This window comes from Natrix helvetica (genome assembly GCF_964273705.1).
Source record: "Natrix helvetica genome assembly, chromosome: 12".
Lineage (NCBI taxonomy): Eukaryota > Metazoa > Chordata > Lepidosauria > Squamata > Natricidae > Natrix > Natrix helvetica.
This window is the reverse complement of record NC_138556.1, coordinates 17390544-17461391: the sequence shown is the minus strand read 5'-3', so window position 1 is coordinate 17461391 and position 70848 is coordinate 17390544. Positions and strand designations below refer to the sequence as shown.

Genomic DNA, 70848 nt, shown 5'->3' with positions numbered 1-70848 from the left:
TCCTTCTGCAGTTTCCCGTCTGCGCCCTCCCAGGCCGGTTGCTTTATCGTAGCCTTTCTCAAACCCGAGTAAAGGATCCCCCCCAAAAGGGGGAAAAGTTGATTTTTCTTGGAATAACGCACAAACCCTCTATTAACCAACAGGGGCATGCATTTAAATAAAGATTGCCTCTCCTCTGCTGCTTTCTCCCACCAATTTCAACCAATTTCCCTTAAGCCACAATTCTCTGGCTTACTTTTCTCTAGCCAACATTCGGGGTTCTGCTAGGAAACTTGGCTTGAAAAAGAAACTCCGTTTTCACAGAGAGGAAGGCATACAAGGTGCTTTTTCCAAAGGCAACTGGATTTTGTTTTTGTTTTCTTTTTGAAGATGTTTTGCTTTTTTCTGGAAGCCAAACGTCTTCAAGGGGGGGGGGGGGGAGGAGTCCAATTGCGTTTTGAAAAAGCACCTTTGGGACTTCTGAGTAGCTAAGCTGAATTTTCAGTGGCTTGGGGACCTGGCTTGCAGTTGGCTTGGAAGAAGTTTGTGGTTCCTTTTTATTGGAGAGATACTTTTTCTGTCTCCAATCTTGGCGGTTTCTTAGTGGCCTCTCATCCTAAATTAAGGGATGTGGTGGCTCAGTGGCTAAGGCGCTGAGCTTGTCGATCAGAAAGGTCGGCAGTTCGGCGGTTCAAATCCCTTGCGCTGCGTAACAGAGTGAGCTACTTGTCCCAGCTTCTGCCAACCTAGCAGTTGGAAAGCACGTAAAAACGCAAGTAGAAAAATAGGGACCACCTTTGGTGGGAAGGGAACAGCGTTCCGTGTGCCTTCGGTGTTTAGTCATGCCAGCCACATGACCACCGATAACGTCTTCGGACAGCGCTGGCTCTTTGGCTTTGAAGTGGAGATGAGCACCGCCCCCTAGAGTCAGGAACGACTAGCACATATGTGCAAGGGGAACCTTTACCTTTAGGTTCCTTAGCTGGGGTTAAGAGAACCCAGATGGGTGATTTCAATACCAGAGCAATGACAATCAAAAGAATCTTTTGAATTAATCTGTTCTCTCCCTCCTTAGCTTCCAAGGCTAGTTTTTTGAGAGGAAAATAAAAAGAGGAGGACTTTTTTACATAACCCAGAAGCTCCAATTCTTGGTCTCAAGCCTGCAAGGCTGTTGGTCATACTGGCTGATGAAGATGGGACTTGCAGTCCAGACAAGCTGGAAGGCCACTCAGGGAGGACAGTTTGCTATCCCCAAACAGATCAAATTGGAGGTTTTTCATTGCGATGGAAGGTGGCTTATGCATTCACATACAATCTAGAGCAGGGCTCTCCAACCTTGGCAACTTTAAGACTTGAGGACTTCAACTCCCAGAGTTCCTCAGCCAGCAAGCTGAGAGTTGAAGTCCACAAGTCTTAAAGTTGCCAAGGTTGGAGACCCCTTGTCTAAAACCTGCTAGTTAGGATGTTTGGGGCTTGCAAACAAATCATGGTTTGTACAATTTAATGGGGCCCAAACCAGTCAAAATACATTTGGGTGTTATGAAAACCCCCAAAATTGAGTTACTTGGCTTGAACGGGGTCACAAAAAGAGAGTTTAGGAGTTGTGTTTTAGTTGTTCCCAATTTGTTTCGGGGGGGGGGGGGATGAATATTCTGGGAAATCGCACATCTGCTCAAATAACTATCCTTCCTGTTGTTTTACAGTGAAGCAGCCATGTTGGGATCCTCTGCTACCAGATGCCAAGGGACAGGACTTCAGTCTGCAGACTTGCCCTTTGCCCACCAAAGAATTTTATGTCCTCTTCCAAACTCACTAAGCGTTGCCGGAAGACCAAGGTGGCCCCTTTTCTTCACCATTCTTCTTCTTTTCGTCACCATGGGATCTGCCAGCACGGGAGATCAAAGCTTTTTAAATGCAGTTTCTGCTTCCGGTTGGCCAACTGGCAATGTCACGACTGTCTCGGCTGAGAAACCCACCAATCTTGGACACACCCCACAAAAAACAGACTTGCATTTTAGTAGGTCAATTAATCAAACTGGTGTAAGTCAGAGAAATGCCGGCCAGCTTCATACCTCTCTTCCTCAACCTCTTGATGCTTTCAGTGGTGAGAGAAAGAGGACCAACAGAAGAACTTACTCAACATCAGCCAGCGTTAAGTCAATGGGTGCAAGTCTTCAGGATCTGGTTTCTTCTACTGGCACAGAGTCCCTTGGCACCCTTGAGGGAAGATCAATGTTTCTCCCCTCAAGTAGTGAAGGAACAACTCAGAGCTCTGGTGCTTCCAACTTCTTCAGATCTCCTAGCAATAACTTCCCAGGTCCCACTTCAATTCCATCTCATGTGGCAAGCTCAAGGAAGACCCTCCTTGACCAGATGGCCAAGTATAATGAAGAACATGATACTGCTGGATTGGTTGCTACCAACCCCCCAGCAGATGTCACCATTCCTGTAACTCAACCTCTCTCCTCCTGTTGGGTCTCTGCTAGACACCCAACTAAAACCACCGCTCATGTTCTTATGTCTACATCTGAAACCTCAACAAAGTTGCAGTCAGAAGAGACCACTGCGGTTTCCGCTCAGCAGCAAGTGGAACCTCTGACCCTCAGTTGGTCTTCCCGTGGAACCGTTCCCAGAAGGATGGAGCCACGTGAGGTTTTCCCTCCGTCAACTGCAATGGCTAGATCCCATCTTGATCCAGAGAATTCCACAGCAATTCATCCTCATGAAGAAAGTGTCACAGCTTCGCCACCTATCCGTAGCTTAGTTGCACTGATGAGGTCTTCAACCCAACCATCGACAACAGATTCCATCTTGCAGGGATCTCAAGAGCTTGGAGACAGTTTCACAATGCCATTGACAAATTCCAGTCCACCAAGCTCATCTACTGTGGAAGCCGAATTTTCTTCTGATGCGGCTAATGATGGGAGAGATTGGATGGTGCCAAGATCTACCGATACTATTCCTACGTCTGTAGCCGAGACACCAAGAAACCAAGTTTCACTTGGAGTGACACAGCTTGCTTTTGCAACTGCAACCGTTGGCCTTCTGAAGGAAGCCAATCCTTCTCTTGAACCCCCGAGTTCTCTGTTGAAGGAACACACCGAAAGCTTTCCAACAACTCTGTCTTTTGGAACATCCAAAGAAGATGAGGTCTCCTTGGTTTCTCACAGCATATTAAATGGCTCCCTTGAGGAAGCCATCAAACTGGAAACAAAGGACAACACTTCCTCCATTGTTGAAAGCTTGGTTGGTCCTACAATGAGCTCCATCGATGGGCCCATCTCAAAAGATGGAACAGACGCAACCAGTGTTGGTGTCGCTTTCTTGAATCATCAGACTTCTTCCCCACTTAGCACACTGCTTTCTGGTAATGCTGAAACTGGGCCCCGAGTTTCCTTTCAGACCGATCTGTTGGACACTACTGATGACGGGAAGCCATTAGAGACCCAATACTATGGAAGAAAGAGACAGATCTCAGCAAGTATGGAAGAGATACCTACTTCAAAGTCTCCTCCAACTGCTATGGAAGCTGATTCAGTCAGAAAACTGACCAATGTCCAGCCAGTAGATGCCCTGCCAAAGAGAGGAACTGGAGCTCCTCCATTATCTCCTCTAAGTTCTACCACTCTTATGTCCAAGATGTGGCAAACATCAAAGGACTCTTCTGAGCCTGAGACAATTACAGATTTCTTGGTGACCAAGGTGTTTAGTCTTGGTACCACAAAAACTGACTCTGCTTTTCTATCCCTCCCATATTTAGATATAGGAGATGTTCTACATCCAATTGAAGCAACCTCACCTAGACTGACCTACACTGATCTTCTAGAAGGTTACACCACGAGTGCTTCAGTGGAGTTTTTTGGCAGTTCTTCTGTTGAACAGAACCTTCCCAGTCCATCACAATCTCATCCCACAGTTTCTCTTCCAGGTTTGATAGAATTTGATAGATCTTCAGTCCCACCATCCCACCACTCTTTATCATCAAGCATGACCTCCATTCCCTTCTCTAGAATCAGTGTTCCCGAGACAACTTCAAAAACATTTATTAACATTACGGAGGGCCACCTAGTTAGAATAGGGCAGATGATGCCTAGAGGTACAAAGTCATTCAGTGCCACCCCACTTTCTGTAGAGTCAAGGAGTAGAGGGGGTGGAATAGCACTGTCCTTACCTACAAACATTCCTAGAGTCGGCTTACGTACCTCTTCTGAGATGGCCACCTTGGAGAACGCAATGGGACACCAGGTCACAGCTACCTCCACTGCAAATAATATACAAACGATTGGCAGATCACCTTTGCCCATTCATAGCTCAAGATTCACCACATCCAGTAATTCGTATCCATCATCTATCCTGGAGACCAAATCCAACCAGGGAACTCCTGCTTCAGCTACGCTGTGGACCTCTCAAAGAACTCTTCCAGTTGAGCCAAATGCTACTTGTAAGAACATCTCTTGCCCAGCGAGTATCTTCACGCCACCTCAGAATAGACCAGCTCAAAGCATGACTCCCCAACCATTCTTGGCTAGAAAGTTTTTGAGCACTATCTCGGGGACGGCATCGCCCAAGGAGAACACGAGCCTTGCTGATGCCAGGGGATCCAAATCAGAAGAGAGAGACACAACAGCATTACCCAGAACAAAAATTGTGACGCGGGTCCAACAGGATCATTCTTCACAGCAGCCCAGGACCAAATCCACCCCCTCGCCATGGAACCAGTCGGTGAAGGAGAATTTGACCCTGGGTAAATTCGCTTCCACCGTTCCAGCAGTGCGCGTTCTGTCTTTGTGGTTTCGTCTCCTCAGAATAAATTACACCAACTCCCTGATGAACAAGTCTTCGGGAAGTTATAAGAAACTGGAAAAAGAAATTAAAGTAACAGTAAGCATTTTCTTCCCTTCCCTTAAAAAAAATTAATATTATCCAATGTTGATGGTCTTACTAGGGCAATGATGGCTGATCTTTTCGTGCCGAAAGTGCATGCGCCCGCATCTATAATGCAATGCGCGCATGGCCACCCTGTGCGCCCTGCCCCCACATTTATTTATTTTATTTATTTATTTATTAACGTTCTTCTGGGCAAAACTGCTCTTTAACAATCTCCTTTCATGTTCTGCTTCCAGTTAAAGAAGATGCTGTCTACCTATGAGAACTTTCTGCACGCAAAGGTTCTTCGTTTCTTGTAAGTAGGCTGCCAAATGTATCGTTCGGTTTCTAGACAGGAAGAGACTCGTGGAATTAAGGATAGAAGGGTATGAAATACAAGTATGATAAAGGGAAGGCGGTGGCTCAGTGGCTAAGATGCTGAGCTTGTCGTTCAGAAGGTCGGTAGTTCAGCGGTTCGAATCCCTAGCACCGTGTAACAGAGTGAGCTCCCGTGACTTGTCCCAGCTTCTGCCAACCGAGCAGTTTGAAAGCACGTTAAAAAATGCAAGTAGAAAAATAGGGACCGCCTTTTGGTGGGAAGGTAACAGCGGTCTGTGCGCCTTTGGCATTTAGTCATGCCAACCATATGATCATGGAGACGTCTTCAGACAGCGCTGTCTCTTCGGCTTTGAAACGGAGATGAGCACCGCCCCCTAGAGTCGAGAGCGACTAGCACATATGTGCGAGGGGAACCTTTACCTTTGGAATTCCCCCAACTGAATGCTTAGAAGAAAAGTTTTGAATCTGTTTATCAGACAAATTGCAGATTCAAATCAGTTGGCTCATTTGGTACAAAATACCTGTGTTAATTCTAACCCATCGTTAGTCCTGTCTGCCCAAGTAGCATGAAAGATAAGAGATTGGTCCATGCACAGAGCATTCTCCCCAGAGATTTCCTGTTTTGGACAATGGCACCAATGTTTGAGGTGGAGCCATAATACAGCTTTGTCCAATCTGGAACCTTTCCAATGGTTGTATCTAGAAGTGCTAGACTGCTGTCTGGCAAAATTCCTGGAGTTCTAACATGCTAGGAAGGTGTTGGTGTCTAGAGATGTTCTCCTGAATTCTGTCCTCTAGGAATGGATCTGTCGTAGTGGAGAGCCAGGTGGCCTTCCAGGCAATGGGTCTTCTTCCCACCCCCTCGGACATCATACGGACAATTGTGACAGAGGTTGAGATCCGGAGAATAGATGCCTTTTTTGACTGGAGGATAGATGTGAGATCTTTGCACTTAAATGGTGAGTCACCAAACAAACGGGCTTTGCTCAGCTTTGGTCCAATTGCCATGATTTCACCTTTAGATACTTTTGGCCTGGATGATTGAGTCTTCATTTACATAAACAGCAGGTTTAGTTAAGGAACTTAATTTCCTTCCTGCGACAAGACAGTAGCAAACTTCATTTGCTTACTGAAATTTATTTGTTAGATTGATACCTATTGTTGATTTGCAATGGGAAGAGGCTTCTGCTTGTGGACATGCTTCCTAGGATTGTCCTCTGGTTTACACTAGGATTCAGCTTGAAAAATCTAGAACCTGAGAAGTTGGCTGTATTTTTCAGTCTCCTGGAACTGGGCTCTACATTTGATGACAAGAACTTTGCCCAAGAACACTTGGAAAGTCTGAAGATCAAGGTAATGGAGCAAGGTTTTTGACTTCAGGCATGGAGAAGAGAAGCCCATTGTGGATGAGTTTAGACAGTCCTGCTTGGTCAAATTAAATGAGTAGGTTTCACCCATATTTGGTCTACAGCTTCCTCCAAATTAAGATCTTCGATAATTTTACTTGATGACCTTCTGTGCCAAGAAACCTTAAACTTAATGAAGTATAAGCGTGTTCCAGGATTTAGGGAGGGATGAGAAATTAAGAACTTGACCGTAAAGGTCTTAAGTATTTTTTCGGTTGAGATGCAGAGTTAATCCTTAACTCTGCAAACTGAATTTATGACTCGGTAATAACAATAATTTCTGCCCGTACAGATGAAACTGTTGCTTGGGACCCGATATGCAGTTCATTTGATCTCGCTTGTTGATAACCGGTACGTAGTACATTTCTAGGAAGGATCAATTCTGGACATTTTCCAGGCTGGATACTTTGACCAATCCAAAACAGCTTCATGGGTTCATTTGAAGCAGCAAAAAAAATAATATTTTTTTTGCTTGTAGTCAAATGTATATCAAATGCTGAATTTTCACACCTCCTGCAAGTCAAGTCTTAAAGAACAGAACGTAACATAATTTCTCGCCTGCAGAAATACCCAAGGTGGCGTTGACATAAATGGAAATATCTTCATCAAGAGCGAAATTCATGTGGACGTCCCCTGGATTCTCAGAGCACTGATTGGGCTTTCAAACGTCTCCGTGGACCTCATCTCGCTCTCCATCAATGGTCAGTAGGTACAGATCTACGGCTGACTTCAGGCCTGAGGTTGGGAGGAGGTGAGAGGTACCATATTTTTCGGAGTATAAGACGCACCTTCCCCCCCCCCTAAAAGAGGGTGAAAATTTTGGGTGTCTTATACACTGAATGTAGCCCCACCCACCCACTGGCCCCAACCCTTTGACCTCTGCCTCCCAGCAATTTACCTCTTTGCAGCAAATGGGGGCTTACGGAGGCTTCAATAAGCTATAACAATCCCTGCAGCCTGAAACAGCTGATGATTGGGAGAAATTGAAAGTGAAACTTGCCGTTTGCTCCACGTGGTAAATTGCTCCATGAGGCAGATTTTTTTTTCTTGTGCTAATCAGGCTGTTTGCTGCAAGGAGGTTAGTCAACAACTATAAATGCCTAGAATGTTCAAATTATTAGGCTTATTTTTTAAAGACTGTTTTATTATTATTCTAGACAATAAAATGAAGAAGCTTTTTAAAATAAATGCTTGATTTGAAGAGGCCCCGTGCTATTGTTTTAAAAAGTGCTATTCTTTTAAATAGCAGAGAATAACTATACTTCCAGAAAGCACATCAATTTTAGCAGCATCTGTACAAGTATAGTCTGAAATATAACACTACAAACAGTGCATATTGTCTGTACTGTTTGTTGCAAGGAGGCAAATTGCTGGGAGGCAGAGGCAGATATTTTCCCCTTGTTTTCCTCCCCAAAACCTAGGTGCGACTTATACTTTGGAGCGTCTTATACTCCGGAAAATATGGTACCTTTTTCCTTAAGTGCAACTCTCTGGTTCTAGGTTCAAAGCTCAGTCTCCAGATCTTCCCAATTTCCTTCATGATCACCAACAGAGTATTTACGGAGAAGATGCTGGACCGTTCTGTAGAAAGCCAGAACATTGCAAAGGATCTCGCGGATACGGTAAGTGAGGTTGAACGGTTGCTGGAAATCCGAATCCATCTTCTGCTAAATATGTTGAAAGCTCTCTGCCTCTTTTTTTGATGAGGGGTGTAACAGCTGAAAAGGTGATGAGTAAGGCTTTTGAGGAGGGCTCTGATCTAGGCTCATCTTGTGAAAATGATTTGCTTTCCAGCTTACGCGTATCCTTGGCAAATATGAAAATCTCTTGCAAGTGGCGATCCGTAATATCACGTGAGTTAATTGAATTGTCTGTTTTTCATAGCCTGCTTATTCGGTAGCCTGTACTCTGACCTAGGCTTCCCCCCAAAAGCAGGAGGCAGAGTCCTGGTCCCGACAAACCCCCTTTTATTAAACGGATGTGAATTCCTCTCACTCACATTCAGCCAAGGCCTGGCAAACAGTCTTTCAAAGGAATATTTATGACCACAGACCTTATCTATCTTGGAAAGCTGCCATGTAAATATTTTCCAAATGAGATGCTGTGCAAGGAAAGACTGGGCACAGAGTTTCTCAGATTCACGGACAGATCTTCACACTCCTGAAATGAACGAACGAATGAATTGTTTCCTGCAAAAGCCCACTCCCCTTTTGCTCCTCTTTTATTTCCTATGGGAGGGGCCGTTCACCATCCACCTGTGGCTTTACTCCCAAGTCGACCCTGATTTTTGAGCTGTTCTTTTCTTCTGGCAACTCTGCACATGAACACACTGGGAACAGGCTCCAGCTGTTCCTCTGCCTCACTGATGACTGACTCCGAAGGCAGCTGATAACTGTCAGACAGCTCTGGCCCCCTCTCTGCCTCCGACACAGAGCCCTCATCCGAGCCTTCCCCAGACTCCAGGACTGGCCCAGGTTCCTCCCCAACCTCCTCACTGTCTGACTCTCCTGCCAGCTCTGCTGGCCACTGGTGGGCCACAACAGTCTTTTGCTGATGGCATCTAAGATCACTTTTCTTCAATTTAGTGTCTACCAGTTTGGTTGGATTACAGCTTTGCCAGTTAGTAGTTTAGCCATGCTGGCATCCATCCTATTTGGATAACTCCTACTAGACTCTTCTTTGAGTCTAGCATATAGCTAGACGTTACCTTTTTCTTGAAACCTGCAACCTTGGGAGCCTCTATAGAGGCTGGGCTTGGAGAACTGAGTCGTAACGTCACTTCTGGATATTGGGTTAGTGCAGTGGGCGAACCTAGCTGCTCGACTCTGTGAGATGAGCAACCTGGGTTTTAACATTAGCTGTGAACCAGATCAACCCTCTTCAGCCGCGTCTTTCTCTTGCAATTGTAGAGGTGGCTCCCTCGTTTGTTACGGAGATGTGATATTCCAAAAACCAGCACCAAGCCACAAGGACGTTCTCCAGACTCTGGCGTTTGCGGTCGATCCCAAGAATTTCCTAGATTCCTCCAGTTTTCAAGTGGATCGGTTCTCCTTTACTGTGGCAGGTGGGATTTCGGTTCTACCGTGTTTCCCAAAAATAAGGCAGGGTCTTATTTTCATTTGACCCCCGAAATAAGCGCTTGGCCTTATTTTTGAGAGGAGGGCTTCTTTTAGTGCATACGCTCAAAAGCTTGATTGGGCTTGTTATCGGGGGAGGTCTTATTTTCGGGGAAACAGGGTAAGAGGAAGCCTCCATTCTCCTCCGAACCCATTCTGGGCTATAACTTTCGTTTCTTCAAGCCTGTTGAAGCTAGGGATTCAGGCCATTGGGGGAAAAGGCTCGGGTGACTTCCTTTGCAAAAGGTAGAAGACGAGAAGGAGAAGCTGCAAATCTTCATGGGGGTTCAAATTCCTGGCTTTGCTTCCCACTGGAGCCGCTGGGCATTCTTAACCGGGCAAAGCTTGGGCAGACTGCTACTTTATCTTGGGGATAATATGGCGTGAGCTATTACGGAGTTTCCCATGGGCCTATGACCTGATTTAACTCTCTCTTTTTTTTAATTTCTCAGGTACTGGGCTGGAGCCTTCCTTGAAAAAACCAGGTGTCCCTTTCTATGCTGTGGTCCTCATCATTATGATTCTCTTTGCTGTAATTGCTCTCCCCACCTTCCTTTGGCTGGTAAGAGTTGCAGCCAGAGGTCACTAATCAAGAGATTTACTCCCTTGCTGGACAAGGAGGTCATAAAGCATCTCTGCTCTGCTTCTCTCCACTCTCTGGATATGGGGTGGGGCGGGCTGGGCTGGGTGGCCTTACACCATCCTCATCTGATTGCTCCTTCATGCCCAGGTGTCCTTCATGCAGTTTTTGCCTTGGCGTCTCCTGAAGCTGATATCCCACAGGTTCAGCTAGAGAAGTTTCTGCAGATTCACAGTCTGAATCTTGAGTCCTAAACCTGATTCAAGACAGAGTCTACATCACAGTTTGTTGCAGAAAAATCCAATCCAGAAAGCACACACCGATAACTCTTTCAGCTGGATTCGTTAACTTCTTTACATACGTAATAACATGTTGTAGCCCAGCAGGATCCGGTTCAGTTGATGCTGGACTCAGATAGCGAGGGATCATTTGAGTCTGCCCTGGATGATGTGGAAGACCCTGTGCGGGTTGGAGATTCAGAGCAGGGACCAGAGGGGCTGGTTGGCCACCAGGAGGCGCCTGAGGCACGGAGCAGTGGGGAGGATCAAAGGCAGTCAGTTCCTGATGCTAGAGTAAGAGGGGCGGAGAAACGAAAGCAGCATAGGCAGGCGCACAGACGATAATTAGCATTGGTGGTTGTAGATTGGCCCCTCCCAAGAGAGCTTATAGGTGAGGCGTTGGGAGGGGACATCTGCAGGAAACAGCAGTTCAAAATTAGCAGTGAAGAAAGTCGATGTCTTAGAGCCGTGTTTGAATATCTGGTTTGTTTTGTTGTATTTTGAATTATCTGGGTTTTTGGCCAAAGAGTTTGTTACCTTACAATTAAACAGTGGCAAACAGCCAAGCCTGTGTTTTGGCTTGTTCACAGGCGTGGAGAGGGGGGGGGGTCAGAACATAACAGTTGAATAAATGTACAATATTAACAGTGGTTTCTTTTAGCGTCAAAGAATTAGAACACAGGAAGCTTTTAATTAAAGATGTAATTGTTCGAGAAAGCCTCAATAGGGTTGTAAAAAACTGCTACGGTTAGAAATCCAAAAAAGTGCCTCTATCTTTTTTATAGCTCACATCTTGCTTTATTCTTTCTTTTCTTTGAAGCCCAAAGCACTTGCTCGGCGTGGCAAGATCACAATCCACAGCAGGTCTGATGGAGGTGTGGATATGGAAGCATTTGAGTTGGATAATCCAGGATATCAAACAACTGTTGAAGAGGTAGAGTTGGGACGTGGGGATTCCTTGCAAACAGGCCCTTGCAGGAAAAAATCTAACAAGATCTGTAGCCTAGGGGTCTTCAACCTTGCAACTTTAAGCCTTGTGGACTTCCGACTCCCAGAGTCCCGGAGCAAATCTGGCTGAGGAACTCTGGGAGTTGAAGCCCCCAAGACTTAAAGTTGCAAGGTTGGAGACCCCTGCTCCAGTCCACCCTGCTGGCGTTTACTTTTTACAGGACTTTTTGCGGAGATGCTAACCATAGATATTCCTCGACTTACAACACCTCAATTTAATGACCGTTCAAAGTTCACAGTGGCCCTGACCGACTGCAGTGATTTGCTTAACAACAGTGGCAAGAAAGGCTGTAAATGGGGATAAAGTTTGCAAATGTCTCGCTTAGCGGCAGGAATGTTGGGCTCAATCGTGGTCCTAAACTGAGGACTAACTCATTTTCCTATAACCCACAGGAAAAGGCCAAGTACTCCTGCCCTGAATGCCAGAATGTCTGAACCAGGACCAAAATGCAACCATTTCTCTTTGTCAATGCCACAGTGCGTCACTGGACAATTTATTAGATTTGAAATCTGAGTTTTATTCCGCGGAAAATTGTCTTAAAACCAGCCATGTCAAAGGCAGCTGATTTTTTTCTAAGAGCTTTTAAGAAAAGGCAGATGGGATGGAAAGCTCCACTTTTCTATTGCATCTGGGGGGGGGTAGATATGCAGACATTTCCCCCCAAAGCAAGCATCCCAGTTGCTTTTATTATAAACAGTTGGATCTTTTAAACGATGTCTTTAAAGTATTTCTTGCTATCCTTGTGCGAAAGAGAACAAATTCCCTTTTCCCTGTTGTTGTTTTTCCGGATAGAAAAGTTTAACCTTGGGGGAGGGAGGAGAAGTGCATTTAGTTAGATTTTGAATTTTTTTTGAGCGGTGGAGGGGAGTAGAAAATTCGCCTTTGGTTTAAATTTCAACGTGTACAAAGCTGCGGAACGGTGAATCTTCCAGGAAACTGAAGAAACGTGGCACCGTTGGGTTTTTTTTTTTTTTTACATCTCTCTTTAAAAAAAAAAAGCGATATGTTTGTAGGCTGTGCAGAGTGCAAAAAACACAACCCGAATGGCTGGCTGGATTTGAAAAAATGGAGGAGAGGATTCCCATCGGTTCTGGACCATTGATCCCAGTGTCCAAACTGACGAGAAAGAAGACCCTGTCTGTGCCTGCACCAAAGTAGCTTACTTGGACTAAATAAGCAACAGATCTGGAGACATCCCAATTAACTCTCCAAGGGGGTGATGTGATGCCCAGATTGGATTGGATTGACTCCAAATTAAATCTTTGCCGAATTGGAACAATCACGTGCCAATTCCTCTGCCATGCTGAGCTGAATTTCCATCTTCCTCTTTTATTTTTGACTTCCTAAAATAACCTTCCGACCAAAACTTGATTCTCCCAAGCTGCTTTTTAGCACCGTTAGAAATCTTTTGTGCCCAGTGCTTGAAGAAGCCCAACAGATCCGAACGATAGAGGAACCACGAAAAGCAGAGTGGATATTTTGTTTTATCCTTGCGGTATGTTGATGTCGAGAATTGACAGCTCATGTTTTAATTCGTCTTTGTTTTATGCCCCGGCGTGACAATTTTCAAGGCTCCGTTGCCTTGACCGTAGCTCTCCAGGGGCTGTCAAACTACAGCTCCCATCCCCGCAGGGAAGGATGGGAGTTGTAGTCTCAACACTTCTTGAAGTTTCACCCGTGTCTTATCCCAGCTACGTCCATCCTGCATTTTGGGGAAAGGGGAAATATCCACTTTGCTGAGCTGTGGTTGTAGAGACAGAGGTGGTCCCTTTTAACTGCTGAGTTAAAATTTCATTTCCCCCCCCCTCTGGCATTTATCTTCCTTCCCCCCCCCCTCTACTCCTACTTCCTTAGTCTCACCGTCTGATTGTTTTTTTTAATAGCGAGCAAGTCAAACCTGCCTGGTGAAGTGGACTTAACTGTACTTCTTCCAGGCTTCTAGCTGCCAAAACGTTCTGTTGTATTAAAATCTAGTTCTGAATAAATTGTAATAAATTACCTTCGCCTCGCACCTTATTTGAGTATCTGGTGTGGGAAGCCATACATTTAGGAATAAGTGGGATGGGTCTACAGGTGGCTAAGAGAGATTATTTTCTCTGAAATCCTGGGAAGTTGACAGAATAACAGAGTCCGAAGGGACCTTGGAGGTCTTCTCGTCCAACCTCCTGCTCCAGCAGGAGACCTTATATGAGTAATGGCGAACAATTTCCGCCTCTGGTGCCAAAAGCATGTGCGCAAGCTATTAGATGCACTAGCATGCCCATAATTTAAAGCCCTGTGCTGTGCCCCCTGCTCATGCAAAACTGCCCCCCTGCTGTCCCATGCATGCACACCCGGCTTTCTTGCCGCCTGGGGAGGGTGAAAACAGCCTCCCCGCCCTCCAGGAGGCCCTCCCGAGGCCCTCTGGAGGCTGGAAAAGGTCCGTTTTCCCACTTCCGGTGGGCACGGTAGGTCTGTTTTTTGCCTCCAGAGGCTTTCTAGGAGCCTGGGGAGGGTGAAAACTGCCTCCCCTGTCCTTCGGAGGTCAGAGATGGCCAGTTTTCCGAGTTCTGGTTTGCGTGTTGGGCCGTTTTTTTGGCCTCCAGAGGGCGAAAAAGGCTCCAACACACAAACCGGATGTTCAGGGAATGGACTTCTCTGAAGCCTCCAGAGGGCAAAAACTGGCTGAAAATCAAGGCCGAAATCAGCTGGCCAGCATGCATATGCATGCTGAAGCTGGCGGCAATGTCCTCAGAAATGGCTCCGCCGGCCACCCGTGGGGAATTCTGGGAGTTGAAATCCACAAACCTTTAAAAAGTTGAGAAGTTTGGAGACCTCTGCTCTAGTGGTTAAGGCACCAGTGTTAGACAAGATGGAACCTATAGAAAACATCTGGAGCTTTGATTACAGCTGCCGTTTTGACTTATTTGACCATATCCTTGGATGGAGAAGCAACCAGCATGATGGCAACTCTAAATCAATTTCCCCCCAAACAGAACAACAAGAGTTGGAAGGGACTTTGGAGGTCTTCTAGTCCAACTCCCTGCTCAACCAGGAGATCCTATACCATTCTGGACAAATGGCTGTCTAGTCTCCTCTTAAAAGCCTCCAGTGAAGCACCCACAGCGTCTGGTGGCAAGCAGTTCCACTGGTTAATTGTCCTTGGTGGTAGGAAGTTTCTCCTTATTTCTAGATTGCTTCTCTCCTTGATTAGTCTCCATGCGTGATTTCTTGGCTTGCTTTCTGGTGCAGTTAACGGTGGTTACTTGAATAAACCACAATTGGCAGGACTCCACGCAAACAGAGTCTATTCGATGGTTGGGTTCACACGTAAATGCTAAACCAAACTGTGGTTTTGGGTCAACTGGGTGTCTACGTTTCTGTGTGAACTTAATCTGAGCGCCTATTTAGATTGCTACAGCCGGTTAACATGCAACCCACATAATTTTATTGCATGACGTCCCGAAGGATCTGAGTTCTAAGAGTGTCACAAATAAATTAAAACAACAACAACTGCCAACCACTGAAAGCCCTTAAACTCCATTCATCTATTCCCTTCCCCAAACTTGCAAAAATCCCCGTGAGATCAAACGTGAAACAAAATCCATTCGAGGTAGACTGTATTAAGTTTGAGCGATAGCTTGTAGAAGACGAAGCCTGTTTATTATTGAAACTTGGGCACCTAAGCTTTCTGCTTTCTCTTCGTTGATTAATTGGACGGTGAGACTCTTTCATTACACGTTGAACCTTGGACGATGTGCTTCTTCCTTTAAACGAACTTCTAAAGGATCCCAGGAGGTGGGGGTTTATTTTGCATTCTCCATGCAGAATGCAATCTAGCTCAGTTCGTTCTATTGTTTCTCTCTGGTTACCTTGAACTTTGAATTTATTTCAAGCATTCCCTGCTTTTTATGTTTACTTATAGGTTTGGCACTCTGGGGTGTTAATGACCATCCTTATCAAATATTTTAATAGCTTAAAGAGTTTGCTTTAAAGTTGTCCGCCTTGGTAGTAAAAAGTTGAGGTCTTATTTGGCTCAGTTAGCTGGCCAACCTGAGATGATCTTGGATGATAGTAGTAGTAGTTAGTAGTAGTAGTAGTGGCAGCTGATCTTGTCGATGCGAAAGGTTGGCAGTTCGGCGGTTCGAATCCCTAGCGCCGCGTAATGGAGTGAGCTCGTGTGTCTTGTCCCAGCTTCTGCCAACCTAGCAGTTCGAAAGCACCTGAAAAATGCAAGTAGAAAAATAGGGACCACCTTTGGCGGGAAGGTAACAGCGTTCCATGTGTCTTCGGTGTTGAGTCATGCCGGCCACATGACTACGGAGACGTCTTCGGACAACGCTGGCTCTTCAGCTTTGAAACTGAGATGAGCACCGCCCCCTAGAGTCTGGAACGACTAGCACATACTGTAGGTGTGAGGGGAACCTTTATCTTTACCTTTACAATCATTCCTGTCAAGAGTGGGCTTTGTCATGCTGAATCTCCTGAACTAATCCCTTAGATTACCTGAATCGATTCCTTTGGAAGCCGGGGTGTGAAAGTCCAAGGTTTTCTGTCTTCAGCCTTGAGTGAGGGAGAAGGATTGGACACTCCCTGTGTTCTCCTACAAAGCCATGTTTGGTCAGAATGCTGTCCTTCATCCCTGCCACGCCCAGTGAGCAATGCGTTCTCTACACATGCCTCCTTCCCTCCATGCTCTGTTCTAGCCAGATGTTTTGGGTCTCTCTGCTTCCCACCGCCAGGTTTCTGCTCCACCTGGCTAAAGAGTTTAGGAGAGCTCAGCTTTGGATTGTGTTCTGGTGTGGGTGGTTCTGCCCAATTATGGATCTGTCCTCCCTCCCTCCCTCCCTTCCTTCCTTCCTTCCCTCCTTCCCTCCCTCCTTCCTTATTTTCTTTCTTTCTTTTTCCCTTCCTTCCTTCCTTTTTAAAATACTTTTATTGTTAAAAATAAAAGTTGGAGATGGTGCAACCGTCCTGGCATTATCCCTGCCATACAAAACTAAAGTATAGCATGAATATTTTCTTTCTTTCTTTCTTTCTTTCTTTCTTTCTTTCTTTCTTTCTTTCTTTCTTTCTTTCTTTCTTTCTTTCTTTCTTTTCCATCCTTCTTCCTTCCTTCCTTTCTCCCTCCCCCTCCTCCTTTTCCTTCCCTCCTCCCTCCTCCCCCCTTCATCCCGCTCTCATTACCTCTCCTCCTCCTCCCCACCCTCTGTTCCTCTAGAGCCATGCCTTTTCATTTGGAAGCTCAGAATTAGCTCTGGAGGCTTGTAAACTATTCCGACAGCCGAACGTTTTTTTGGCTGCAGCACGGGATGAAAAGTACGCACCAATGAAAAAGGAAACACGCCTGCCAGAGCCCCACAAGCGCTCCCTGCCAGCTCCACGATTTACAGGGTAAAGGGGAACAAACAGTCCTCAGTCCTAAGGAAGTTTCTGCCTTCCGTCAATGGATCGAAGGCAGCCTCCGTCCCAGTTGTGGTTGCAAACCGAGGAGCTGCCTGACGTGAAACAGATTTAAAGTGAATCCAGCTGCCCCATGGACTTTGCTTGTCAGAAGGTCACAAAAAAGAACCACATCACCCCCAGGACACAGCAACGGTCATCAATACGAATCAGTTGCCAGGCCTCTGAATTTTGCGTCCGCGGGGATGCGGGAACGACCGTAAGTCTGGAAAATAAAATGGCCCTGAGCATGGCTTTTTGCAATGCTTTGAATGGTCACGAAACGGACCTTTGTAAGTCGAGGACTATCTGGATCTGCATTTACACCTTAGCTTACCTTCTGGATCTCTTCTTCTCCCCCCCACCCCGATGCACAGGCCTGCAAATGAGCTGCCTTCTGCATTTGCGAAACACACCAACCAGCCGAGATTCAGAACAAAAGTATTTATAAAAAGTATTAAAGTGACACATTTTCATTTAACATACTCTCAAAAGACAAACAAACCAGAAGAAGCTGTGGAACAATTCCCATTTCTGTATAGAGCCCCCCCCCCTCCAGGTGCGATGAGGCCAGTCCCTCCTAAGTGGCTACACCTTGCGGGAGGCTTTTTGCAGAAGACGAGAGGACGAGTACGCAAAGGTGGTGGAAGAGCTGCTACTATCCTGGTTGAAATCAAGACCTGTGAAGGAGAAACCAAGAGAGTGAAGGCTAAAATCGGGAGGCCAATGCAGGAAACAGCAGAAGTATTTTCAGATCAGGCCAGGCATCTCTCAGAGTGGTGCGGTGGCCTAGAGGTGGAGCTCTTGCCTCACAATCCAGAGGCTGTGAGTTCGATCCTAGGTAGAGGTAGATATTTCTCTCTCTCTGGACACAATGAGACTGTATTTGCCAAATACAACTCAGCATTGGCGACAGGGAAAGGCATCCGGCCATTAAAAAACCCTGCTAGCTCCATTCAGCTACCCAGGCTTCACCCCGCAAGGGATTATGGGGTCGTTCAAAAAAGATTATGATGATTATGTACATAATATTATGTATATATAATGGTTGTTTTTCGGGCTGTTTGGGGGGCATTTTGAGGGCATTTTTCAAGCCAAAACCAGCCTGAAAACGGCCCAAATAATAGCCAGAAAATGGCCTGAGAAACACCCCCAAAATAGGCATGCGCGTGGTGGCCAGCTGGTCTTCAGGCTCTGGCGCACGCACATGCACGGGGTGGTACTTGGTGCCGAAAAGGTTCGCCATCGCTGGAATAGACTGAAGGTTGGAGTTGAAGGATGCATGGACAAGCATGAGAAGGGTCAAAAGATAAGAGGTCCTACAAATGTGGTTATGACCCAACTGAATGCCATAGATCTTCTGAGAAGGTTTCCTATTGCTTTCACCAGGTGGATGCCTTCCAGATGTTTAGACCCGTAATATCTGCCAGGTTTGGCCTTTAGGCCAGGGAGAAGTGTTGAGGGACGTTGTCATTCAGATTGAACGGAGGTGATCCAGGTTGGGGAAGCTAGTCAGAAAGCCCTACTAGATAAGATCAGTGATAAGGGTGGGTGGGAGCAGAGGTGGTCTTCAGCAGGTTCTGACCAGTTCTGGAGAGCCGGTAGCGGAAATTTTGAGTAGTCTGGAGAACTGGTAAACACCCTCGCCCCCACCCCCATCTATTCTCTGCCTCCCGAGTCCCAGATGATAGGGAGGAAATGGGGATTCTCCAGTATCCTTCCCCTGGAGTGTGGAGGGAATGGAGATTTTGCAGTATCCTTCCTCTACCATGCCCACCAAGCCATGCCACGCCCACCAAGCCATGCCACGCCCACCAAGCCATGCCACACCTACCAAGCCATGCCCACAGAACTGGTGGTAAAAAAATTTGAATCCCACCACTGGGTGGGAGGGAAAAGGGCAGGAAAGAGATCCATCTCACTCACGAAGGTCATCTGCTCTGGGAGAAGATGACTTCAGGCCAACAGAGTCCCACCATTCTGACAGGTTCTTTCTCGGATCAAACTAACCCTGTCTCTTCACTAACAGTGAACCTGATTTCAGATGTCCAAGCTCTGATCCCAGGACAGTGGAGACACATTTGTTTCGAAGAGTCTCATGGCGGCCCTCTCAATGCTAGACCATCATGCAAAATAATTGGCCTTTCCAGGCTCCCAAAGAGAAAGTCGTTCCAGAAGCTTACTGGGAGATTTTGCAGTTTGTGGTAGCCACAAAGCGTCCGGTGTAGTGAACGTTGCACCTTACCACGTTGTTGGTGAAGTCTGATTCCATCACGATATATTTGGGATTTACCTGAACCTGAGAAGGTGAGAAAGCAAATCAATGATACAGAACTGGGAAGAAGGTAAAAATCCCCATACCAACCAACTAACCAACCAACCAACCAACCAACCAACCAACCAACCAAAAATCCAACCAAGCAATCAACTAACCAAAAACCCAACTAACCAAAAACCCAACCAAGCAACCAACCAAAAACCCAATCAACCAACCAACCAAAAACCCACCCAACCAACCAACCAAAAACCCAACCAACCAAAAGCCCAACCAGCCAACTAACTAACCAGCCAGCCAGCCAGCCAGCCAGCCAACCAATTAACCCGCCCACCCACCCACCAGCCAATCAACCAGCCAATCCAACAACCCTCATCTTAGATAAGAAGGGCACTTCATTTTGTCCCTTGGTCCGCTCATCAATGTATTTTGGCCCACCACCATGAGGGGTGTCCCTAGGACAACATTTTTAACCTCAATGACTATAAAGATGTATGGACTTCAACTCTCCGAATTCCCCAGTCAACCAATAAGTTAAAGGTGCTGAGCCTGAGAGACACTGTTGTAGGGTATGATTTAAAAAGTTGTGATGGTGACCACGTGCTGTAACTGAAACTCACTCTGACTTTTACGGGTGTTGCAACACAACAATGGCAGAGGTTTGAAAGCACCGTTGTGTCTTTTCACCTTGATGTGTCTGACTATATTGTCGATACCCCCGGGCTCCCCCTTTTAAACAACTACTTGAACTGGACTTCTCACCTATAACACAATCTTTATTTCCCTAAAGTATAGAAAGAAACATTTGGGAAGTTCAAAATTTTGTGGTGCACCTTTAGGATGTAATTCCCAGGCTGAACATCGGTGATATCAATCCATTGGCAATCTATGTCAGCATTGTAAGTGTCGTAGCAACCTGGACTCAGACCCTGGAAGCAAAGAAAAACACGGCTTGAACCTCTAAGTGGATAATTTAAAAAATCTTGGGTTCAAATCTTGATGACATTTTGATAGACAATAGTTGTTGGACTGGGAAAAGATGTTTAGTGGGAAAATAGGCATGAAACAATTAGATCTCCTTCTTCTCCTTCTCCTTCTTCTCCTCCTCCTCCTCCTCCTCCTCTTCCTCCTTCTCCTCTTCACTCCTTCTCCCCCACTCCTTCTGCCTTTTCACCACCACCCCGCCTCTTTTTTCTCTCCTCCTCCTCCTCTTCCTCCTCCTCTTTCTCCTCCTTCCCCCTTCTCTTTCTCCTTCTTCTCTTTGTCCTGCTACTCTTCACCTCCTCCTCCTCCTCCTCCTCCTTCCTCTCCTTCTTCCTTATCATTCTCCATCAAGGATAGAACCAAAGAATAGGACTTCAACTGCTAATCAGCTTAATTCAATCTTCAGACTCCACATGCAAACACAAACATACATTTTGGATAAATATTGAAGGGTTTGCAGGCTCTGAAATCCCCCAAGATTGGGCTGCTCAAATTTTGCAGCAAACGACCCGATGTGGTGGCTCAGTGGCTAAAACACTGAGTTTGTCGATCAGAAAGATCGGCAGTTCGGCGGTTCAAATCCCAAGCGCCGTGTAATGGAGTGAGCCCCCTTTACTTGTCCCAGCTTCTGCCAACCTAGAAGTTCGAAATCACGGAAAAAATGCAAGTAGAAAAATAGGAACCACCGTTGGTGGGAAGGTAACAGCGTTCCATGCGCCTTCGGCATTTAGTCATGCCGGCCACATGACCACGGAGACGTCTTTGGACAGCGCTGGTTCCTCAGTTTTCAAATGAAGATGAGCACCGCCCCCTAGAGTCGAGAACGACTAGCACATATGTGCGAGGGGAACCTTTACCTTTACCTTACCCTTTTTATGTAGCACAATTGTAAACACCCACTCCCAAATATATGTGCCTAACTCTAGGTAACTCTAATGCACCTTCTCTAAGTAACTCCACTAATCTTCAAAACCCAAAGAGTTGGGTCCAAAGTATCAACTTTGACTCTCTAGTAATATCATAATATTGCCATCATACCTTCCACAGGTCTTGGAAGTCAGAAATAATGGCCAAAAAAGGGCATTTCCCCATTTCTCAATCTCTTAAAAGATTGTCTTTCTCTGCATTAATTTGAGAGTTCTGAGAAGTAAAGTAAACTCACCTGGGTATGTGATGTGCAGGCATAGCGCTTGAGATTCCCGAAGTCACACGTGGTGTCTTCCAGACAGAAGCTAGCTTTATGGCCTTCAGCTACCTTCTTCCCCGTGGAAGCATCCAGTAAGTCATAATGGCTGAACTCATCCATACTGTGATAATGCCTGGAGAATGGAGAACGATGGCTTAGAGGAAACTAAAATCAACTACAGGAAGGTTTTCGCATGGGAGGATGCCCATAACAAGTTCTGAATATGAATGTTATGGATGACTTGTCAGAAGGTTGGTCTGCCTTCCACCTCATTTCTGAAGCTCTGGTTTCCATCTTTGACCTGCACTGCAAGGCTGTCTTTTGGGGGAAAAAGCTAGAAGCTCTCCTAAGAGGAGGAATCTTGTGGCTTTTAGTATGGAGACTCAGTCCTCTAGTCTGAGAGAACAAATAAACAAGAAAGGAAGGTGTGTCAATCATAGCAAGTACCAAGGTGTGATGGCATGCAGTGAGAAGGTAATCCCCCAATTTCCAGAAGAGGAAGAGACAACACAGCCCAGATTTCATGTGTGTGAGAAAGTGGGTGTAGACAGCTCCTTCTCAATAGATCCCATATTGTAGATGTAGATAGGACAGTCTTCCGCCTGGCAAGATTCAAGTCTATAGGTGCAAAAAAATAAAGAACTCAGTTGACAAAAATTGCCATGTGTCATTCTTGGTTTTGGGCCTGACATATGGTGACTGATGAATTCTGGGATTTGAAGTCCACACAGCATGACTGATGAATTCTGGGACTTGAAATCCACACACAGTGACTGAGGCATTCTGGGACTTGAAGTCCACATGTGATGTGATGGAATGCAGTGAGGAGGTGGAGTCCTAGGAGGAAAAGGGTGCATTCCCGAGGAGAAAGAGGCAACTCGGTGCAGTTATCGTGTGAGAGAAAGAGAGTGAAGACAGCTCCTACTTAATAGTTCTCAGAGTATATGATAGATACATATAGGAGAGTCCTCCGACTGGCAAGATTTTGTCGATCTTTAGTCAAAACAATAAACAACTCAGTTTGGAAGAATCACCATGTGTCTTTCTCCGTTCAGACCTGACCCAAGATTACCTGTTTTCTGGATGTGTAGAAACTGTTGAACCCTCAACCTTGCAGACCAACTGGGGAAGGGTTCACTCATTAGGCTTAAACATCCCAAAACAAGCAATTTTGCAATTAACCAGTTTTAGTGTTGGGTGGGAATGCAGTTGCTGGGTGGTGAACAATCTTGGTTAAGCTGATTGGGTGAATTCCACCAGACCATTGCAAACTTTCACACCACTTTCACACACCGGTTTCTGATGTTGAAGGGACACTTACTGATGGCAACTGTGCCATTCCCAAGTATGACGGGCTCGGTTGGGCAGGAAGTCCGCTGTCCCCTGGTTCTTCACTCGCTGCGGGAAACGCAGTAGCACCCGGACGTCGTAATCGGTCGCTTCCGCAGTATAAGCCGTGCTGGACGAAAAAAGAAACCGAGATACGAGAGGAGGAATATAACTCTGGTGCTAAACTGAATCAATTCTAACAAATCTAACGACTGAACGAACTAATTGTTTCCTGCAAAAGCCCACTCCTCTTTTGCTCCTCTTTTATGTCCTATGGGAGGGCCCAATCACCTTCCACCTGTGACTTTACTCCCATGTCGACCCTGATTTCTGAGCTGTTCTTTTCTTCTGGCAACTCTGCGCATGCGCACACTGGGAACAGGCTCCAGCTGTTCCTCTGCCTCACTGCTGTCTAGCTCCGAAGGCAGCTGATCACTGCAAGATGGCCTCAGCCCCGTCTCTGCCTCCGACACAGAGCCCTCATCCGAGCTTTCCCCAGCCTCCAGGACTGGCCCATGCTCCTCCCCAACCTCCTTCCTGTCCGAGTCCGCTGCCAGCTCTGCTGGCCGCTGGTGAGACACAACATATACTGATGTGTGTTTGAGTGTGTGTATGAAACTGTGGCTTGCAAATTGTGAATTGCAAGATGAGAATTTTGCTAATCTATGGATGCCACGAATCACAAGTCTCGTCGGCACCCATTTTTAGCCCAGGATGTTTTATTAAAAGGCAGAAGCTTTTGTCTGAACCGACTGCATCTGATGACTGCTTCATCAGATGCAATCGTCTAGGTTTTAACCAGAGATGTCCAGCCATGACGACTTGAAGATCTGTGGACTTCAGCTCCCAGAATTCCCCGGCCAGCCAGAAGTCCTGTGGATTCTGGGAGAAGTCTACGGGTCTTCAAGTCGTCTAAATTGGACACCCCTCGTTTAAACTATGTGCAAACTACTTCCATCTCCCTGAAAATACAGCTTTTAAAATCCATGTAAATAATATCTTTTTGAGCTCTTTCTCAGCATTCCTTACTTAAAATTCCATTTAAGGGCCTTCTTGATTGGGCTGTCCAATCTTCCTTCAATTAAATCCCGGCTTAACGGAATTGAAGAGGCTGAGCAATTTTTTTTTTCCTTTTAAAATAAATTATCGTTTTGGCCAGTTGGTAATCTACATTTGGAGGCCAGTCGATGTGGCTTGGATAAGTTCCCAGTTTTCTTTTGCTTTTTTAAAGCAAGGAAATATATTCAACATGTTTATTAAGGGCTGCCAACAATGCTCCGCCCTCTATGGGCTTCCTACCACCTCTTTTATTTTGGCTTCTTTTTAGGAAGTTCCTTCCCCCATTCTGTCTTCGACAAAATTCAGCATTTCCTTTGTGTTTCTGACAGTGAAATCTCTCCATTGTTTCTCGGTTTTGTTGGCACTCGTCACCTGACTTCAAAATTAAGAGTAAGCTTTGCCATATCTGAACTTTTATCCCCCCCCCCCCTTAACTAGGCTGTAATTCTTTTCACACCTATGGAGAGATTTGTTTTATATGTAGTCCTCGACTTACGACAACAAGACTAGATAGAATGATAGATAATATATCCATGATAACTTTTTGGTTAGTGTGGCCAGTTTGATTTATTTTTCTTGTAAAGATCGCTCCTAATTGGTTGGTCTACCACCCAGTGATTCTGTGTCTTGCTTGGCCATACATGTTGGACAAATGAACAAACAAACAAACAAACGAATGAACAATTAAGCAAAGAAGAGAACATGGAGAGGGTTACCTTGCCAGGCATTTCTCTTCAGCTGCGCAACGGAGTGAGTAGAGGTGAGCTCTCTGAACGTAAGTGGATGCTTGGACATAGTTTGGATCCGGCACAAGATCAGGGAGCCCTAGGGAGGGAAGCAAGGATTGGGAAGAGCTTAGAAACTAGGATGGAAAGCTTGACGAGAAGACATCAGAATTCAATCGAAGTCCAACAGGGTTTTACTGATCTGACTTTCTAAGTTCTCATTCCTCTTACCTGCAAATCTTTAATAGTTAACATTTTTATTAAGTTACTAGCTGAATACCCATGCTCTCTCTCTCTCTCTCTCTCTCTCTCTCTCTCTCTCTCTCTCTCTCTCTCTCTCTCTCTCTCTCTATATATATATATATATATATATATATATATATATATATATATATATATATATATATATATATATACACATACATACATACATACATATGATATATATATATATACATACATACATACATATGATATATATACATACATACATACATACATACATACATACATACATACATATGATATATATATATACCTTACACGGGAAAAGACCCGAATACACAAAACCAGCATATATATATAAATAAATATATATAAAACACACATTATATATATATATATATATATATATATATATATATATATATATATATATATATATATATATATATATATATATATATATATATATATATATATATATATATATATATATATATATATATATATACGGTATATATGTATATGTGTGTGTGTGTATGTATATATATATATATATATATATATATATATATATATATATATATATATATATATATATATATATATATATATATAAATGATAGATGGATAGATAGAGATATAAATGATATAGATATAGATAGATAGATGGATAGATAGAGAGATATAGATAGATATAGATAGATATAGATGATAGATAGATAGATAGATAGATAGATAGATAGATAGATAGAGTTCTAAGTTCTCATTCTAAGTTCTAAGTTCTAAGTTCTAAGTTCTCAATGATATAGATATAGATAGATAGATAGATATTTGTTTTCGTAGATTTTCACGGGTGTAGGTATGCTGGTTTTGTTGTATTCGGGTCTTTTCCCGTGTAAGGTTGAGATTGTCTTTGCAACGTTTCGGCAGGATCTCACCTGCCATCTTCAAGCTGTGGGCTTAAAATATATATATATAGATAGAGATAGCTAGATAGAGATAGATAAATAGAGATAGATGATATAGAGATAGATATAGATAGATGATATAGAGATAGATAGATAGATAGATAGATAGATAGATAGATAGATAGATAGATAGATAGATAGATATAGCTAGCTAGCTAGCTAGAGATAGATAGATAGAGATAGATAGATAAATAGAGATAGATAGATATAGATAGATGATATAGAGATAGATAGATTAGATAGATAGATAGATGGATAGATATAGATAGATAGATGATATAGAGATAGAGATAGAGAGAGAGAGAGAGAGAGATAGATAGATAGAGAGAGAGGCCACCAAAACTGGATGCAACCAATCCACATAGACTTTTTAAAAACTCCCCATTCCTCACTTTTCTGTCCTTCTCTGTACTTTGAGACGTCCTTCCTCAAAGCACATCAAGATACACCCCACCTTCAAAGGGCTGACTCCTGTCTCCTTAAGAGAGGCCCTCGCTAGGCATGAAGAGATGCTGACAAGACACTTTATTCTGTCTTCTCTCTCTCTCCCCTCCCCCAACATATCTCTGAAGAGCGAAGAGACTCGGTGCAAAAAGGAACCGAGCCAGCACGTCAATGAGATTAGCCAAGGGGGCTCTCTGCTGTGGGTTTTGACAAGAGCCCCACGGGGGCCCCCTGACTGGTTTTTCCACAAGCCAAAAAAAAAAGCCCCCCCCCCAAAAAAGAACAATGCCTTCTTGTTTTTCCTGACCGCTCTCCATGGAGGGAATCACGTCACCAGTTTAGCTCTCGTTTCCTGTCTCTGTCAATTGATGCCTTCTGCTGATGTCAGCCACAGGGGAGTCTCACTTGAAGAGAAGTCAAAGGAGGATTGGGAGGAAGGTTGGGAAGGGAGGGGGAAAAAAAACCCCATTTTGGGTTGGTTTGAGTACAGAGTTGTCTCCGCCAAAATATCAGTAATAATCCAAAGGGAGACTTCTTCCTGAAGCCCCTGAGATTTCTTCCATAAGGGTCTTAGATACATGAATGATCACAACTGGATGAGATGAAACTTAGAACACAGAATAATGGTTCTGGAAGTGATCTAGTGGGCGATGACTTGAAGCATAGAAATCACAGCATAGAATCAACGTGGTTTTTCCAGTTGCCATGTATGTTTCCTTTATTAAATTCAGACTTCAACTAGGTTTCCACGGCATTAAAGCAGGGAATTCCAGAATGTTTCCAATGTACGATAGGAGAGGTATTGACTTGGGGAGGAAAGCGATGGCAAATCTAGACAGCGTACTAAAAAGCAGAGACATCACCTTGCCAACGAAAGTGCGCGTAGTCAAGGCGATGGTTTTCCCAGTTGCAATGGATGGCTGTGAAAGGTGGACCATAAGGAAGGCTGAGCGCCAAAGAATGGAGGCCTTTGAACTCTGGTGCTGGAGAAGACTCCTGCATTGAGTCCCTTGGACTGCAAGGTCATCCAAGTGGTCAGTCCTAGAGGAGATCAACCCTGACTGCTCTTTAGAAGGCCAGATCCTGAAATGGAAACTCAAATACTTTGGCCACCTAATGAGAAGGAAGGAGAAGAGCCTCATGCTGGGAACGATGGAGGGCAGAGCTTAAATGGTCTCCAGAGGATGGTAGAGGACAGGAAGGCCTGGAGGAATGTTGTCTATGGGGTCGCGATGGGTCGGACACGACTTCGCAACTAACAAGACAAGACAAGAATCAAAACCACGTAAATCTCGCTTTATAAAGCCTTAGTAAGATCACACTTAGAATACTGCATCTAGTTTTGGTCACCACTCTACAAAAAAGATGTTGAGACTTAGGAAAAAGTTCAGAGAAGAGCAACTAAGAAGATCCAAGGCCTGGAGATGAAAACATATGAATAGTTGCAAGATTTGGGTCTGGAGAAAAGAAGGACTAGGAGGATATGATAGCAGTGTTTCAGTATTTGAGGGGCCGCCACAAAGAAGCACCCGAAGGAAAGACAAGAAACAATGGTTGGAAACTAAACAAAGAGAGAAGCAACCTGGAATTAAGGGGGAACTTCCTAACAGTGAGGACAATTAACCTGTGGAACAGCTTGCCTCCAGAAGTTGTGGGTGCTTCATCATTGGAAGTTTTTAAGGAGAGATGGACTGTCACTTGTCTCAAATTCCATCGTGTCTCCTCCTTGAGCTGGGTTGGACCTCCATGGTCCCTTCCAGCTGCATTCTGAATCTGAATCTCAGGATATACGAGCACTTTAAAAGCGGCTTCTTCTCAGACAGTGTGATGTGCTTAGCAACCTTATCTGTTTTGTTTACATCCGAAAGATTTCCCTCCCGGGCAGGGGGAGATGCTAGAGAGGGAATTCCACACCGTACAAAACTGAATTACCCAGAAGAAGGAATTTGCTCCAGGCTGCCTTCAGTAAAGACGGACAAATCCTCTTTGGGGGACTTTGGGTGGGTGGGTTTCTGTGCACCAGGAATGATGGAGAATTGCTGGGAGGTCAGGTTATCTCGCAAACGTGCCCCCTCCTCTTTCCTCCCCATCAACCAAGCCCGGGTTTAGTAAGTGGAAAGCATAAAGGAGGACATGCAATCACTCCAACGCCTACTCAGGCATGGAAAAAAGCCAAAAGCCTCCCAGTGGGACACTGAGGCAGGAATGCTAAGTGGAGTAGTTGCTAAGTGACTGCCGTACATATACAGGAATGCAGGGGAAATAAATCTAATCAGAGGCATGTGGATGGAGCCAAAGCAGGCGGTTAGCATCTGTTGGTCATTTGGTCAGCTGGAGAGGTGGGGAGGCTTAGGGGAACGAGTGAGTGGGCTTAAAAAGCAATTGTTCTGATCTAGGCTCCCCCCAAAAGCATGAAGCAGATTCCTGGTCCCCGGCAAAATCCCTTTTATTCAATGAATTCTTCTCATTCAGGTAAGGTTTGAGAATACGTTGAGACCCACAGAAGTTTGAGAACACGTCCAAGCCGCAATGAGCCAAACCATGAGACTGAAACAGAGGCTTGACTAACAATCAGCATTTAATGTTTGATCAGAGTTTGAAGACATGAGGTCAGCCCAAGGATATGCAGGGAAGAGGTACCTTTCAGAGAAGGTGTAGCTCCTTATTATACCGTTAGAAACGTCATCCCTAGCCTTATCAGCCTTATCTCTTTCCCACGATGGGCCATTTGGCCCCCTGTTTTGAAGGGCACAGATCAAAGGTGAGATATGTTCTTAGGCAGAAGGGGGACATATCAAAGGTGTCAGTTTTACAGCTCTTTACAGCGCCATTCCGGGATAAGTTCCATGCCCACAGATTGCAGATTGATAAGAGTTCAAATGGCAAGGACCACAAATGTTTTGACATTTGCCAGATATTTTACAGACCCTAATAACATTGCCCCAGGAAGTCAGTTGCAGGGGACAAAAGGCACTTACAGCATGCAAGCATATACGTTACAAATACAAGGCATAATATATGTGTGTTACAGGAAAAAAAAATTCTACTAATCAACAAGTTTGTATCCTTATTATTCCCCTTCATTCACATTCAGCCAAAGCCTGGTAAACAGTCTTTCAAAAGAATATTTATGACCACAGACCTTATCTATCTTGGAAAGCTGCCATGTCAATATTTTCCAAATGAGGTGCTGTGCAAGGAAAGACTGGGCACAGAGTCTCTGAGATTCACGGACAGATCTTCACACTCCTGAAACAAATCTAATGACTGAACGAACGAATTGTTTCCTGCAAAAGCCCCCTCCCCTTTCCCTTCTCTTTTATGTCCTATGGGAGGGCCAATCACCATCCACCTGTGGCTTTACTCCCAAGTCGACCCTGGTTTCTGAGTTGTTCTTTTCTTCTGGCAACTGTGCGCATGCGCACACTGGGAACAGGCTCCAACTGTTCCTCTGCCTCACTGCAGTCTAGCTTCATAGGCACCTGATCACTGTCAGACGGCCTCGTCCTCGTCTCTGCCTCCAACACAGAGCCCTCGTCCGAGCCTTCCCCAGCCTCCAGGACTGGCGCAGGCTACTCCCCGATCTCCTCACTGTCCGACTCTGCTGCCAGCTGTGCTGGCAGGCCACAACAGCTATAGATTGCTTATCCGAGGCCCACTTTGTCTCAGACCGCCGGCTTAGGGGAAGTTTTTACCCATTGATTTAATCAAAAGTGGACCAACCCAGGGAGCCTGATTCATCCCTTTATGGTAAGCTACAAGTCACAGTTTATTTGCAAACCACAGTCTGCAAACCGTGCCAAGGCTTGGTTTAACCTTTCTGATTCTTTTAGTGACATGGTTGGAGCCAGGGAAAATTTAAAAGGAGGAGGGAGGGGGAACATAATGGTGTCCTTTCTGAAAACCAGAGCAGGTTTTCTTCCAGGAAGGAGATGGGCCTAGGGCCAAAAATGGGAAGTGGGCCCTTTTTGTTTGAAAACATTTCATGTGGCTTTATATTTAATAGTTTTTATTTTGTTTTTTTTGCATTCCGAGTCTTCTAAAAAATTCCCTCCCTCCTTCCTTCCTTCCTTCCTCTTTCTTTCTTTCTTTCTTTCTTTCTTTCTTTCTTTCTTTCTTTCTTTCTTTCTTTCTTTCTTTCTCTCTCTCTCTCTCTCTCTCTCCTTTCTTTCTTCTCTCATTTATCTCTCTCTCTCCCTATATCTACCTACCTACCTACCTACCTACCTACCTACCTACCTACCTACCTACCTACCTACCTATTATCATCTCTATCATCTACCTAATCTACATCTGCCTGCCTGCCCGCCTTCCTCTCTCTCTCTTCTATCAATCATCTCCCTCAAAGAGGGGCTATTGATGGGAATAAGAGTCAAACTAAGAAAACATGTAATGTTTTTATTTGTCAGTAGAGGGCGGTAGAATACTAAAACTGTCACTCCCACCATGGTGTTATTGTATTCTGGGTTGATGAAAAAAAAAAGCTTTTTAATTACAACAAAACAACTTTTAAAAACTTTTGGTACTGACCGAAAGTCGTCTCTGCAACTTTGACCCAGCAGCAAAATCGGAGAACATCACTGGGGTGGGGAGAAGAAGCGTAGTGGGTGAGAAGCGGGGCTAGAAAACATGCAAAGGGGCAGCAGCTGGGTAGGAAGGGTATGGAGATAGGTGGGTGGAGATGGGTGAGAAATGCTGGCATGCCATCAGAGAGGGCTCTGCGTGTCACCTCTGGCATGCGTGCCATAGCTGATCAATTGATCAATGGTTGATCAATCTCTTCTTTAAAACTTCCAGTGTTGGGGCATTCACAGCTTCTGGAGGCAAGTCGTTCCACTGATTAATGGTTCTCACTGTCAGGAAATTTCTCCTTAGTTCTAGGTTGCTTCTCTCCTTGCTTAGTTTGTTATTCCTTACTAGAAGACATCTGGAGAACCATGGGCAGGGAATGCATTAATGGGCAAAGCAGGAGGTTGGTGCATGATTGAGGGATGTGAGAACTTGAGGGGCCATTGTGGACCTCGTGTTCCTCACCTGTAGTTTAGCTTCTCCCTCCCAACAAGGTCCACAATTCATAAAGGGAACGTTTCAGGAGAAAAGGAGATAATGGAGAACGTTCGTGGCTCACACCACGAATCTGATCTACTCAATTTTACTCACTCTTAACAGTCCTGAAATTTTGGACTAAGGAGGGACTCCATCTACAACTAGGACGGTACTGGGAAGATTTTGGAAACGTCTGCCATGGGAAGGTGGCCCAGCTATAAATCCTTGAGGATTGTGTTGGCCGCTGAGAAAATGGAAGGACGCTTAAATGCAAAACTTATTGAAATAAGGAAACAGAAAAAGATGCGTTCTCTCCTTGATTCGTTTCCACCCATTGCTTCTTGTTCTATCTTCAGGTGTCTTGGAGAATAGTTTGACTCCCTCTTCTTTGGGGCAACCCCTGAGATATTGGAAGATTGCTATCAAGTCCTTCTTTTCATTAACTCTAGACATACCCTGCAACTGTTCTTCATCTGTTTTAACCTCCAGTCCCCTAATCGTCTTTGTTGCTCTTCTCTGCACTCTTTCTAGAGTCTCCACATCTTTTTTTACATTGTGGCGACCAAAAAAGAGCAAGCGAAAGATCCACGATCCATGCATCACAAGACAAGACCGAAAGATCTTCACATGGATTAGAGAAGAAACGAAAGTATACGATGCCCATCTAGGGAGTAAAATAATTGAAATGGAAAGAGGCTGGTCGCATAGCAAGAAGAACTGAGGGCAGGTAAACCTGCAGTCATAGAATAGATCCCAGGAAAATCAAAAGCATCCATGAAAGAGATTTTAAAACAAGATGGATCAAAGCAAGTATTTTGGGCCCAATTAGCCAAAGAAAGCTCAGGACCGTTTGGGTTAGAAATATGCTGAAGAGGCCTTCATCCTACAGCACATGGACAATGGCTAAAACGATAATGATGATTTTTTTGATCGTCATTGTTCTGGTATTGAAATCACCCATTTGGATTCTCTTAACCCAAAAGGAAAGCTAAGGAACCAAAAGGTAAAGGTTCCCCTTGCACATATGTGCTAGTCGTTCCCGGCTCTAGGGGTGGTGCTCATCTCCACTTCAAAGCCGAAGAGCCAGCGCTGTCCGAAGATGTCTCCGTGGTCATGTGGCCAGCATGAGTAAACACCGAAAGCGCACAGAACGCTGTTCCCTTCCCACCAAAGCTGGTTCCTATTTTTCTACTTGCATTTTTACATGCTTTCGAACTGCTAGGTTGGCAGAAGCTGGGACAAGTCGCGGGAGCTCACTCCGTTACGCGGCGCTATGGATTCGAACCGCCAAACTGCTGACCTTTCTGATCAACAAGCTCAGCCACCTAGTCTCTGTGTCCCTCTAAGACGTGAAACCTAAGCTGCTCCAATTTTGGGATGGCTACAAAATCTCACAGTAGATTCCCCCCACCCCCCCAATCACTCTTCCCACAGTCAAAGACTCACCGCGTCCGTTCTGGTTTGGTCTGTAGATGCTGCCCACGCTCATGCGGCCTTGGTTGACTCCTTGGTTGTCTGGAATCAACTGGGGCGTTTCTGAATTCCGGATAGGAAGGTAGGGCTCAGGCCGAGGGACCCCATGGGGGTCTAAGGGCCGGAAAGGAGGCTGGGGTTCCACATTGCGAGCAGGAACGTAAGGCTCTTCGGGAACCTGCCCAAAGGGAGGATACTGCCTTGCCCATGGCTCGTTTCCATACCCGGTACCAGCATTAGCAGGCGATCCGGAGTGGACATGCAAGTTATCTGCGAGAGGGACTCCTTGGCCCTGGTTCTGGGTGGACGGGTAGGAATCTGGGACATTTTGATCAAAGCTAGTTCCAGTGTCGTGGTAGAGGCTGTGGGAATACCGTCTGTCTAAGCCATCCGGAGACGGGTGCTGTTGGGCGGGAGGCACGTACGGCCTCTCCTGGACAGGGGCGTAAGGTTGAGCTTGGTAGGGATTCTGCTCCTCTGTATACTCTTCGTACCTCACTCTGGGTTGAAACGGGTTGACCACTCCAGCGCTGGCTGATGCGGCGGCCACGGCGCCACCCCAAGTCCCAGTGGTACGGTAGTAATTGTGGCTCTCATCGTACACCCGGGGCACCTGCGGGTCGTAGGTCTCGTACTGGTTGGCGTAAGGGGGCTGAGGGTAGGACCCCTGCGGGTAGAGCTGTCCAAACGCGACGTACGAAGAGGACGCAGCGCCCACCTGCCGCTGACGAGGAGTGGCAGACCATGGACGCTGGAAGTTGGAGTTGCTGTCTCCGGTGGTTCCATCTCTCCAGTTGTCTGGGACCTGCCCAAAGCCGAAGGGGTGCCTCGTTTGTCCCCGAACCGTATCAGATCCTGACCTGATGGGTAAGGTTGGCGCTTGCCTCCGAGTGTTGCCTGCACTCCGTTGTCCTTGGTTGGTGGCGGCATCGGCCAACATCACTCTGGCGCTGCTCTCGGCTCTTACGTGGCTGGCCGGGACGTACTCCGAGCCGGAGTTCAGGAGACTGTACAGCCTTCCGTTATTCTCCCACTGGATCATCTGCCTCCAGTGAGCATTGTCCACATTGCCTTGTTGTGGGTTTTGTCCACGGACTAGCAGAAATGCGGCAGAACCCATCAATACCCAGAGGTCCCAGAAGCCGTGAGCTGTCATGATGAGGCCGAGCTCAAGAGGGTTGACCTTGGTGGATGTTTGTCAGGGCAGGAAAAACACCTCCGTGAAACAGCCCAAGGGCCAAGTTGTGAGGACTGGCTTCTCCCCTTCTCCGCTTCCCTTAGCAAGCCGATCTCAATGCTGTCCATTCCTCGCTTCTGCTAAGATGCCCCAGCAGTTCTCAGCAAATTTCATCTTGGAGTAAAAGAAAAGCCTGCAAAGAATGAGGCTGCGGAGCAAAGGGGAGAGAGAAAGATACAGAGAGGGAGAGAGAGAGAGAGGGAGATAGAGAGAGAGGAGGGAAGAGAGAAGAGAAGAGAGAAGAACCTCAAAAGTTTTTCTTGACTTTGGTCTTCTGTCTGTTGGGTCTTTCTTTCTTTTCTTTTTCACATTGCCTGCTTGCAAAGGAAGTTGGTGGATCTCAGTTGCTGGATGGTTTGGTTCCTGCTCTGAATGAATAAGCAACTAGCTCTCAGAAATGTTGGGGATGTTTTAGGACTCTCTGCAAGCAATCTGCTTCACAGGGTCCTAAAACCAGCCAGTTTTCCTCGGTTCGCCTTCCAGCATTTGTTCTCTCCTTCTAAGCCTGAAAAGAAAAGTTCTGAGAAAAATTAGGCGGCATATTTTCCGAAATAGGCAAATAAAGAGTCAAGCTGGAGATGAAACTCAAGTACTTTGGCCACCTGATGAGAAGGAAGGACTCCCTGGAGAAGAGCCTCATGCTAGGAAAGATTGAGGGCAAAAGAAGAAGCGGACGACAGAGAAGGAGGTGGCTGGATGGACTCACCGAAGCAGTCAGCGTGATCTTAAATGGACTCCAGAGGATGGTAGAGGACAGGAAGGCCTGGAGGAACGTTGTCCATGGGGTCGCGATGGATCAGACATGACTTTGCAACTAACAACAACAACAAAGCCAAGCTGGGCAGTTTTCTTGGTCTTCCTGGATCCAGATGAAGGAAAAGGGACAGTCACAACTTCTCCAAGTCAAACAAAACAGTTTGCAGGATGCACTAGGCTTTTAAGCTGGAGAACTTTGAATGTATACAGAATCTTTTATCTTCTATCACAGCCCTCAAATATTATTTCAGTTGGGCACCATTGGAAGGAACTCACGCCCTTTCTGTATGCTGTTCAGTGGACAGGGATTCTTTTGCAAAACCTTGCACTTTAAAAAGAGCCACAAAAGAATCACGGGGCCCTAAGGGACCTTGGAGGTCTTCTAGTCCAACCCCCTATCCAAGGCAGGAGTTCTTATACCATCCCTCCCCCCCAAAAAAACAGTTGTCCAATCTTTTCTGGAAAATCTCCAGTGATGGAGTACCCACAAATCTGGGAGGCAACATGCCATTCCATTGATTAATTATTCCCACTGTCAGGAAGTTCCTCCTTATTTCAGGGAGGCATCCCTCTTGGTTAAACTTCCATCCATCCTGCGCTCAGGTACTACAGAGAACAAAACCAGCACCCTTTTCCTTGTGACCTTCTGGGAGTCAAAATTCACAAGTTGCCAAATTTGGAGACCTCCCCCCACCTTGAAATAGATGAATAAATGCTGTGAGAAAGTGTTAAAATATTCATGAGTAGGAGAGACATGGGAACAAGGTCAGCCAATGAATAGTCCTAGCAACTAAGTCAGCCAACGGGAGCTTAAACACATCCGAGTCTGTGCAGAGAATTGAAACAGAAACTTTAGCAGTCTGCTGCTCTTGAGAAGTAAACTAGCAGTCGGCCTGGGCCTGTCCGCTGAAATGAAACTAATTGCTTGTGTTTGCCTGTAACTCTCCTGACTTGTGTTTCCTTGGAAGAACCTCCTGTTGGTACGGTACATTTATTCATCTATTCTTATGTATATGATGAAGTTAATGAATCCTGCTGCCTCAGTTATCTGTGTGTGCTTCTGGATTTGAATTTATGCGGCAAACTCTGACAGAAAGATTGATCAGAAGCTGGGAAACATATAAAAGGAGAAGCACATTGCTAGTCAGAGGTCATTGATAAACACAGAATTCACTGCTACGACAAAAGACACCAGTCCTTTCTAAGGTGAATTGTTTTCTTGACGTGCCTAAATGTCCTCCCCTGGCCTTCCTCTTGCTTATTTGCTTCTCTCACGTTTTGGAACAGCAGATAACTTTATCCAAGTGGGTTAGATTTCCAGTTGGATTTAGTTCAAGGGCAGAGAAAGGGTGAATCGACACCGGAGCATTTCCAGCGGAAGGACGAATCAATAACCTCTTTCCTTAAACTCAAGGTTGGCCCTACGATTAGGTACCGTGAGACGAACAGCTTCAGTTGCCAGTTTGCAGAGCGCAAAAGTGTCGGCTTACTCACAATATTTTTTTAGGCTTTGAGGCGGTTTCCTGTTGTAGCAACCCGTTCACCTCTCTTTTTCTTTCTGCCTCGTCCGGCTCCAATCCAGAAATCTGCTTCGTTTCATTCCTGAAAAGGCCCCCGTTGGCTTTTTTTTTTTTTTGCCTGCCAACGTCCCGGAAGGGTGCTGAACGAGCTGCAACTTTGAAGCACGTAACACTCAGCTAACGCGAGAGAAGGAGTCCCAAAAGGATTTACAAAAAGAACTTTGAGGAAACAGATCAGCAGTGGGATTCCCTTCCCTTCCTTACCAGTTCGCAAATGTGAGTGTGCACACGCCAGTTATCAGCTGCCTTTGGAGTCAGACATCAGTGAGGTAGATGAACAGCTGGAGCCTGTTCCTGATGTGCGCATGGCAAGAGTTGCCAGGTGAAGGGAAGAGCTAAAGAACAGGGGTCGACCTGGGAGGAAGGCCACAGGTGGACGGTGAATGGCCTCCCCCATAGGGGATAAAAGAGGGGAGAAATGGGAGTGGAGTTTGCAGGAGGCAATTAGTTCTTTCCTGCATTCTTGCCAAGTATTGTGGAGTCTGAAAGATATCGGCTGGCCACTCTCCAAGCCTGATAAAGGTCGGTCATTGTGAACTACCTTGAAAGACTGTTGGCTGGGATGTTGCTGGAGAGAAATTCACTGTAAATTGAATTAAAAGGTGTTTAACGGGATGAGGACTCGGCTCCGTGCTGCTGGGGAAGCCTCGGTCACAACACGTCCCAGGAAAGCACATGGAAGCACCTTGAGAGGAAAACAACCCGATTACACGGGAGAGAAATACTACGGCCAGGTGTTTCTTGGATGGAAGGCCAAGATCCCACCTTAGGGATAGAGAGAGATCCACCAAGAGATCAGCCACTACAACTTGAAGTAGATTTAAAAGGTTGACCCAGGAGCCTTAAGGATTCTTGAGGGGCCGTTGAGGATAGACCAAAAGTCTCACTGTCGCCGATGAGTAGCCACATCCCGCTCAACTTCCTTAAACTTCTCATCACCCTGTGTAAAATTAACTATATCAACACTTTCGAGTGTCCACACCTTTTAACTTGCCTTCGGAAAATTCCCCTGAGTCTGGCCTCTCAGTTATGGCCAGAAAGGAAGATTATACAAATAGTAAGTCTATCTTAGCCTATTTTCCATGCTTGGGGGGGAGGGGGGAGGGGAGCCTTGCTCAGCCCCTTCTTCTCACAAATCCTTGGAATGCTGAAGTTGCTTGGCCCGGTGCAGAAACTTGAGCGATGCAATTTTATGGTGTTGTTTATATATTGAGGGAAGAAAAAAATCAAAGCCGACACACGTACTGAGCCTTCCTTGGCTTAAATCAACGGCATTGCCTTAAACACACACACACACACACACACACACACACCAGAGATGGGTAGCTACTGGTTTGCACCAGTTTGTGCAAACTGGTAGTGGAAATTGTGACCGGGTCACCGAACCGGTAGGGGACGGCAGGCTGGCCACGCCCCTGAACCAGTTCCCTGGTTGCCCATGCCATTGAGGGCATGCTTCTTTGTCATTTTATAACGTTCTGCTCATACACAGAACAATTTATAGGCAACTGTGCAAGGAATGTGTGGTGGGCGCATGCAAAGCGCATGCAAAGCACATGCAAAGCACATGCAAAGCGCACGCAAAGCGCACGCAAAGCAAACTGGCCGTAATGCTGGCAGCAACCCATCTCTCTCTCTCTCTCTCTCTCTCTCTCTCTCTCTCTCTCTCTCTCTCTCTCACACACACACACACACACACACACACACACACACACACACACACACATACATATCAAGCCCCGAAAGCTGAGGTCTCGACCCTCCGAAGCCTTTTGGCCCAGAGCTGGTATTTTGCCAGTTAGCACCGGTTTGGGCGAACTGGTAGTGGAGGTGGTGTGAGGCTCCGCCCACCCACCCAGATGTTCTGCACATGCCCAGATGTGCTGCGGGCGGGCGCGCTCCCGCTACCAAACCGTATCCTATTATTCCTTGGAGGCCATCCCACTGTGGGAAGCCCAGGCGCCCGAAAACCCGAGTTTGATCGGAGGATTTTGTGTCTTTAAACTCTGGCCGTGTTTTAATTTATTTTCCCCCTGCTGCTTCCAACTTTCAGCTCAAAGGCTGCAGGAAGGAGGCCAGCTCAGCCAAGTCGAGGGGGAGATTGGGGAAGGCTAAAATAAAAAAAAATAAAACCAACATCCCCCCCCCCCCTAAGCTCGTGATGGGAAGTTGGTGGACGGTCCCCCCCCCCGCTTTTCAAGTTGCATGTGGGGGACAGTTGTCCCTCCAGCCTTTTCTCCAAACAAAGCAAGCCTCCAACCAAGCCCCCCTGCAGAAAGCCACAGAAATGTGTCCTCTATCTTGGCCTATTTTTCCAAGTTTATTTGCTTCCCCCCACTCCTGGTTCCCCCTCCTTCCCCCCACTCAGGGATTGGAAATAACAGAGCTGATGTCATAAAGCAGAGGAACTCTGCCAGGAGTGAAATGTTGGATAAACTTACAGGCTCCACATCATCCTTTCCTGGCCTTCCCATCCCATTTTGTCTTCCCTTCCCCCTCCAGTGGGGTATGGGATGAAGCCTGGGGATAAGGGAACTGGGTGATGAAGCCCCGGAGTAGCTCGCTGGCATCTCCCAATCCTTCAAGGGTTGGCACAAAGAAGAGAGAGTTGACTTAGCTGGTGGCTGGCTTCCTCGTTGGCTTGATGCATTGGCAGTGAAGATCAGAAGGGGTGATGATGTGACTGTGGGAAGCTGTGACCATTGTAACTGTGTGCGGGTTGCCAAGTGCCCCGATCCTGATCCTGTGACTTTTGGGGACACTGCAACAGCCACAACTTCAAGGACCGGCTATAAGTCTTCTTGTTGAACACTGTTGTAGCTTCGATTGGTTACTGAACAAGAAGTCACTAAGTGAGGACTACCTGTAGAGTCAAAAGCCCTCCCCTGTCTTTCACTGTTGACAAAGCATAATAAGATCCCTGACGACAACAATCGGACCAACCACTTGGTGGGCTCTGTAGTAACCTGGGGTCTCTGGCCTGTTGGCAAAACCATCTCTTCCTGCTTTTTGAAAGAATGTCAGGTGTGGGGGGGAATAACCTTATTATTACTGCAAGGATGATGTTCCACATATATAGAATAGAGTAGAATAACAGAGTTGGAAGGGACCTTGAAGGTCTTCTAGTCCAACCCCCTGCTAGACAAGAAACCCTACACCACTTCAGACAAATGGTTATCCAACATCTTCTTAAAGTATTCACAACTTCTGGGGCATTCACAACTTCTGGAGGCAAGTTGTTCCACTGATTAATTGTTTTAACTGTCAGGAAATTTCACCTCAGTTCTAGGTTGCTTCTCTCCTTGGTTAGTTTCCACCCATTGCTTCTTGTTCTACCCTCAGGTGCTTTGGAGAATAGCTTGACTCCCTCTTCTTTGTGGCAACCCCTGAGATATTGGAAGATTGCTATCATGTCTCCCCTAGTCCTTCTTTTCATTAAACTAGACATACCCAGTTCCTGCAACCGTTCTTCGTATGTTTTAGTCTCCAGTCCCCTCATCCTCTTCGTTGCTCTTCTCTGCACTCTTTCCAGACTCTCCACATCTTTTTTACATCGTGGCGACCAGAACTGAATGCAGGATTCCAAGTGTGGCCTTACCAAGGCCTTATAAAGTGGTATTAACCCTTCACGTGATCTTGATTCTCTCCCTCTGTTGATGCAGCCTAGAACTGTGTTGGGTTTTTTTGGCAGCTGCTGCACAGCTGGCTCCTATTTAAATGGTTGTCCACTAGGACTCCAAGATCCCTCTTGCAGTTACTACTATTGAGCCAGGTACCACCTATATTGTGGTATCTTCAATTCCTCTCAGCTTAAAAAGAACGCCTGCACGGCGTCCTCTCTGCTTGGAAAACAATGAAGTTTTGCAGCAATATTCAAACAATTGTCCTTCAATGAGAGTCTCTCTTTCCTTCTGCTTCAAATCCATGGATAATTTAAACATTGAGATTGGATCGGCTCCAAGCAGGGCTCATTCATCGGTATTGGTTTGTTCCCAGACCCTGGGGGTGGGGTGGGGGTCTAACTTGATCACGGGCTGCGGTTCTTTTTGGCCTCTCTAAATGTGACCACTTAAGCATGGTGGTCTCCAAGACAGAAACTTGCATTTCCTGAAACAGATGGGACCTTCGCATCAGATTTAGATCACGTCTGGGGGATTTTAGGCCATCCAGATGTTGCGGAATGGCATCTCCTCCTCCTTGGTCATGCTGCCTGAGGCTGCTGAGCGTTGTGCAACATCTGGAGGGCCATAACGAGGCAAATTTGGGGAAGAATGTGACAGGGTGTAGAAAGCGAGTGCCGTTTCTCCCACTGTAGCAAGGAAAACCAGGAGAGGTGGAGGCACGCAAGATCCTGTTTCAGATTACTTAAGCCTCTGAAAATGCAAACAAAGCTGGGTATGCCTTCGAGCCAAGGGGTGTGATCAGAAGATCAGAGCTGATGGGAACATAACAGCCCCCCCTCCCATTCCTCGAAGCTGCTGCTCTCTTCTGGCTTAGGCGTAGCTGAAGGAGCAAGTTCTCTGCTATCTTGAGCAGTGCCCCAACCTGTTGCGGCCCGCCAGCGGCCAGGGCAGCTGGCAGCAGAATCGGACAGTGAGGAAGTTGGGGAGGAGCATGGGCCAGTCCTGGAGTCTGGGGAAGGCTCGGACGAGGGCTCTGCGTCGGAGGCACATGAGATGGAGCCAAGGCTGTCTGGCAATGATCAGGTGCCTACGGAGCTAGGCAGCAGTGAGACAGAGGAACAGCTGGAGCTTGTTCCCAGTGTGCCCATGCACAGAGTTGTCAGATGAAGGGAACAGCTAAGGAACAAGGGTTGACTTGGGAGTAAGGCTACAGGTGATTGCCCCCCTCCCCAGAAGAAATAAAAGAGGAGCAAAAGGGGAGTGGAGTTTGCAGGAGACAATTAGTTCATTCCTAATATTTCAGACGCCGTATTGCGGCGTCTGAAAGATATCGCCCTGGCCACTGTCCAAGCCTGGTAAAGGTCGGTAATTGTGAACTATCTTGAAAGACTGTTGGCTGGGCCTTTGCTGGAAATAAAAGAGGCGCGAAAGGGGAGTGGGCTTTTGCAGAAAACAATTTGTTTGTTCGGTCGTTAGATTTGTTTCCTGTGTGTGAAGATCTGTCCATGAATCTCAGAGACTCTGTGCCCAGTCTTTCCTTGCACAGTACCTCATTTGGAAAATATTGACATGGCAGCTTTCCAAGATAGATAAGGTCTGTGGTCATAACTTCACCTTTGAAAGACTGTTTGCCAGGCCTTGGCTGAATGGGAATGAGAGGAATTCACATTCATCTAATAAAAGGGGTTTTGTTGGGACCAGGACTCTGCCTCCTGCTCTGCTACCTCAGAGCACAAAGATCTTGAGTTGCCAAAGGTCACCTCACCTTTCAAAGTAGGAGGGATCCAAAGAAGTCCAATGGGTGCTCTGGAGTGGGAGTCTTGCAGAAGGGCTGCCTGCTGAAAAAGCAGGAGCACCAGTGATGGTGGGAAGGTGGCTTGAGGAGAGGCTCTGGCGTGGCAGAAGGCAGCTTTCCCTCCAGGGAAGACAGCGTGCTGGGGTTGACCTACTTTTCCTGGCAAGAAGAGCTCATTCCAAAGAGTGAATAAGCAGGTTCTTAGAAATGGGAAGTTTGAAGATATGAGAGAGGAGGAGAGGAGACCAAGACCCTGGGAACCAAGAGCTTCAGAGGAGGCTCTGTTAGAGTTCACCCTAGCTCACCCTTGATCCAGTATAAGTAATTTTTCTGAATCAAGCATTTATGTTTGTTTAAATGAACATTGGATCTCCATGACCTACTGGGGTCATGGCTAAGGATGCAGTAATGTAGGGCTAGTCTCCTCCTCCTCCTCCTCCTCCTCCTCCTCCTCCTCCTCCTCCTCCTCCTCCTCCTCCTCCTCCTCCTCCTCCTCTTCTCTTCTTCTTCTTCTTCTTCTTCTTCTTCTTCTTCTTCTTCTTCTTCTTCTTCTTCTTCTTCTTCTTCTTCTTCTTCTTCTTCATCTCCCCCTCCTCCTCTTCTCCTTCTCCTCTTCTTCCACTCCCCTCCTCGTCCTCTTCTTCATCATCTCCTCCTCCTCCTCTCCTCCTCCTCTTCTTCTTCTCTTCCTTTTCCTTTCTTCGGAAGAAAACGCCAACCCCACGATCCAGGAGTGGATGGTCAATCATTTTGGGCTCAGTGTGTCCAACAACATTGCTGGGGAAGTTTTTGCTATGGGATTTCCTTATACCTCCTAAAAGTCTGAGGATTTTTTTTAAAAAAGCCGTATGGCTGACCAGGAGATTTGGAGTCTGCACTAGATGGTGCCATTGCGCAACTCTTTGAATCTCACCATCTGAAATATCTCACAAGAAGACGATTCAGGCTATGCTTGACCACATCCAACTCATTTATATAATCTTAGATTTGCCTCCTTTTCACGTTTGAAGCAATTGGGGGGTCTCTGTGTTGGAAAGAAGAGCTCAAGGATAGATTGTCTTGGAGAAAAATCTACTTATGTTATGTCAGCATTAGGCGTTGAAAAAAAAAGATAGCACATAGTCAGTCAGTCAGTCAGTCAGTCAGTCAATCAACCCTATATCTAAGGCAAAGCCAGTTTGCTCTAGTGGTGCAGGCCGAAGAGCAGGACAACGTGAGTTCTAGTGCTACCTTAGGCATAGAAGCCAGCTGGGTGACTTTGGCCAATGATGAGGAGATGGTGAGTTCTACTCTTGCCTTAGGTATGGAAGCTATCTGAGTGACTTTGGGCCAATCACCAGGAGACAGAGAGTTCTAGTCCTGCTTTAGTTATGGAAGCTATCTGAGTGACTTTGGGCCAATCACCAGGAGACGGAGAGTTCTAGTCCTGCTTTAGTTATGGAAGCTATCTGAGTGACTTTAGGCCAATCACCAGGAGATGGAGAGTTCTAGTCCTGCTTTAGTTATGGAAGCTATCTGAGTGACTTTAGGCCAATCACCAGGAGATGGAGAGTTCTAGTCCTGCTTTAGTTAGGGAAGCTGGCTGGGTGACTTTGGGCCAATCACCAGGAGAAAGTGAGTTCTAGTCTTGCCTTAGGTATGTAAGCTGGCTGGGTGACTTTGGGCCAATCACCAGGAGACGGTGAGTTCTAGTCCTGCTTTAGCTACGAAAGCTGGCTGGGTGACTTTGGGCCAATCACCAAATAATGAAGCAATGAACGCTGCGGTCTAAATAATGACACTTCCCCCTCTGTAGTTTCTGGTGCGATAATTGATTGGACCTTGGATTTCATTGTTCTTGTGCTCTCAGTTGCCTAACTATGTGACTCAGAAACTTATTCATCAGCTGGTGGCTTTGCCAGGGACCTCAACCTGACCTTGGTGGAGAACACAATGCTCAACTATGGATCCAGGATATCTCCTCTGCTGTCTTCCCTGGGAAGGAAAATGAGTTTTTCTCTCCAGATAATTTATCCCCAGGAGCGGCAGGAACATGACAGATTTGTGGAGACGGTACTAAAGTCGTATTTTTTGTTGTTGTTTCCTGGATCTTCTCTTCTCCCCTTGGCTTACAAGTGTTGGGCAGATGTGTTAAATCAGGGGTGTCCAAACTTGGGAACTTTAAGACTTGTGGACTTCAACTCCCAGAATTCCCCAGCCAGACATGTTGAAGTCCACAAGTCTTAAAGTTCCCAAGTTTGGACACCCCTGGCCTAGACCATTTCAGACAAGTGACTGTCCAGTCTCTCCTTAAAAACCTCCAGTGGTCAATCAATCAGAACAGAGCTGGAAGGGACCTTGGAGGTCTTCTAGTCCAACCCCCTGCTCAAGCAGGAGCACTTATACAATTTGAGACAAGTAACTGCCCAGTCTCTTCTTAAAAACCTCCAACGATGAAGCAGCCACAACTTCTAAAGGCAAAGCTGTTCCACTGATTAATAACTTTTAAGAGTTGTTGTGGACTTTTAACTCCCAGAATTCCCCGGCCAGAACACGTAAAAGTTTGAAACGTACCGGATTAGACCAGAGGTCTTCAAACTTGGCAACTTTAAGACTTATGGACTTCAACTCCTGCTGGCTGGAGAATTCTGGGAGTTGACGTCCACAAGTCTTAAAAGTAGCCAAATTTGGGGACCCCTGGATTAGACCTTCATATATTTGCCCTTAGAAAATTTACCAAGCAAAAATACATTTGAGATGTGAAGACATATTAAAGATCTGGAAAAAAAAATATATTTAAAAGTGTCAACTTCAACTTCCAGAAATCCCCTAGCCAGAGAGATTCTGGGAGTTGAAGTCCACAAGTCTTAAAGTTCCCAAGTTTGGACACCCCTGTTCTAAATGGAGGGTAGACTTCCTTCCAGCCAACTCTACATTTCGCTGGAGGTCGCCGAAAAAGCTCCCCTAGTTACGAGGATGCTGTTCTTTCTCTCTTTTCGAATTCACTGGCAGCTGAGTTGCTGGATCTCAGGAGGCTTCCTTCGTGGGGGCGGGGGCAGAAGCTGCCTTCTAGCAAAGGTCAACGAAGTGTCTGTGAAAAGCGGGAAAGGAAGTCTTTTTCAGAAAGCTTCAGCTCCCTTAATAGCGGCCGACCCTTCCGAAAGCAACCTTTGCAAAATGCAATTAAACTGGGTAATGAATTGAAACAAGAGTAGTACACCCCCCCCCCCCGTCTCTCTCTCTCTTCCTCTGGCACCACTCAGTTCGTTGTGAAAAATACAAGGTTGCTCCTGATTGCATAAGGGGTGAGCAATACATCTGAGAAGATAATGCTCCGTGGGAAGAGATTGCAGGCAGTCAATAAGTTTTCCAAAGCTACCCTACCCTACTTCCTCTGGTCCTTCAGGGGCTTCCTGTTTGTTATTCTCCTGGCAGTGCCTTACAAAGACGTGATCGAAATGAATAACTAACAGCCGTCTCAATTTTTAAAAGGACTTTTTTTTAAAAAAACCCAAACTTTTATTACTTTATAAGTGACTCGTAAGGGAGTATTATCAGGGATAACTCATATTATAAGGGACGCGGCGGCTCAGTGGCTAAGACGCTGAGCTTGTCGATCAGAAAGGTCAGCAGTTCGGTGGTTCGAATCCCTAGCGCCGCGTAATGGAGCAAGCTCCCGTGACTTGTCCCAGCTTCTGCCAACCTAGCAGTTCGAAAGCAGGTAAAAATGCAAGAAGAAAAATAGGAACCACCTTTGGGGGGAAGATAACAGCGTTCCGTGTGCCTTTGGCGTTGAGTCATGCCGGCCACATGACCACGGAGACGTCTTCGGACAGCGCTGGCTCTTCGGCTTTGAAACGGAGATGAGCACCGCCCCCTAGAGTCGGGAACGACTAGCACATATGTACGAGGGGAACTTTTACCTTTAAGTTACTCAAGATGGAGAATGTGCATGTTACTTCTTCCTCCTCCTCTTTTCCCCACAACAACAAGGTGTGAGGTGGGTTGGGCTGAGAGATGGGGGATTGACCCAAAGTTATCCACAGCTTTCATGTCTACGATTGGGACTAGAACTCACTATCCCCCGATGATTCACTCAAAGTCACCCAGCTGGCTTTCATGCCTAAGACGGGACTAGAACTCACCAAGTCCTGTGGACTAGCCCAAAGCTATCCAGACAGCTTTCATGCCTAAGGCAGGACTAGAACTCCCTATCTCCTGATGATTGCCCCAAGTTCCCCAGCTGGCTTTCATGCCTAAGGTAGAACTAGAACTCACCTAGTCCTGGGGATTGGCCCGAAGTTATCTAGCTGGTTTTCATGCCTAAGGTGGGACTAGAACTCCTTGTCTCCTGGTGATTGCCCCAAAGTTATCCAGCCAGCTTTCATGCCTAAGGCAGGACTAGAACTCCTTGTCTCCTGGTGAATGACCCAAAATTACCCAGCCGTCTTTCATGCCCAAGACGGGACTAGCACTCACAGTTGCCTTGGCAACATCCTCTTGAACAGCTTTGTTGAGACGACCTCATTGCCTTATCGGCCATGATACGGTTAGCCAACACAAGCTTCCAATATAAGCAAACATGCTGTTTATTGACTGATGACTGGGTTGAATGCAGAGGGGGAACATCAGGCTCTATGCCTCATCCAGCAACTGGCTAGAACTGAACGTGTCTGGTATCTCTTGGTTGAATGTTGGGAAATCCATCTCCTCTGAGAACCTTGAATGGAAACTGCAAGAGAGGACAACCATGAGCTAAGTTACAACTCTGGGTAGATCAGTTCCACGGGCAGAGTGAGCGGGTCTCTATCTATCCATCTGACAGACGTCTGCCTGAATACCATCCCTTAACATCTTGCTCCGGACACCTGCCTGCATCCTTTGACTTAGATGATTAGATGTGGTCCAGTTAGGCATTCAGGGTGGCATATCCACTGTATAAAATAGCCTGACAACAGTTCACTTAGGGACTGTGTTAGAATATTCATGACTGGGAAGAGACATGGGAACATGGTCAGCCAATGAATAGGCATAGCAACTAAGTCAGCCTGGGGGAAGCTTAAACAGATCTGAGTGCTGTGGTGAGAATTGAAACTGAAACTAGTCTTGTCTCTGTCTGCTCTGAACTGAAACCTCCTCTCTGCTGTACTGCTGCCTGTGTTTGCTTGTAACTACTACTACGTTGGAGAAAACCTATATTGGTATTGTAGCACATCTTCATGTGTTAATATGTAGATAAAGAAGTAAATGAATCCAGCGGAATCAGTTATCGTATGTGCTTTCTGGATTTGATTTTTCTGCAACAAACTCTGACGGACTGTTTGAAATCACACCCAGTTTTGGGACCCTTTTTTTTTTTACCATGGCCATTAAGCCAATCACACGATCATGATCAAATCTGGCTTTGTGGAAAGCCAGTTGGGAAGGCAGCAGATGGTGATCACACGAACCCAGGATCCATCATCGATACATCCCGCTTGCTAAATCCCTGAATGTTGACCCTATGACAATGGGGATGCTGCAATGGTCATAACCTGAGGACCAGTCACTTCCTAACTTTGCTCAGGCTGTAAAAAAAAAAAAGACAGTGGGAGAGATTTATGCGAGACTGGCAAGATCCTCTTAATGTAGTCTTCCAATACAATGGAATTACGATTGTCGGATGAGCAGGCACAAAAATAGCCAGGGAAGTGATCGAAGTCTGGGAAACGGGCCGCTGGTCAGTCAACAGGAGTGCTGATTTATCACCAGCTTCTCAAGTGCTTAGAAAGCGAGGGCTGGGCAGCCCAAGCAAGCCATCAACACACCCCAATCAACACACCCCAAAAGCCACCAACAGGCACTGTAAATGCCACACCCAGAACAGCACACACTCTGCTAGAGGGAAATTCCCCGAGGATAGGCTTTCAAAAGCATGGAAAATGAAACTTCTGGTCCCAGATTGGATGTTGCGAAACAGAATGAGCTCATCCAGTCCTACTGCCTGGTCTACCTGAGAAGATTGATATCCAACTTTGAGGGTTTTCCTTCATGGGACCCTCCTTGGGGGACTGACCTACAGAGGCTTCCGGAGATGGGACACTTCACCGTTCCTTCTCGTGGCTTCGTCATTCGGGCCCAGAGCCATCCTCTGGTGCATTTTGCGGCCCAGGAAAGGCAGTGGCAACTTCATCCTAAGTTGCCATAGCAAACTCCACCACAGGTATCGCCTCTTCACCATGCCTCCGTAACATGTGGTCCAAGCCAGGATGACTGCCTTCTTGGTCAGCTTCTCCTTCGAACAAGTGCCTCCCTCTCTCTTCTCCCTCCTCCTTTCTCCCGGCCTTAACTTTGCTCTTCCTCCACTCAAGGGCTGCAGGGTGTAAATGCAAGTCCTCCCTGACCCCAACCAGAAGGACAAGGATGGCAGTTGGAAGAACAAGATTCTAGAATTCTTCTTTGATTCTCTTGTCAACTCCCTTCTGGCCGTTGGTCCTCATTTCCTGCTTTTTTCCTCCTTAAACCAGGCTGACCCTGACGAATCCCACCCAAATGGGGAAAATATCCAGAAAGGAAGAACGGCGCAATAAATATTCCATGACATCTGAAGGATCTTTAATGTTCCTCCTCTTAGAAATTGTAAGAATTTCCCAGCCTCTTTTTCATTTGATGTTTAATCTTTTTTTTTAAATTATCTTTTTAGATTTAAAAGATAGCTCAGCTCATTTAATAACCGGGTCACTAACTTAGCAATCGCAGTGATTTGCTTGGCTAGAAAGGTCTTAAAACGGGGCAAAACTCACTTAAGAAACATCTCAACAACAGAAAAGTTGAGCTCAATTTGGGTTGTAAGTCGAGGTGTACCTGTCCTTGATGATTTATATTTATGGGGTGGGCAAATAAGATTCTTTGCACAGGTCAAAGCTCTCAAATTCGGCCACAGCGCTCCCTTTCCCTCCCCCCCTCTCTCCCTCTCTCTCAAATTTCTCTCTCAAATCGAGTTCTTATCAGCTCCAGAAAGCTACGCCTGTTTATTGTTTGAATGTTTACATCTCCTGCCTCTTTATTATATTTTGATCCTGCCTTTATTATGGGATATTATCCCCCTATTATTATCCGCTTCTTCTCCCCCTCTTGTTTCTGTTATAAATGAGCACGGCATCAAAAATTACAGGCATAAATATCTATCGAGCGGAATATGATTACGATGTGACTGTCAATAAACAATAAAACCACCCAATTTCTCTTTCTGCATGATTTGGCCGGCTGCTGTGACTTACTATTTCTATTTTACCCATTTGGGCAAGATCTCATTCTAGGCATTTCCTTAACTGTGTCGGAAGGGAGAAAAACTAACCGATTATCAAGGGTGGCTCATCTGCTTCGGATAACCAGACATATGCAGACAATTAGGGGAGACAGGATAGCAGTCTTCAGATATCTCAGGGGTTGCCACAAAGAAGAGGGAGTCAAGCTATTCTCCAAGGCACCTGAGGGTAGACCAAGAAGCAATGGGTGGAAACTAATCAAGGAGAGAAGCAACCTAGAACTAAGGAGGAATTTCCTGACAGTAAGAACAATTAATCAGTAGAACAACTTGGTTCCAGAAGTTGTGAATACCCCAACACTGGAAGTCTTTAAGAAGATGTTGGATAGCCATTTGTCTGAAGTGATGTAGGGTCTAAGCAGGGGGTTGGACTAGAAGACCTCCAAGGTCCCTTCCAATTCTGTTATTTTCACCACGCTATTTAAAAGATGCTGAGACTCTAGAAAGAGTGCAGAGAAGAGCAACAAAGCTGATTAGGGGACTGGAGGCTAAAACATATGAAGAACAGTTGCAGGAACTGGGTATGTCTAGTTTAATGAAAAGAAGGACCAGGGGAGACATGATAGCAGTCTTCCAATATCTCAGGGGTTGCCCCAAAGAAGAGGGAGTCAAACTATTCTCCAAGGCACCTGAGGACAGAACAAGAAGCAATGGGTGGAAACTAATCAAGGAGAGAAGCAACTTAGAACTGAGGAGGAACTTCCTGACAGTTAGAACAATTAATCAGTGGAACAGAAGTTGCCTCCAGAAGTTGTGAATGCCCCAACACTGGAAGTCTTTAAGAAGATGTTGGATAGCCATTTGTCTGAAATGGTATAAGTTTTTCTGCCTAGGCAGGGGGTTGGACTAGAAGACCTCCAGGCTCCCTTCCAACTCTGCTATCGTATTGTATTGTAATTGGGTGTACACACACACATACAATCTCTCACACATGCAGAAAATAAAACAAGCACTTATCCAAGCCCCAATGAATAAGCTCAGATCAAGACCAGCTTCAGGTTTTATGGGAGTGATCTTCAGGGGTGGGTCCCAGGAGCTGGTTATGGCTGGTTTACTCAGGCTGTGATTTGTGCATGCTTTGCACGCATGAACGTACCATAAAAATTGTTTTGCGCATGCACAGAAGCCAAAAACAAGCTGGTGCTGCCTATGGCGCCACCCGGAGAACCGGTTCGGGGGCGTGGCAGGCCTGGGTCACTGCCAGTTCCAACAACCCAGGATTCCAAACCATTCCCGGTTCGGCTGAACCAGCCGAACCAGTAGGAACCCACCACAGGTGATCCTGATTTTTACAATCATTTGGAGGACTGGAAGTTTTTTTTTTTAAAAAAGAATAATCATTCCTTGAACCTCACCGGCATTGACGGAATCTCCATCGGTCAATTGCAAAAGGCAGCTTTACTCAGAACAGCTTACATCCTGCGGACGGTACTTTTTAACGACGTCCAAAAACGACATCTGCCGAGCCGAGACCCTTGGGAAGGACTCGATGGATGGATAAAAAATGCCAAATCCAGTCTGAACATCTGGCTGGCTGGGACAGTGCCTGCTTTTCTTCAAGAAGACAGGTTGCAAAGCCCCCGGGACACCTTCCCAGGTGTTTACCAGCAGGTGAAAAAAAAAGGTATGATTCAACAGCCTTGCCATTTTCGACGACAACTTCAAATAAATCAAAATATTGTTAGGGTTTTTCCCCGCTCTTCTACATCAGAAGGGATTTGATTTCCTGGCAAGTAACTGTATTTTTTAAAAAATGGCATACTTACTTACAGTAACCTAGACTTGAAAGATGTTGGAGATGATCCTATCAAATTGGCTAGGCAGAGGATGAAATAATGATGGAGTTGGCCCGCAAAGCATTGATGAGGGTGATGTTTGGACTTTAAAGCAGAATATAATTAAATACCTTAACGCTGTTTTTGATCAGAGGAATCAAAAGCAGATAAAAGCTAAAAATAGATGAAGTTCTCTGGCTATGATTAAACTCAATCAGGCATGGGAGATGAGAGAGAGAGAGGTGGAGAGAGAGAGAGGGAGAGAAAAGGAGAGAAAGGAGAGAGGGAGAGAAAAAGGAGAGAAAGGAGAGAGAGAGGGAGAGAAAAAGGAGAGAGAGAGAGGAGGGAGAGAGAGAGAAAGGAAGAGAGGTGGAGAGAGAGGAGGGAGAGAGAGAGAAAGAGAGAGGAGAAAGTGAAAGTGACAGAGGAGAGAGAATGGAGAGAGAAAGAGAGAGAAGGAGAGAGAGAATGGAGAGAGAGAGAGAGAAGTAGAGAGAGACGGAGAGAAGGAGAGAGAAGGATAGAGAGGGGAGAGAAAGAGAATGTAGAGGGAAAAGAGAGAAGGAAAGAGAGGAGGGAGAGAGAAAGAGAGAGAAAGAGGGAAGAAAGAGGAGAGAGAGAATGGAGAGAGAAAGAGAGAGAAGGAGAGAGAGAATGGAGAGAGAGAGAGGAGTGAGAAAAGGAGAGAGAGAGAGAGAGAGGAGAGAGAGAATGGAGAAAGAAAGAGAGAAGGAGAGAGAGAGAAGGAGAGAAGGAGAGAGAAGGAGAGAGAGGGGAGAGAAAGAGAATGTAGAGGGAAAGAAAGAGAGAAGGAGAGAAAGAGAGAGAGAGAGAGAGAGAGAGAGAGAGAGAGAGAGAGAGAGAGAGAGAGAGAGAGAGAGAGAAGGCCCAGTCATAATTTAAAGAAATGTGACTTGCTATGAAATCAAATGAGATCCAAGGGATCCTTTGAAGAGAATTGTCCCCTTTTCTTAAAAAAAAAAAGTTGCTGATAACTATCCGGGGCCTCCCCATGACAGATCTGAATCATGCAGGGAGGTAAACCTTCAATTTCCCTTCCCCGAAGATGCATGATTAAAATTGCCTGCTTCAAAGCGAAATCTGCAATTATCCTACAGGCACGGAGGTGTGCCTTTCAGACGAATTGAAAATGATATCCAGAGAAGACGCATTAGTAGAGGAAGATGAAGGGTCCCTGGGTTCCTTCAAAGAAGACAAACTTTCCCCCAAAAAAGGTTGGACTTCAAAAATAGATCAATCAGCTGGAAGTAAAACTCGAAGTAATTTACAGGAGATTATCGGAATGTTTGACTATAGAGGCCATGAATCTTCCCTGTCCTGAAAAAAGAAGACAGGAAAAACGACACGAAATGAAGATCATATTTTGGCTTCTCCTCCTCCTAGCCTCCCTCCAAGGTGGTCGGTTCAAACAAGTTATTTCTTTGCCATCTCTTTTTAGTCTGATTTTAGCTGAGAAAATAGCTCATCACCTGTTTGTCCTTCTAAAGACCTTTCCATAATCAAAATATATATATTTTTCCCCCCTGACCTGGCCCTTAAAAAAAAAAAAAAAGAAAAGATTAAAAGAAAATCAAACATGAATTTTCTCCACTTCTCCCTTGATGGAGTTAATTCTCCAGACACGGTCGCCTCGAACAATTTCACGGAGAATTTATCTCTTAGAAAAGGGCCGATGCACGACTCCAGTTCCATCTTTCCCTACTTTAAATTGTGTTTTTCCTTTGAAGTCTTTCCTTTAAAGCCACCGAGTGGCATTCCCCTTGTACAAAGTGAGTAAGATGGCCCTGAAATATTAGACAAATGCCTTTTTTTTCTATGGCATCATTAAAGGAAAATGTAGGCGAGTTAATTTAACAATCATGCATGTATTCCCCCAGAAAATGCATTGACTTTATTGAATTTAACTGACTTTATTCCCAAATGTTAACATGTAAGACGGAAGTATTGGGCATTTTATAATCTTTTGATGTTATTTCTCTAGGCCAGTATTTTTTTAAAAAAAATGAAAACAGAGAGGTTTCATTTGGAAAACCCACCCCAGAGTTTTTCTTTCAAAAACCCAGACTTTTTCTATGGAGAATGGTTGCAGGAAATGGGTATGGCTAATCTAGAGAAAAGAAGGACTAGGGGCAGGGGTGAGATTCAGTCGGTTTGAATCAGTTGGGGAGAATCGAATGTTAATTTTACATCTGGTTCACCAAACGGGTAGTTGAAAGGACTGGCTGCCCCCCACCCCCCGACTCTAGGGGGCGGTGCTCATCTCCATTTCAAAGCCAAAGAGTCAGCGCTGTCCGAAGACGTCTCCGTGGTCATGTGGCCGGCATGATTAAATGCCCAAGGCGCACAGAACGCTGTTATCTTCCCACCAAAGGTGGTTCCTATTTTTCTACTTGCATTTTTCACGTGCTTTCGAACTGCTAGGTTGGCAGAAGCTGGGACAAGTCACGGGAGCTCACTCCGTTATGCGGCGCTAGGGATTCGAACTGCTGAACTGCCGACCTTTCTGATCGACAAGCTCAGCGTCTTATCCACTGAGCCACCGCGCCCACACTAGCTATATCCAATTCTTGCAACCGTTCTTCATATGTTTTTGTCTCCAGGCCTATAGTCCTCTTAAGTCGCTCTTATTTGCGCTTTTTTTGTTTTCTGGACTCAGGTGCAGTCTGGGTGGGGACCAGCATTCCGACGTTTTGAGGACATGGAAATGGAAAGAGCAGGATTTAATGAAGTGGATCCTGTCTCCTGGGCAGTCTCCCAAACAGCCCCCCACTCACGGTCCCCTTCTGTCCCTCCTTGCTCGGCTGGCATTTTCAAAATCTGGCGACACACAATCATTCCTTCTGCCCGGCTGGCAATTTTGCATCTTTTTCCATTCCATTTAGCAATTAACATGGACTTCCTCCCTCCCCACACCGTCTCCCTAATCCAGCCACCCTTCCCCACACTTTCTGCTTTTAATGAAGCTTATAATTAACATTGCTTCTGTTTTGTTTTGTTTTGTTTTTAAAAAAACTTCCTTGTTTTCATGCCAGCCTTGTCAGGGGAAAAAACAAAAAACAAAAGCACTCTTCAAAAGTAAAATCCAGATAGCCCTGTCGGCAGTTCGGCGGTTCGCATCCCTAGCGCCGTGTAACGGAGTGAGCTCCCGTGACTTGTCCCAGCTTCTGCCAACTTAGCAGTTCGAAAGCAGGTAAAAAAAAATGCAGGTAGAAAAATAGGAACCACCTTTGGTGGGAAGGTAACAGCATTCCGTCTGCCTTCGGTGTTTAATCATGCTGGCCACATGACCATGGAGATGACTTTAGACAGTGCTGGAAATGGAGATAAGCACCGCCCCCTAGAGTCGGGAACAACTAGCACATATGCACAAGGGTAACCTTTACCTTTATACATGATAAGACTCTAGTTAACTGAAGTTCAACGTTAAATTGGCTCTGGAGACGGGTCTACGGAATTCAAGAGGTGTTGGACTCTGTTTGTGAGCATGTAACAATTCTAAGCTAATGACTCATTTCACTCTGCCATCCAGCTTTGCCTGTTCCTCTCCTACAATTCCCCAATCTTTCCGGATGAATTTGAGAGATGCCATTCTCTGCCTGGGACATTCAACAGTCATAGAAAAAAAAATCTAGGAAGACAAACGATTATCTTAGGATGGGACGGGAACTGTGATCTCCAGACTCCAAAACTGTGATGTTTCTTTTAGCTTGAGGGCTTTGGGGATCTACGGTACACACCACCGAGGCTGCCGACTCAAAAGCCAAAGAATGTTTTTTTTTAAAAAAATCCAAATAAATGGGGGGCTTCAAACGACCCTGAATCCTGATTGCCGCCTGGTTTGATCTCAGATGCAGAACAGGCTGGCTGCCTCGTTACTTCCGCAAGTCATGTTTGCCTAAACTTTGGGGCAATAAAAGAGGATGCTACAGATTCATCAAGAGTTAGGGAAAGTCACTGGAAAGAGACATACCCCGTGTGATGGGGAGAAATCCATACCCTGCTCTAATGAGCACACCAAGTAGCAGAACAAAGCTATTTAGATCCTGCCACATTTTATCTCTTTGGCTCCTCCACTTTATCAGGTTAATGCAGCGGAGAATACACTGTGAGAGCAATAAGGGAAAACAAACCCCCCCCTCCAGTCTCACACATTTCCCGCGACAGGCAGTGGTAGAAAACAGAAGCGTGCCAGGCTGGTGGGCGAGATTCGCCTTGAGTTGAATCCGGTTCTTTTGATGGAGGCAAGGAGAGGATTCTGCTGGCCTCTCAATGATGGGTCCTCCTGCTTTGTCTTGTCTACTTGAGCCACCCCTGCGGGGAAGACTTCTGGCTTTTGCAGATGTCAGTCCAGCTGGACTGAGGAGAACAAGGCATCCGAGCTGTTTGACTCTTCAGGAAGAAGAGCGGTGGCGTTTTTATCAAGCGGATTGAAAGTCCTGGTTCCTTTCTACCCCTGGCAATGCAAAATATCCTCGTTAGCATAGAGGATGTTTAGTTTAATGAAAAAAAGGACTAAGGGTGACATGATAGCAAGGTTGCAAAATCTAAGGCGCTGTTACAAAGAAGAGGGGAGGGGGGCTCTTTATTTTCCAAAGTACCAGAAGGCAAGACAAAGAAACGAAGGATGGAAACTCACCGAGAAGAGAAGCAATCTAGAACCACAGAGAAATTTCCTGACAGTTTGGACCATGAATCAGTGGAACAACTTCCCTGCAGAAGTTATGGATGGAGGTTTTTAAGAAGAGATTGGGCAACATTTGCCTGAAATAGAGTTTCCTGCTTGAGCAGGGGTTGGACTAGAAGATCTTCAAGGTCCCGTTCATTTCTGTTGTTCCGTTATTTCCATAGCTCTAATGGAAACCCTTCTGAGATGGATGGGTAACCTGACCTTAATTAGAATTCATGCCGCAATTTTCCTGAGCACATCATACATGGATGATCTCATCATGAATCGAGCAGTGAGGGGTGTCTATGGAGACCCTCAATCATCCAGGTCATGGTTGTCCCAAAGGTGCTTTTCCTTGGTGGACTTTCTTGGTTTTTCTCCTTGAAAATGTTTGGCTTCTCATCCAACAAGCCTTCTTCAGAACTGAAGAATGGCACCTATGGGACAAACGGCGGGGAGCTTCTGAACTGAATGGCCACGGCCTGGCTCTCCAGTGTTGTTGTGTTTTGTCGGCAGTTGTAGCTGGTATCTTCGGAGGCAGAAGGAAAAGGCCAGCCACGGTTGCTAGTGAAATGTCAAGACACTGGAGAAGTAGTCCAGGAGTCATTCATCCAGAAAGCTTATCCATGCTTGATTGATACCAGCTGTGGAAGGCCACGCCAGTTTATTGATCTTGTAATGCTTTGAGTGATTTTGAGGGGAACATGGTTGAGGAACCTGCATCCCACCAGATGTTGCCGAGCTGCAGCTCAAGAGCCCTCAGGTCATGTTGAAGGAAAGGAAGCGCGGCAGCTTCACAATGTCTATAAAGGACCATTGCACTTTATGGCGGAGACAAGATTTGCTCCTTCGCATACATCCGACTTGTAGGCTTGAAAGGAAGGCAAAAGACAGAGTAAAGACGATACAGGCAGTTCTTTATTTCTTTAACAACTGTTCAAAACTACAATGGGGCTGGGAAAAAAAAGACTCGCGATCCGTCCTCGTACTTCTGGCTATCACTGCATCCTTACAGTCTCACGGTTGTGATTTGGGCTCTTGCAATTGTCACACATTTATGACGGGTGCAGCATCCTGCATTCTCCATTTGCGACTTTCCCAGCTGGCTTCTGACAAGCAAAGTCAATGGGGGAGCTTACAAGTCACGATCGTGACTTACAAGTCATCACCACCTCCTCCTCCTCCTCCTCCTCCCCCTCCTTCTTCCATATCTATCATCTGACGTTGGTGATCATGTTGGCAATCCTCTTTTTATCAATAGCCAGACGAAAAAGGGCTGCTGAGTTTTGTCCAAACTGGTCCCTTCGATTTTGAAGCCATGAGGTTCTTTTTCTGCCTGGACCTTCCTTTGCCTTCAAACTTTCCCTGGAGGATTAAGGGAAGGATGCCGTATTTTTCCAGGTGTCCCCGAAGTCTCAATAAAAACAATTCCAAAGATATCGATGAACTCACTCAGAACTGGCCACCTTCCCTTGCCGAATTCTCACTTAGACACGGGAAATTGAGTAGTAGCTGACCTGTGGGCTGCTACAACCAGTTGTTTTTTAACCTCGGGTTCCTACCGGCATCACCTTTGCACCCAGGGCTTTCCTTCCAAGCCACCTTGTCATCATTAGTTCAGTCTTGAGAAATACTTCTTTCACTGGGGAATTACGAGCCAGCTCAGCGGCTCCTGACTGACTCTAGATATCTTACGTGCTTCCAAGCGCTGGGCCTGTCTGCCGCCGCTGTTTCTGGGAGACTTGTGATGGAAACTTTTTAGCAGTGACCTTTTTCGTACAAGGAAAGCTCCTTGCTGAGAGCTGCTGACCAGTCAGCAGGAGGGCTTTCCCCCAGGCGCCGCGTGATTTATTAGCCGCAACAGGCCTCAAACAGGTTTGCTCCAGAGGTGCCAATTACTAGCCAGTCTGCGAGACGTGACTCTGTTTTACAAATCCTGTAGTTGCTAAGACTCCCAAAAAGATGAGAATAGAAGTACCCATGGTGTCCTTTCCTCAAGATTTCTAAGGTTCAGGACAGTGGTGGAATTCAATTTTTTTTACTACTGGTTCTGTGGGCATGGCTTGGTGGGTGTGGTGTGGCTTGGTGGGCATGGCTTGGTGTGCATGACAGGGGAAGGATACTGCAAAATCTCCATTCTCACCCCACTCTGGGGCCTTTGCTGGTTCTCCGAACTACTTAAAATTTCCGCTACCAGTTCTCCGAACTACTCAAAAATCTCTGCTATCGGTTCTTCAGAACCTGTCAGAACCTGCTGGATTTCACTCCTGGTTCAGGAGTAAAAAAAAAAAAAAAAGAGAAGAATGTGAGGACACTGTTTATCTGAGGTTCAAAGCAATCATCGCAATTACCATGGGTAGAATCTCATCAAGGAGAGAAGCAACCTAGAACTAAGGAGAAATTTCCTGACAGTGAGGACAATCAGTGGAAAAAGGTCCCTCCAGAAGTTGTGGAAGTGGACGCTTTTAAGAAGAGCTTGGACAATCATTTGTCTGGAGCTGTGTAGGGTTTCCTGCCTAAGCAGGGGTTTGGACTAGGAGACCGCCAAGGTCCCTTCCAACTCTGTTGTTCTACCTTTCAGTGGGACTTCCCCATTCCTTCAGTCCGCAGATCCTAATGCCCTCAGATCCGCTGGATTTAAAATTATGAATGTAGTGGTCCCTGACATCCGAAAGGTTGGTGACACTGGCCTTAGAGCATCTTCCATCCCAAAATAGCCCTTGTGGGAGATATTCACGATGGGCAAAGGGGAGACAAGGAAGCATTTTCTCAGAGCTGGGAAACAGTTCCCTGTAATGTGCTGGACTATACAAACAACCTACTGAGTCGCGGAAATAACTTATTTATAGGCAAATGGTTAACATGCAAAAGCTTGAATATTTCATAAGCTCTGGTGCTGAATGAAGATGAATTAGGCTCCGGAATGCCAAAACGTATGCAAGAAAACAGCTACCTGGCAAAGGGGAGGCCAGCACTTGCAATCCAGCAGAAGCAAGATCCCAGATAGGCCCCTTCTTGAGAACTAAATTAAATTCAATAATTAATAGGACTTTATTAGCCGCCCTCCCTCTGACTACCGTGGTTTTCTATTAATTGACTAGCAGGTGCAGAAGCAGAGAGGTGGTAGGAGCTTTAAAAAAATGTGACTTTTACAGACGATGTGCATTTTCGGCCTTGCATTTCTCGATTCCAGCTTTGTCTGGCCCGGAGATTCCCTCTGGGCTGGGATTCAGTTCTCACAGCACGGAGGCGAAGTATTAAATCGGGGGAACCTTGGCAGAAGCGAAAGTTGTCACACATTAGTGAGTTATTATCCAAGTCCCATGCCTCATGAAAAAAGCTATGGGACAGCCGCATAGGACTCTGGAATCCATCCCCAGGCCTATCGTGTCACAATGATTCCCATTTATTCATTTGTATCTTGCCTAAAAATATCTCAACGTATTTCCCCTCCTCCTATTTCACCCCACGTGGCTTAAAGCAGGACTAGGTCAGAGTTTGTTGCATCAATTCAAATCCAGAAAGCACATACAGACAACTGAGGCAGCAGGATTCATTAACTTCTTTGTATGCATAAGAATAGATGAATAAATGTACAATACCAACAGGAGGTTCTTCCAAGGAAACACAAGGCAGGAGAGTTACAGGCAAACACAAGCAGTTAGCTTTCATTTCAGCAGACAGGCCCAGACAGACAGCTTAATTTTACTCCTCAAGAGCAGCAGACTGCTAAAGTTTCTGTTTCAATTCTCTGCACAGACTCAGATCTGTTTGAGCTCCCGTTGGCTGACTTAGTTCCTATGCCTATTCATTGGCTGACCTTGTTCCCATGTCTCCCCCACTCATGAATATTTTAACAGACTAGAGCACACCGTTTCTCCAGTGAGTGGCTCCAAGACACTCAACTGGTGTCCATGCCTAAAGTGGGACTGGAACTCACTACCTCCTGATTTCTAGCCTGATGCCTTAACCACCAGACCAAATATGCTCCATAGCAACAAACCAATACAAATAACCCTCAACTTGTGGCTGGTTGCATAGTGACTCTTCAAAGTTATGATGGAGCTCCCTGGAGCTACTTATCATTCAGTTCAAAGTTCTGATGGTGAGCCTCCCCATAGTCATGTGATCAGTTTTGGGTGCATGTGATGAATTGGCCTGCCTTTATGGTGAACGTGGATTGTTTGTGGCTACGTAGAGATTCTAGGCTGTTCCCTCTTTTAACTCTGCCCCCAGTTCCAGTGTTGGGGCTTTCACAACTTCTGGAAGCAAGTTGTCCACGGATTAAATATTCTCACTGTCAGGAAATTTTACCTTAGTTCTAGGTTGCTTCTCTCCTTGATTAGCTTCCACCCATTGCTTCTTGTCCTGTCCTCAGGTGCTTTGGAGAATAGTTTGACTCCCTCTTCTTTGTGGCAACCCCTGAGATATTGGAAGACTGCTATCATGTCTCCCCTGGTCCTTCTTTCTCTTAAGCTAAACATTCCCAGTTCCTGCAACCGTTCTTCATTATGTTTTAGCCTCCAGTCCCCTAATCCTCTTTGTTGCTCTTCTCTGCACTTTCCAGAGTCTCCGGATCTTTTCTACATCGGGGCAACCAAAACTGGATACAAATATTCTAAGTGTGGCCTTACCAAGGTCTTATAAAGTGATATTAACACTTCATGTGATCTTGATTCTATCTTAACTGTAGTAATTTTTCCGATAGCAGCAAACCAGCACGAGCTCTTTGGCTCGTTCAGCATTGCCTGGTGAACATTTTCCTGCTTTTCCTCTCTCTGATGATTTCGTTGCCAGCTTGGCTCAGGTGGGCTTTTTTTTTAAATAAAAAAAAATAGAAGTTGAAATAGCATCGTATTTAATCACCAATCCATTGGACTCCTCACTGATCACCAACCAGGCCATCCACCGTGATACCTGTCCAATAAGGAGCCAGACCCCCCCCCCCCTGTAGATGCATTTGTTCCTTTTCTTCCCATTTGCATTAAATTAAGACTTTCGGAGGTTTCCTGATTGGAGGAAAGGATATTGTTCTTTCCCTCTCCCCCCACTAAGTCTCCTGGTGATCTGGGGATCAAAGATTCTTTTCTTCCTCTGCAGAATTCAGGGATGGACCAGTAGGGGTCGGGCTTGAGACAGTCCAGCTACAGATCTACCAAGATCCTACAACCCTGAATTTTTGAGAGAGGGGAGGGAGGGAGGGAGGGAGGGAGGGAGGGAGAGACAGAGACAAAGAGAGGGAAAGAGAGAGAGAGAGAGAGAAGGAGAGAGGGAGGGAAAGGGAGTGGGAGAGAGGGAGGGGAGAGAGACAGAGACAAAGAGAGAAGGAGAGAGGGAGAGGGAGGGAGGGAGAGAGACACAGAGAGAGAAGAGGGAGAGAGGCAGGGAGGGAAAGGGAGAGAGATGCGAGAGAGGGAAAAGGAGAGGGCTAGGGAGGGTGGGAGGGAGAGAGAGAAGGAGACAATGGGAGAGAGTTAGGGAGGGAGGAAGAGAGAGAGGGGGAGAGAATGAATATGTTTTGCTCACAAAATGTACCAGGAGATTTCAGTTGCTTATATCCCATGATAACAGTTGCAGGAACTGGGTAAATCCAGTTATTGAAGAGAAGGACCAAGGGAGACATGATAGCAGTCTTCCAATATCTCTGGGGCTGCCTCAAAGAAGAGGGGGTCAAGCTATTCTCCAAAGCACCTGAGGGCAGGACAAGAAGCAACAGGTGGAAACTCATCCAGGAAAGAAGCAACGTAGACCTAAGGAGAAAAATTTCCTAACAGTGAGAACAATTAATCAGTGGAACTACTTGCCTCCAGAAATTGTTGGGCACTCCAACACTGGAGATTTTAAGAAAAAGATTGGATGGCTATTTGTCTGAAATAGTATAGGATCTCCCGCTTGAGAGGAGAGTTGGACTAGAAACCCACCCACCCCCCTTTCAAGGTTTTCCTGTTCCAGTCTGACTAGCTGCACAGTAAGAGATGGTGGAATGAGGAAGCCCTTCAAGATTGACAGAGTTGGAAGGGACCTTATAGGTCATCTAGTCCAACCACAGTGGGAATACAATGTAAAATGAATTATGTCTTTTGGTGGGAATGTCAAAGGGGGAATTCAGACAACACTCTGTTCACGAAAGAAGTTTTATTACGTAACAACAATAAATAAAACCCCCCTTTTTTAAAAAAAGAAACTTTGGCAGCCTTAATTGTAGCATTCTCAGTGGAGTTGAATATAGAAGCCCTGCAGGACGGACTTTTGCAGCAGGGGAGCTTCAATCGAACGAGCCGCTTTATCCTTCAGTAATCTGTTCCCCCTATTATTACAGCCAGAATTAATATTTGCTTATCGGGCCCTTCCTTTACGATTCAGCAGCTGCTGCTTAATCCCACGGCGAATGTATAATCTTCCTTTCCAAGTGACCTGAGTCCAGATTAATGCTGAACATCTTTTCTTCTCATCGCCTCGTCCCCGACGGTTGGTGCGGCGGCTTCATGGAACATTAATCTGGAGATCACAGAGTTGACTTGCTGCAACGAGGGACGGGCAGCAGGCAGTTCCCGTTCTTCAATAGAGGAAGGGAACACGTCAGGGCGGAAGGCAGACAAAGATCAGAGAATCACAGGGCTGGAGGAGATCTCGGAGGTCTTCCAGTCCAACAACCCCTCCCACTCGCCTGCCCAAGGCAGGAGACCTTATACCATTCTGGGCAAATGGTTGTGCAATCTTTTCTTGAAAATCTCCAGTGATGGGGCAATCACAACTTTGGGTCATTCGTTTGTTTGTTTGTTTGTTTGTTTGTTTGTTCGTTCATTCGTCCATCCATCGATCTATCCATCCATCCATCCATCCATCCATCCATCCATCCATCCATCCATCCAACCAACCAACCAACCATCCATCCATCCATCCATCCATCCATCCATCCATCCATCCATCCATCGATCCATCGATCCATCGATCCATCGATCGATCCATCCATCCATCCAACCATCGATCCATCGATCCATCGATCCATCGATCCATCGATCCATCGATCGATCAATCCATCCATCGATCCATCGATCCATCGATCGATCCATCCATCCATCCATCCGTCCATCCGTCCATCCGTCCATCCATCCATCCATCCATTAATAGAATCCTAAGGTTAGAAGGGACCTTGGAGGTCTCCTAATCCAACCCTCTGCCCAAGGCAGGAGACCTTATACCATTCTGGACAAATGGTTGCACAATCTTTTTTTGAAAATCTCCAGTGATGGGGCAATCACAACTTCAGGTCATTCATTCATTCATTCATTCATTCATTCATTCATTCATTCATTCATTCATTCATTCAACCATCCAACCTTCCAACCATCCAACCATCCAACCATCCAACCATCCAACCATCCATCCATCCATCCATCCATCCATCCATCCATCCAACCAGTCAACCAGCCAGCCAGCCATCTATTAATAGAATTCTAGGGTTAGAAGGGACCTTGGAGGTCTCCTAATGCAACCCTCTGCCCAAGGCAGGAGATCTTATACCATTCTGGACAAATGGTTGTACAATCTTTTCTTGAAAATCTCACCGATGGAGCACCCATAACTCCGGGAGGCAAGTTATTCCATTGATTAATTATTTTCACTATCAGGAAATTTTAAAGAAGGAGGTTTTAAAGAAGAGATTGCATAACCATCTGTCTGAAATGGCATGGGGCCTCCTGCTTGAGCAGGGGGTTGGACTAGAAGACCTCCGAGGTCCCTTCCAACTCATGTTTATTTTGTTCTGTATCTCCCAAGAGGAGGCAAAGGAACCCTTTTATATGCGGCACAGGCGAAGCCTCGTGGCTGTTTGTCAGAGATGAGAAGGAGGCAATTTAGCACTTGGAGGACGGGCTGAACTTCGCACTCTGGGGAAAAATTGCATAAAACATTTCTGCTCGGGACTGCCTTGACCTCCCCAGCTTCAAAGGGCAATAATTGCCCTGAAATGCAAATGCGGCGTTCTCATCTTGCGCCCGAGATGGAGTTCATCTAGCAAAGCGATGGGGGCACCCGGGAGGATTCTGTCTTTTTCCTGGTAATTACACAGGCATTGGAGGGGAAGGCTGGAGGAAGCGTGGCCCGCGTTGCCTTGGGGAGACGCGGGCAAAGTAGAAGGAGATACATCGGCGTGTGTTCCACTCGCAAGGAAGCAGTGAAAGCTTGTCAGTTTTCACATCGCTGCACAGGAGAGCTTTCAGGAACCGCAAGCAAACTCACAGATTTCAGAAACCCCGTGGCAGAAAGGGAATTACTGAATGCACTGGCCCGGGAAGGTAATTCAGGCAGGAGAGTTTGAAGGCTGAAAATCCTACTGGTGCAATGTTAGTCTATGTTGAGTCCAGTGGTTCTATTCAGCTGGTTCTATCCGGTTCGAGAGAACCGGTAGCGGTGGCAGCGGGAGGCTCCGCCCACCGGCCCAGACATGATCACATCCCATTTTTGATGCTCTGTGCACGCGCGGAAGTTCCTGCGTATGCACGGAGGTGGGCTCTCACATTTGCGAACTGGTAGCGAAGGTAAGTTGATTTCACCCCGATCGAGTCATACTTTTGAACAGTGGTGAAATTCATTTTTTTTTACTACCAGTTCTGTGGGTGTGGCTTGGTGGGTGTGGTGTGGCTTGGTGGGTGTGGCTTGGTAGGCGTGGCAGGGGAAGGATACTCCAAAATCCCCATTGCCACCCCACTCCAGGGGAAAGATATTGCAAAATCTCCATTCCCACCCCACTCTGGGTCCAGCTAGAGGTGACATTTGCCGGTTCTCCAAAGTACTCAAAATTTCTGCTACCGGTTCTCCAGAACCTGTCAGAACCTGCTGGATTTCACCCCTACCTTTGAACCTTTAAGATGTGGCAGACCTCTGAATTCTGGGAGTTGAAGTCCACCTCTTCTAAAGCTGCCAAGTTTGAAAGCATTGGTATCGACCAAAGTACACTGGATTCATGTTTATCTCAGGTTTCTTCCTGGGACTTGGAAGAGATCTGTTCTGACCCAACTCTCAAAACACGACCGACCCTCTGAGATGTTAACTCAAAGATTCCTTTATTAGAAGCACCAGTAGCTCCGGCAAAAAGTTCCTCTCTCAACGCAGGCTAATAAATCTGTCCAGCAGGGAGATGAATAGCTGTCTGTCACATCTATTCATCTCCACCCCCTGCCTTTTATCCCCAGAGCTAAGGTGGGGCTTCACTGGCTAATCCACGTATCCAAAGATAAGTTTTGCAAACACAAATAAAGTTAATTAAATTATGTCTCCCAGCAGAACTGAAAGTTCACAAGAATGTGGGCACACACACGCACACACGCGCACACACGCACACACACACACACACAGCATCTCAGCACATAGATACTTCTACACCCTGGACAAACTCCCCCTATATAAAAAAATCCACCACTGTACCCATTTCTCGGCAGCTTACCTCTACAAGCACATTTCTCTTCTGAGATATTTACCCAGTCCCTTTTCCATCTCATGGCTCAGTTGCCTCTTATCTGACCCACGACCTAGTCCATTGCTGGCAAACCTTTTCGGCATCAAGTGCCAAAATGGGAGCGTGCACGCCTGTCGGAAACCAGAAGGGCTGGGCATGGCTAGTCTAGGGAAGAGAAGGACCAGGGGAGACATGATAGCAGTCTTCCAATATTTGAGGGGCTGCCACAGAGAGGAGGGGGGGGGTGTCAAGCTATTTTCCAAAGCACCTGAAGGCCAGACAAGGAATGATGGATGGAAACTGACCAAGGAGAGATTCAGCCTGGAAATAAGGAGGAACTTTCTGGCGGTGAGAACAATCAACCCATGGAAGAGAAGTTCCCTTTGGAAGTTGTGGGAGCTTCATCCTTGGAGGCTTTCAAAAAGAGACTGGATTGCTGTTTGTCAAAAACGGTGTAGGGTCTCCTGCTTGGGCAGGGGGTTGGACTGGATGACCCACAAGGTCCCTTCCAACTTTGTTAATCTGTAACTATAAACAGATTATTTAACAGTGGACGGGTTTACACAACACACCGAGCGAGCCAACGCCAAGGAAAACCACTTCAGCTTTTCAGGTGAGCCTTCCAATGCGAAGAGTTGAGCTGGGTTGCCTTCTTCCCAAAGGAGAAATTCATTACCTTTTTCTACCCTTTTAATGGCTCATCTCCATCTCCGTTTGCAAACCCTCCTGCTTCTAACGCCGGTGCAGGAATTCCTACGTCGGTGCGGGGTTCTTAACGCAAAATATAGCTGCTGTTTTCCAACAGCCCATTTGCACATTATTTTCACTAATGCACACAAGCTCCATGATAATTCCCAGAACACAAGAACCCGATCACCGTATCGCACTCTGATTTGTATTACCTTCCTGGAATGAAAGGGGGTCTTGTTGCTATGGCAACAGTTGCGCATGCACTCTCCCCCCTCCCAGTACACAAACTCCGTCGCTTTCCTGCTCGCATTCTGCAGTCCTCCTGCACCAAAGTACGAAGAATCCCTTTTTAAATTCACCATTGATGATAATCTATTTGGCTAGCTATCAACCTGGGCAGGAGAAGCGCCCCGCGGTTTCTGAAAAGGAAATTTATTTCCTTTTCCTGATCTAGGCAGTCCTTGACTTATGACCACGATAAGCAGAAGAACACTGACACTGACCTCCCCCTAAACTCCCCTGTAGTTGTTACCTAGCCTGGTTGCGAAATGTTCAGAAACAAACCCAGAAGCTCGGGGGACGGGACCCTCCACCCTCGCTGCCTATCATGCCACCCCTGCAGAGCTTTCTGAAGGAGCCACTGATCAAAAGGAATCCCCCCTCAGCCGAGCAACGTGCATCAGCTTCACTTCTTCGCCAGCCGTGAGATTTGTCAGGAGAAAATTGGAGCGAAGGAGCCATTCTAAACGGTCAGATCATTTTAACGCAAGGCCCTCCAGGCGAAAACCCAGGATTATAAGTGGAGGCACTTCCTCGCCGTTTTAGTCCCACGTTTTTACATAATGCCGAAAACGTCTCTTGTGTTTTTCTTCTGACGGTTCTCATTCAACTTGACGGAAAAGAGATTGCAATCTGATGCTTTTTTTCCCCGAGGGGAGGGGGAAAATATGCCGGGGAAATTTGCAGGGCTGGGATGCAAAACTGGGGCTAAAGAACCAAGACGATGCGGGGACTGGAGACTAAAACATACGATGAACGGTTGCAGGAACTGCGCATGGCTAGTCTAGTGAAGAGAAGGACCAGGGGAGACAGGATAGCAGCCTTCTAATATTTGAGGGGCTGTCACAGAGAGGACTTGGACTGCAAGGCAATCCAACCAGTCGGTCCTAGAGGAGATCAACCCTGGCTGCTCTTTAGAAGGCCAGATCCTGAAGAAGAAACTCAAATACTTTGGCCACCTAATGAGAAGGAAGGACTCCCTGGAGAAGAGCCTCATGCAGGGAAGAAATAAGGACAAAAGAAGAAGACGATGACAGAGAATGAGGTGGCTGGATGGAGTCACCAAAGCAGTTGCAATGGGTCGAACAGGACTTCAGAATTAAGAACAACAATACAGAGAGGAAGGGGTCAAGTTATTTTCCAAAGCAGCCGAAGGCCAGACAAGGAATAATGGATGGAAACTGATCAAGGAGAGATTCAATCTAGAAATAAGGAGGAATTTTCTGACAGTGAGAATAATCAACCCATGGAACAGAAGTTGCCTTCGGAAGTTGTGGGAGCTTCATCCCTGGAGGCTTTCAAGAAAAGGCTGGACTGCCATCTGTCAGAAATAGTGTAGGGTCTCCTGCTTGAGCAGGACTAGATGACCTACAAGGTCCCTTCCAACTCTGTTAATCTGTACCTGTAACAGCTCCCTCTAAAGCAGGGACACCCAACCTTGGTAACTTTAAGGTTTGTGGACTTCAACTCCCAGGATTCCCCAGCCAAGTGGCCAAGGTGGACACCAGAGGTGGTATTCAGCCAGTTCTGACAGATTCTGAAGAAACGGTAGCAGAAATTTTGAGTAGTTCAGAGAACTGGCAAATAGGCTGGCCCCACCCCCGCTACCTCCCAGCCTCCCAGCTGATCTTTTTTCATTGTCCTGAACAGGAGAACGGAGCTGGAAAGCAGGTTAGCGGGTTGGGGAGGGAAGGGGGGTGTCAGCTTTCAAAATATCACCCAAAATTAAATCAGGGTCCAAGGCAGAGCTAACCTTAAAGTTCCAATTTAATAAGACAGACATGTTGGCACATCTGTGGGAAACCCGAATCTGAAAGCTTCCTGGGTTTTCCACCCAGTTGAAAGTTCATGATCTTGTCCCCAAACCCACAAGTTCATCACATGGTCCCATCTCCCACTGCCACGCTGGCATTTCCACCCATCTAGTTCCGGTCAGATGCAGAGGTGCAGAGACAAAGAATGACCTTGATTTCTAGAAAGGAATTTTTTATTTTGAAAATAACAACATTCTACTCCTCACTATTCCCCCCCTCCCAATTCCCCACTATTGAACAGCATAGTAAAGAAAGAGAGAGAGATTGTGGCAGGCAAAAAGATCCTAAAAGGATTATAATGGCAGGCCTGACAGGGGGATTTTGCAGTAGCCTCCCCCTGCTCCTCCCACAAAGCCCCACCCACAGAAGCAGTAGTAAAAAACAATTTGAATCCCACCACTGGTGGACACCATTGCTCTAAAGAGACCCAAGTGAAAACGTTGATCACTTTTGCTTTCCTGGACAATTTCTTTTTATTGCTGAATGGATTGTCTGAAAGAAATCACTTGAACTTCTCCGTTGCTCACCCTTTCGAAGTCATTAAAACCGGCTCCGATGGGTCACACCCTGACCTTTTATTAAAGATAAAACTGTTGGCTGACTCACCACCTTGCATTTGCAAGATTAATGAGAGGTTAGGCCTCTTCTCTCACCCGGGATCTGCGATGCTCTAATTAGGGAAACATATCCCAATTGCTATTACTAATAACTCTTCCTTTCCCTCCCTCCCCTTCTGCTGAGACAACACTTCAGAAAGGCTCTTTGCTCAAACATGAACTTGGAGGAAATGGATTCAGGTTTTAATTTATAAAAAAAACATCTTTGTTTTGAGCAGAAGAACAGAGGGGAAGGTGTCTTGGGGTCTACAGGTGAGCTCAGGTGACACAAGTCAATTCCTGTGGATCAGCCTGGATTTTTCTTACCCTCAGCAAGATCGTCCTTTTCTACCAAACCAAGGTCCAATGCACCCACAGGACAAGCCAGGGTTGAGAAATTGAACGATTGCCACCATTTTAACTGAGCCGGTTGTCAACTCGAAAAGCATCCCTGGTCTGCTCCTGAGTTGCCAGAGGTAAGGGGAATGGAAAGCTGATGAAGTAGCACGGCACCCACAAACAGAAGCACATCCCAGAAATAGCTTTCTCAAGGCTGTCTTCCAGGGTTACCCACAATGGCTGGAGGGGAGTGATCTCTACAACCCGCGAAATTGCTCCATTGCCGAATGTGATTTATGACACACCCTTGGTGAAGGGTGAAAAACATGGTCATAATTGGGCTGTAAATTATGTGGGGTCAGAGTTGGCTTCACTTTGGTATGTGCCGACATGAAGCTCTTAATAAATAACTGGATTTCTTTTGAAACTTGGCTCCAGGCTCATGATTTAATTAGGGCATCTGCTGGAACTCTGAAATCGGTCCTTTTATGGGGTCATAAAGACCTTGAGATCTTGTTCCCAAGGTGCTTTTCCAGAAGGTCACTGGACTTCCTTGATTTTTTCTTTGAAAATGTTTCACTTCTCATCCAAGCTTTTTGGATGAGAAGCAAAGCGTTTTCAAAGAAAAACAAAAACAAAGAAAGACCAGTTGTCCTTTGGAAAAGCATTTTGGGGACAACCATGACCTGGAGGGTTGAGAATCTCCATAGATAACTTGAAATCTTGCATTCTGGTCCATTCTCCCTACAAGGGTAGGCACAAAGTCCCACCATTGCTTCAAGACTCATTGCCTCCTCATTCTAAGGGCTCATATTTATTTTGCTGCGTAAGATATAATATACTTGCCAGAATTCTTATTAACCCCATCCGTTTTCCCATAATAAATCCAGCTAAAGCGATCTTGAGAATTGAGCTTGGAAAAAGAATTGCATTCTATGTTAAGCAGGTGCCAATGCTTGTCATCTTCAATGATGCCCCAAGCCAAAGTTAGATTTATTTTTCAAAGCTCTTGAGGGCAGGAGCAGAAGCAATGGGTGGAAGCGTTTCAGAGGGAGATCAAACCAGGAAATAAGGAGGAATTTCCTGACAGTGAAAACAATTAATCAATGGAAGCCGTTCCATTGATTAATTGTTTTCACTGTCAGGAAATTCTGAAGTTGCCTCCTGAAGTTGTGGGTGCTCTATCGCTGAAAGTTCTCAAGAAAAGATTGGACAACTATTTGCCTGGGATGGTGTAAGATCTCCTGATGTGGGCAGTGGATTGGATTAGCAGGCCTCCAAAGTCCCTTCCAGCCTTAGGATTCTATGAATAGTTGGTTGGTGGGAATGGATGGATGGATGAATGAGTGAGTGAATGAATGAATGAATGTACAGAAGTCACTGGAAGTTTGCAAGAAAATAGTGGACAACCATTTGTCTGGGATGGTATAAGTTCTCCTGCCTTGAGTGGAAGGTTGGGTTAGAAGACCTCCAAGGTCCCTTCCAGTCCTAGGATTCTATGAATGGATGGTTGGTTGGATGGATGGATGGTTGGATGTGTGGGTGAGCGAGTGAAGGAATGAAGGTCCAGAAGTCTCTGGAAGTTTTCAAAAAAATATTGGACATCCATTTATCTGGGACAGTATAAGTTCTCCTGCCTTGAGTGGAAGGTTGGACTAGAAGATCTCTCATTCCAGTCCTAAGATTCTATGACTTGGAATAAACATTGGATCTATAACATCTCCTCTGTCTCTTCTTAGGCTTTCTCACAGCATTTCTTGGGATTGGTTCCATGACTGCTGAACCAACCACTGCTCCCTCTCCAAAGGTCCCCTTCAGATGAGCAGGCACAATCACAGGAGACTATGTTCCTCCAAGATTGCTGCTTGTTAGAAGGCCCCATGTGAGGCTTTTAACACCTGAGCATCCAGCAGGGATACTCAAGCAATTTTTAGTATTTGCCAAAGGTTTATCTACAGGAGCAGAATATGTTAGAAACATTTCTCTGAGGGAACCAAAGGTGAGGTGCAGATGAAAAGAGGAGAAGCACAGGAGGGGGACTCTAAATTTGATTATACTTCAAGGTGTTGCATTTGGAGACCTTCAAAGGTTTGAGCATCGCAGCGACAAGAATGATGTTTTGGCACGGGGGCTCAGCTGTCCCTCTTAAGATGAGAAGAATCCAAACGGTGGACTTTCCCTCTTTCTCTTCTTCTCTCTGCATGCATGGTGTGTTGGTCCATCAGAC

General features: G+C 46.0%; 2 protein-coding genes across 2 annotated transcripts in view; one reads left to right on the top strand and one right to left on the bottom strand.

The window, feature by feature from the left end:
* The window catches only part of LOC309398083 (uncharacterized protein), a 14158-nt gene extending 587 nt beyond the window's left edge, over window positions 1-13571 (top strand). The window contains exons 2-13 of the mRNA XM_081964603.1: window positions 1683-4860; window positions 5103-5161; window positions 5983-6143; window positions 6416-6537; window positions 6883-6941; window positions 7155-7291; window positions 8091-8212; window positions 8385-8443; window positions 9500-9654; window positions 10159-10268; window positions 11385-11498; window positions 11966-13571. Of these exons, the coding sequence (XP_081820729.1) occupies window positions 1693-4860; window positions 5103-5161; window positions 5983-6143; window positions 6416-6537; window positions 6883-6941; window positions 7155-7291; window positions 8091-8212; window positions 8385-8443; window positions 9500-9654; window positions 10159-10268; window positions 11385-11498; window positions 11966-12007 (4308 nt within the window). The 5' untranslated portion in view covers window positions 1683-1692 and the 3' untranslated portion in view covers window positions 12008-13571. The remainder of the gene's footprint in view (window positions 1-1682; window positions 4861-5102; window positions 5162-5982; window positions 6144-6415; window positions 6538-6882; window positions 6942-7154; window positions 7292-8090; window positions 8213-8384; window positions 8444-9499; window positions 9655-10158; window positions 10269-11384; window positions 11499-11965) is intronic.
* Window positions 13572-17423: 3852 nt separating this feature from the next.
* On the bottom strand, window positions 17424-34355 carry LOXL1 (lysyl oxidase like 1). The gene is made up of 7 exons (XM_081964639.1): window positions 32682-34355; window positions 24544-24652; window positions 22761-22898; window positions 21416-21572; window positions 20103-20198; window positions 19178-19293; window positions 17424-17674 (listed from the first exon to the last, which is right to left on the bottom strand). The coding sequence occupies exons 1-7, from the start codon at window positions 33862-33864 to the stop codon at window positions 17668-17670; spliced, it is 1806 nt and encodes a 601-aa protein (XP_081820765.1). The 5' UTR covers window positions 33865-34355; the 3' UTR covers window positions 17424-17667.
* Window positions 34356-70848: the final 36493 nt, after the last annotated feature.

Excerpts from the sequence above, each read along its gene's own strand:
- LOXL1 (XM_081964639.1), bottom strand. The coding sequence starts at position 33,864 with ATGACAGCTCACGGCTTCTGGGACCTCTGGGTATTGATGGGTTCTGCC. Across the intron at positions 20,199-21,415 it reads CCTGCACATCACATACCCAG|GGTCTGAGTCCAGGTTGCTA; the intron begins GTGAGTTTACTT and ends CTTTGCTTCCAG. Across the intron at positions 19,294-20,102 it reads CTGGGAATTACATCCTAAAG|GTTCAGGTAAATCCCAAATA; the intron begins GTGCACCACAAA and ends TCACCTTCTCAG.